The 71,015-nt window shown below is 32.7% G+C and overlaps 5 protein-coding genes and 1 pseudogene across 8 annotated transcripts; 4 read left to right on the top strand and 2 right to left on the bottom strand.

Annotated features, from left to right (window-relative positions):
• Positions 23,214-31,915, top strand: LOC18592987 (SNARE-interacting protein KEULE). Its single transcript, XM_018125557.1, has 17 exons — positions 23,214-23,301; positions 23,401-23,494; positions 23,611-23,643; positions 24,190-24,315; positions 24,404-24,595; positions 24,701-24,784; positions 24,875-24,973; positions 25,054-25,127; positions 26,656-26,752; positions 28,462-28,587; positions 28,666-28,761; positions 28,948-29,067; positions 29,154-29,231; positions 29,728-29,915; positions 30,558-30,648; positions 30,736-30,825; positions 31,006-31,915. Exons 1-17 carry the CDS (start codon positions 23,258-23,260, stop codon positions 31,057-31,059), a joined length of 1,686 nt encoding a protein of 561 aa, XP_017981046.1. The 5' UTR covers positions 23,214-23,257; the 3' UTR covers positions 31,060-31,915.
• Positions 31,976-34,403, bottom strand: LOC18592986 (transcription factor IIIA). Its single transcript, XM_007019979.2, has 6 exons — positions 34,171-34,403; positions 33,943-34,071; positions 33,175-33,466; positions 32,781-33,016; positions 32,465-32,608; positions 31,976-32,380 (listed from the first exon to the last, which is right to left on the bottom strand). Exons 1-6 carry the CDS (start codon positions 34,297-34,299, stop codon positions 32,225-32,227), a joined length of 1,086 nt encoding a protein of 361 aa, XP_007020041.2. The 5' UTR covers positions 34,300-34,403; the 3' UTR covers positions 31,976-32,224.
• Positions 34,548-37,317, top strand: LOC18592985 (F-box/LRR-repeat protein At3g58900). Of its 3 annotated transcripts, XM_018125564.1 has the most exons (5): positions 34,607-34,644; positions 34,811-35,098; positions 35,266-36,162; positions 36,247-36,387; positions 36,753-37,317. In XM_018125564.1, exons 3-5 carry the CDS (start codon positions 35,278-35,280, stop codon positions 37,071-37,073), a joined length of 1,347 nt encoding a protein of 448 aa, XP_017981053.1. In that variant the 5' UTR covers positions 34,607-34,644; positions 34,811-35,098; positions 35,266-35,277; the 3' UTR covers positions 37,074-37,317. The 3 variants fall into 3 exon arrangements, with proteins under 3 accessions (XP_007020038.2, XP_017981052.1, XP_017981053.1); XM_007019976.2 differs by lacking the exon at positions 34,811-35,098 and having other exon boundaries at positions 34,548-34,644; XM_018125563.1 differs by having other exon boundaries at positions 34,606-34,644; positions 34,811-36,162.
• LOC18592984 (uncharacterized protein At1g04910) lies at positions 38,930-50,313 on the bottom strand. 2 transcript variants are annotated; one of them, XM_007019973.2, is made up of 10 exons: positions 49,518-50,311; positions 47,759-47,831; positions 47,222-47,298; positions 46,292-46,380; positions 44,520-44,717; positions 43,397-43,601; positions 43,122-43,289; positions 41,077-41,244; positions 40,746-40,936; positions 38,930-39,374 (listed from the first exon to the last, which is right to left on the bottom strand). In XM_007019973.2, the coding sequence occupies exons 1-10, from the start codon at positions 49,917-49,919 to the stop codon at positions 39,164-39,166; spliced, it is 1,782 nt and encodes a 593-aa protein (XP_007020035.2). In that variant the 5' UTR covers positions 49,920-50,311; the 3' UTR covers positions 38,930-39,163. The 2 variants fall into 2 exon arrangements, with proteins under 2 accessions (XP_007020035.2, XP_007020036.1); XM_007019974.2 differs by lacking the exon at positions 38,930-39,374 and adding an exon at positions 39,745-40,554 and having other exon boundaries at positions 49,518-50,313.
• On the top strand, positions 61,504-62,025 carry LOC18592983 (annotated as a pseudogene).
• On the top strand, positions 63,145-64,736 carry LOC18592982 (transcription repressor MYB6). Its single transcript, XM_007019971.2, is given in 4 exon segments — positions 63,145-63,587; positions 63,690-63,819; positions 63,923-64,533; positions 64,536-64,736. Coding segments are annotated over 4 exon segments (897 nt in total). The 5' UTR covers positions 63,145-63,454; the 3' UTR covers positions 64,559-64,736.

The following is a 71,015-nucleotide window of genomic DNA, read 5'->3' as shown; positions in this document are numbered from 1 at the left end:
GCTATTGATGGGCACCAAACCTTTGGTGGTTTTCTTCACTTGTTTTCATGCTACACATCATTAATCACCTAAAAACACTAACATACCTAAAAATCAAACCAATCCAAGATCATTCTCTCTCCATACCCATTTTGACCAGCCATGAATTCACCATGAAAGCATGCTTTTCAACCATGGAAATTAAGGGAAAATGCATAGGGAAAATAGTTCATAAACTAAAATCAAGAAATTTTACCTTTTTCCACTTGATTTCCTCGAAAATCTACACTTTTCTCTTGAATTTATTTCCACCTAGTGTTTGTTCTTCTTTTTCCTCTCTTTGTTCTTGCTATGGCCAGCCATAATGAAGAGAAAATGGTGGTGTGGGCTGATTTTTATAGTTAAATAATATAATAATTTAAACTTGCCACATGGCATTCCATGATTGGTCCATTTTTTAAATTCTTATCTTTTAAGCTTTAAATCTCCATCACACATTATTCAAGGGTCAAAAATGATGATGGATGAAGACCTTGTGCTGAAAAAATGTTCTGGGGGTGCAAAATTATAGTTTTACCCCCGGGATGGTAAAATTACCATTTCACCCCTGTGCTCCAAATTATACCGAAATTAAAATTTTTCACTTCTAAGCCTCAAATCATACTCCAATAAGTCAAATGGGATCAAAAAATCTTTTCTAAAATTTCCATTTTGTCCCTAGGTGGCAAATGACCATTTTGCCCCTAGATAGTAAAAATTTTGGTTTGACTCCAAATTGATCTTCGAACTCCGAATTACCATTTTCAATCATCCCTGAACTGTGAAACTCTTAATTTCACCTTAAAATTCTTATTTGAACTAGTTTGAGGCTTAATCGACTTAATGGTACCATTAGGGGCAATATTGTCTTTTAATGATTTCTTGAACTTCCTAAATATGCAAACATTCTATTGAGCATGTAAATGACGTCGTAATTATTTTATAGAACAGGGTTTGACACATAACCCATCTTTTTGTCGACGTCAGTGTCTCTCTAGATCGTTACTAGTCACATATTCTTGCCTTTCTTGGCAACAACTAGCAAGGTAAACCATAGATTTTTTTTCTTGGCTACTAGTTTTGTGAAAATAGCAAAAGAGAGAAAGTTTGAAAGATTATGAATATTATTTTTTTGATTAAAATTCATGCTAGAGAGAAAATATGCCAAAGATAATGAGTACTATATGTTGTTTTTTGTTTGTAAAAAATAATATTAGTGCAAACAAAAGTAATTCCAAGGGATTAGAAAAATGATAGGTTAGGTTTTTAATTTTTGGGAATTAATTTTTTATCTCAACCATAGATTATTTCAACCTTAGTTGACATTAAAAATTTCAAGGAGCTTAATGCTTAGAATTATTGTTTGAATAATTAATTAAAATGATTCGATGCTAGAATTAAATATTAAGAATTATGTTTGGAATTGATGTTTAGAATTATTGTTTGGATTTTTAATTAAAATGATTGGTAATTTGTTAGAATTAAATATTAAAAATAATGTTTGGGAATTAATGTTTAGAATTATTGTTTGGATTTTCAATAAAAATGATTCACAATAATGCTAGAATTATACATTAAGAATTATATTTGGAAATTAATGTTTAGAATATCGTTTGGATTTTAATTAAAATGATTGATAATATACTAAAATTAAACATTAAGAATTATGTTTGGGAATTAATGTTTAGAATTATTGTTTAGAATTATTGTTTGGATTTTCAATCAAAATGATTGACAATATGCTAGAATTAAACATTAAGAATTATGTTTGGGAATTAATGTTTAGAATTATTGTTTAGATTTTTCACTAAAATGATTGGTAATATGCTAGAATTAAACATTAAGAATTATGTTTGGGAATTAATGTTTAGAATTATTGTTTGGATTTTCAATTAAAATGATTGGCAATATGCTAGAATTAATGATTGTAATTAATATTTGGGTATTTTTGTTTTTGTGTAGATGTCAACTAATGAGGAAACAAATTTAGCAACTAGTGAGACACGAACACCAACATCAACAACATCAACATCTACAGCTTATGTTGCTGCTAGGTTTATCGAAGCCAACAAAACATGTGAAGTTATAAGCAAAGCGAGCCACCTCAATCTACATCAGTTGTGTGGGATCACTTCACCAAATTTGTTGTTAAAAAGGGTAATAAAAGGCTAAATGTTCTCATTGTAGTCAAGAATTGTGTGTTGATACAAAAAAGAATGAAACATCTTCATTGAACAATCATATTAAAATTTGTTTGAAATTGAAATTGGTCTATGATAATGAGGAAAACAAGCAAATGGCATTAGTTTTTACTTTGGAAAGAGATTGGTTGGGTAGTTGGAAGTTTGATCAAGAGGCAATTAGGAAAAGTTTAGTTGAGATGATCATTTTAGATGAATTGTCTTTTAAGTTTATGGAAAATCAAGGATATAAGAAACACATAAACCAAGCACGTTCTAGATTTTGTATACCGTCACGGTGGACTATTGCTAGGGATTGTTATAAGGTTTATATTGATGAAAAAACTAGAATGAAAAAATTGTTAAGTTCATGTCTTGGTAAAATGTGTTTCACCACTAACATATGGATTTCGATACAAAGAATTAATTATATATGTCTAACTGCTCATTTTATTGATAATGATTGAAAGTTACAAAAAGGGATTTTGAACTTTTGTCCCATTACTAGTCACGAAAGTGAGGTTATTGATAAGGCAATTAGTAAATGTTTGCTTGGTTGTGGGATCCAAAAGATTTTTTCTATCACTGTTAGTAATGGTAGTTCAAATGATGTTGTAATAGGACATTTTAAGAAAATATTTAATGTTGCTAGAACTAGTATTTTAAGAGGTAGATTTTTTCATGTGAAATGCATTGCTCATATTTTTAATCTTGTGGTGTCTTATGGATTGAAGGATATCAATACCTCAATTGCTCGTGTTAGAGGGGTAGTGAGATATGTTAGACAATCCCCTACTAGATTAGCCACATTTAAGGAGTGTTTTGCTAATGTGGGAGTTGAGAGTAAGTGTTTATTGTGTTTGGATGTGAGCATTAAATGGAATTCTACTTTTTTGATGCTGGATACAACTTTAAAATTTCATAAGGCTTTTGCATCATTTGAGTTATGTGATATAGCTACATACCTAAGCTAATAAGGTTGGAAGATGGGGTGCCCGATAGTAGAGATTGGGTAAATGTTAGGAAGATTTCTTGTTTCTTGAGAGAATTTTATGATTTAACCTTGAGTGTTTAAGGCACATCTTACATAACTGCTAATTCTTTTCTAGATTCCATTTCTGATATGTATACCACTTTGATTGAATGGCAAAATGGTGATGATATTGATTTACGGTCTATGGCAATTAAGATGAAAGAGAAATTTGACAAGTATTGGAGGAATGTGGACAAAATGAATTTGGTGTTGTTCATTGCTGCTATACTTGATCCGAGGAAAAAACTTTCTTATGCTAAATTCACTTTGCTAGAAATGTATCCTCCTACACAAGCTTCAATGATGTTTTCTTTGGTGACACAAACAATGGATGAGTTGTTTCGTTGTTATAGAAATATGTTACAACCTCCATCTCATGTTGTTGAAAGTCATCAAGAGTGTCCAACATCCAAAGGACAAGGCACTAGTGGTGGTTGTAGTGATAGTGTTACTTTGACTTTAATTGGCAAGGACACATAACATATTAAAAAAAGATTGGATAGGTTCAAGAAGCACCGGTTAAACACTAGGTAAAAGAGCTAAAAATGGATTGGAGACATATTTATCTAAGCCTGTGGATGATGAAGGTTTTGATGATGATGAGTTTGATGTTCTTATGTGGTGGAAACTTAATCAATTTAGGTGTTTTATACTTGTCGCTATTGCTTGTGATGTTTTGGCTGTTCCCATATCAATAGTTACTTCGGAATCTGCTTTAGTACAGGTAGATGTATGCTTGATGCATATAAGAGTTCTTTGACTCCTAAGGTGATTCAAGCACTTATTTGTGCTCAAGATTGGTTACGTAGATTGGCACATGGTAATCCGGACTTGATTAAGGATGATTTGGACGAGCTCGATAAACTTGATTTTGGTAATTATTTTATAGTTTTATTTGTAATTTAATTTATTAGATTTATGAAAGATCAATTTACCATATTTGTTATTTTGTTTTTTAGATTTGGCTAATATTGCATTAGAGACAATAGCTGAGTTTGAGCCTGAGTTGAACTAACGCATTATTACTATTGGCTATTTTCACTTTTCAGGTAATGTTATCATTAGGTATTATGCAATATTTACATTATATTTATAATTCATTTAGGTTATCTTACCACAAAAATGTACACTAATTATATATTTGTTTTTAACCTTTTTAGGAGCATGTTTTACAAAATCGTTGAATTAAAGTTGAAGCCTTGGAGGACCATCTTTTGAAATTTAGTAATTTATGTTGTAAAACTTTGAGTTGTGTAACTCTTCTTTGTTCATTTATTTTATTAAGATTAATGTTAATTTCATTGTGATCATTTTTAATTATAAAACTTTTGAAACTAATGTTTATTTATTATATAAAGATTAATGTTTATTTATTGCATGAAGATTAATATTATTAACCATTTAAAAGAAATAAATAGATCCAAAGGATTACTTATAAGTAAATGGACCCAAAATAACCATTTACAAGAGGTTATATAAAAAAGCCCAAGTCAAACAAAAAAAAAGGCCATTTACAAAGGGTTGAACAAAGAAAAATAAAGCCCAAGTCAACCTAAAACAACCCAAGTCAACCAACCTCACAAAACAGACCTAAGACCGACCAAATTGAGGTTGGGTAAAACTGACCAAAACCAACCTCTTACACGGTTCAGTTCAGGCAGTTCCTAAGGTAATTTTTTTTGGTCGATTTTAGGTAAAACCAAACCGACAACTAACAAAGTTGAATCGTGTTCACCCCTATTCCCCATCACTAAGTCTCCTACCTCGTAATGAGCTTCCCTTAGAGATTGATCGATCCACATGTTCATCCTCTCAGTGGCCTTATGAAGACATGCTTGAGCTACGTCTTGTTGTTCTTGCCAAGCTCTAGCATATTTGTATGCTACAAGCATTGGACCAGTGTTCCTTGTTGCTACTTAGTGTAAAAGACTATTGTTTAGTCACCAACTCGAACAAGCTCTATCCAATTGCCTCACTCAACTACAAGTTATGGGAATATTGTGGCATAGCTATCCACCTTGGCTAGTTAGTTTTAAGTGTTGCATACAAAATGGTGTATTTACAACTCCAACAAGGCATTCACTCTCTCGATCTGACTATCTGTCTAGGGGTGAAGGCTAGTGAAGAAGTTAAGGTTGAACCCCATCATTTTAAAAAGATTGGTCCAAAATCTCCTAGTCAAACGACCATTTTTCTCACTAATAATAGTTAGTGGACTTCAATATTTGACTACGTACCTCATGATTAGTCTCGTAGCCTCTTTGGCTGAACATTCTCGACTGGCAAGGATGAATGTAGTATATTTGGACAAGTAATCCACTATGACCAAGATGTACTTCATTCCATCTACCTTGGGCACTTTTATGATCAGGTTTATACTCACGCTTTCCCATGGGCGATTAGGTATAAGAAGTGGCTCAAGTAATCCTATTACCTTCTACTCCATTTGTCTTATTGGTAACTAGATAAGTGCGAATATAACTTTTCGCGTCCTCTCACAAGTGCGACCAATAAAAGGTCACCTCTACCAATGCCAAAGTGTGGTCCATACTTAGGTGTCTAGCCTAACTCGAATCATGGCACTCCTTAAAGATCTCCTTGAGCAATCCCAATGTTGTGGCACATATAAAATTAGTCCCTCGATGTTGATAAGTTCATCTTAGACCCAAAATCATCTTATTTTCCCCTCCTTAGTGTACTCTATCAATTTCTGTGCCATAATATCATGTGGTAATCCCTAATTGATGTGTAATATAAATGCCCCCAGTGCTTTACTCATGGTTGTTAATCTGACCTTCCTATTGAGTGCGTCTACCACCAAATTAGCCTTCCCAAGCTTGTACTCCAACTGGTAGTCGATTTCCACCAAGAAGTCTTGCCAACAAGCTTGCTTAGGACTAAAAGCATGTTTAGCCCGACTTTTTTTTTTGCTTAAAAATTATTATAAAACTCTTATGAAAAATAATAACTTTTAAAATTAAGCTAAAACTATTTAGTAAATTTACTTTTCATAAGCTCCTTTATATAGATAAGTTATTTGGCAAAATAACTTATATAAACTTTAATTTTGGTTAAAATTACTATAAAGGGTATTTAATAAATAACCTTCTATTAATCACGAATTTCTTTGTTCAAAATAGAAAAAAGTTCACTTTATTATTTATCTATTTAAAATATATTTTTGAAAATATAAAAAGTATTTTTATATAACATAAAATATATAATTAATAATAAATCATAAAAGCAAGTTCCACAAATAATTTATAAGTAACACATTATACATAAATAACTCATAAATTAACAAGGAGTGGCACGTCATCTGTTGGGTACTGTTAACTCAAATGTAGAATTCACTACTAAGAAGTTCAAGGATTCTGCAATTCCTATTACCAAAGGAATTAAAGTCTATTTCAATTTTTTTGTAGTGCCACTTATTATTATATGCAAAAGAAAAATTCTTCAAAATTGAGTTACCACAAACAGAGTACAAATGTTGACTTCTCAATTTTCATTTAATTTATCTCAACAACCATTGATCCATTCGACTAATTATTTCAATCATAATCAACAAATATTATATACACCAGAAAGAAGTTAAGAATAAATAAATATTACATAATTATCATATCAAACATTAAATAGAGAAATATCAAACAATAAAGAGAGTTTTCAAAGCTAAAATAAAGAACGATAGAAAATAAAACAAAAAACAAAATCAAAAGAAAAAGAAGAAGTAATACCTTAATGCAATTTTAAATTTTGGGTCTTCTTTTCCTTTAATTTTTTTAAAAACCAAAAAAAAACTAAAAGGATGATTTTTCAAAAAGGGGAGAGGAGAGAGAGACCGATAAGGAGAGAATTAGGGGGTTATTTTTTGAGAGAGGATGTTTTTGAAAAAAAAAAAGATAACTCTCCTAAGAAGTTAGAGTGTTTTAAAAATAAAAAAAGAGAAAGCTTCTATTTGGAACTTTTTTTTAAGCTTTTTTTTTTAGATTTCGTACTTTAAAAAAAGGTTTTTTTTTAACAGCTTTTCACAAAATACAATTTGGTCCAACTTCTACTTTTAAAAAGTAAAAAAGCTAAAAATAAGTTAGGCCAAACAAGCATTAAGCTTCTTTTGGTTTTAAAAGTATGACGTTGCCACATTGTTTGTTATCACTGCGAACAAAGCCCCAAATAGGTAATGTCTTCATGTACGAAAGCAATGCACCATTGTGGTAATCTCTTTTTCTTAGACCGATGAGCTGCCTTTTGATCTCACTGAGCATGTAACTCTCCAAGGCTATTGGATACCTTTTTTGCATCAACACTCCTCCAATGGCAAAGTCTAATGCATTGGTATGGACCTCGTATGGCTTGGTGTGGTTTGACAACATCAACACTAGCTCCCCGGACATCACCTTCTTTACTTGCTTAAATGTTTGTTGTTTCATTATAGTCCACTCACATGCCTTTCCCTTCCTCAACATGTTAGTTAATAGTGTGGTGATGGTAAAACAGCCCCTGACACATTTTTGATAATAATTAGCAAAGCCTAAAAACGATCAAAGTCCAGTTACCTAAGTAGGCAATTCCAATCTAGTATAGACTTCACTTTGTATGGGTCCATTCAAATGCGGCCGCCACCAATGATGTGTCCCAAAAAAAGTACTTCTTAGAGGATAAAGGTGCATTTATCCTTCTTCACGAATAGCTCATGCTCCCTTAATGCCTCCATCACTCGTCTAAGATGCTCCACATGCTCTTCTAGTGTTTTGCTATAACTGACAATGTTTTTTAAGTATACGACCACAAATTTATCAAGGAAGGGTTGTAATACCTTGTTCACAAAGGTGCAAAATGTTGCTAGAGCTTTAGTGAGTCCAAAGGGTATGATGAGGAACTCATATGAACCATAATGAGTCACATGCAATCTTAGGTTCATCTCCCTTAGTTATACATACTTGGTATTATCCTAAACATAAGTCTAGTTTTGTGAACCATGTTGCCTCTCAAACTAATCAAACGAACCCACAATCAATGGCCTGGGATACTTATTTTTCATGCTGAGCTTGCTCAAAGCTCTATAGTTGATACACTAAAGACATTTTCTAATGAAATTAATGCAATCATTTTCCATTGCCAGCTAATAGTAGCATGCCCTCATGATTTTTTTTGCCATCATTTGCCCACTTGCATCTGTTCCCCAATCCTCCTCATGAACTTCCTCAATGATTCTTTTAACTTCTGCAATGTTCACGCACTGTAACAACGTTTGATCTCGAATCCTATTGTACAAGATTTTCTCATCAAAAAAGAAACCCATCCAATCTTCTGATGATCTTTTTGTCATTCTCACAAGCCTTTTTAGGGTATTGTTAGCATTTGAAATATTGTAAAATATCATGATACCATTATTTTCCATCAATCTCATCCTCTACACTAGAACAATGTGCAAGGAACTCTTGCAAACTTATCTTGATATGTTGCACTTCAACTTTTGTTCCTACCTTGAACATTGCTTCCAATGTTGCGAAAGCATTAGTGATCTGATTTTCATCTTGAGATAAGTTATTAAAGTGTAACTCATCAAATATTTTAATCAATCCTGCTATATATTTCTTGAATAAGACCAATTTTGAATTTCTTGTTTCTTATTCCCCTCATAACTCATAAATGACTAAAATGGAGTTCCTAAACACTTTGAGTTTGTCAATTTTTTCTACTCAAAGGCCCATAACACATGCTTCATATTCTCCAACATTATTAGTGTAGTGGAAACCCAATCTTGCATTGATTGGGTAATAATCCTCCTCTAATGAAATCAAAATGGCTTCAATGCCATGCCTCAAGGCACTTACAGCTCCATCAAAAAACATTTTCTAGACTTTGTTTTTTTTTGCCAATTCTTCTTTTTTAGTTTGGAATATAGCCATTAAATCTTCATCAGGAAACTCGAATTTCATGGGTTCATAATCATCAATAGCTCGATTTACAAGAAATTTAGGAATCACACTTCCTTTAATTGCTTTCTAAGTTTTGTATACAATGTCATATTCAGAAAGTAAGGCCTACCATCTCGTTATCCTTCTTGACAATGAACATTTCTCAAAAATATACTTAATTAGATTCAATTTGGCCACAAGCCAAGTAATATGATATAGCATATATTGCTTGAGTTTATGAACTGTCCAAGCCAGTGCACAAGACATTTTTCTAGTGGTCAATACTTGGATTCATAATCTGTGAATTTCTTGCTCAATTAGTAAATGACATATTCCTTCTTCCCTGTTTCATCATGTTGTCTTAATACACAACCCATGGATTTCTTAAATATCATCAGATATAGGATGAGTGTTTTTCCTAGAATTAAAGGTACCAATATTGGAAAACTTGAGAGATATTATTTAATCTTCTTAAACACAATTTGGCACTATTTGTTCCATTCGCCTAGATCATGTTTTCGAAGAAATTTAAAGATAGGATCGCATTAAGCGGTAAGTTGCAATATGAAATGAACAATGTAACTCAAACACCCTAAGAAACTGGTTACTTCCTTTCGTGTTCTTGGGTGGCAAATTTTGAATTGTTCGTATCTTATCTAGATCCACTTCAATCCTTTTCCCGCTAACGATGAACCCCAACAATCTGCCTTAATGTAACACCAAAAGTGCATTTAGTTGAATTTAGCTTGAGTTTAAATTTTCTTAATCTTTCAAATAACTTTTTGAGATTGGTTGTATGATTTTTTACTTTACAAGCTTTGGCAATTATATCATCCACATACACCTCGATCTCTTTGTACATCATGTCATGAAAAAGAGCGACCATAACTCTTTGATAAGTAACTCTAGCATTCTTCAAGCCAAAAGGCATCACTTTATAACAAAATGTGGCCCACATTGTTACAAATGTAGTCTTTTCCATGCTTTCTGGCTCCATTTTGATCTGGTTGCACATTGAAAAACCATTTATAAATGAAAATGGGGAACAGTTGGCTGTATTATCAATAAGGGTGTCAATATGAGGTAGAAAAAATTTATTTTTTGGGCTTGCTCTATTCAAATCTTGATAATCCACACACATTCAAACTTTTCCAATTTTCTTAACAACAAGGATTTTATTGGCTACCCATTCAGCATACTTAGCTACCTTTAAGAATTCAGCATCAAACTATTTTTTAATCTCTTCTTTAATCTTCAACAACATTTCTTGTGTCATTCGTCTCAATTTTTGTTTGACCAATTTGTATTCTACTTTCAAAGGTAATTTATGTACTACAATATATGCATTAAGCCCTGGCATATCTTGGTAAGACCATGCGAACACATCCACATATTCATGAAACAACTTTATTGATTCTTGTCTTTCGAAAAACGAGAACATTGTCTCGATTTTCACCTCTTTTTTATTCTTTGAGTCTCCCAAATTAATTATTTTTGTAGAATCATGGTGAGGTTCTATTTGTTTCTCTTGTTGCTCGACCAACCTTAGCTAGTCAAGATACAAGGAACAATCATCAACATTCTTTTCGTCATCAAGCTCACCAACATATTTATTTCTTTCAAAATCAAATCTAGAATTGTTGTCATTATTATCCTCATATTCATTGCTGGGAAACTTGGAAATAGTAAAATCGAAGAGATATATGGATATGGAAACTAAGGAATAACATTATAAATTTCAGAGATATATAAAAATAAAGAAATGACAATTGATGGATGAATGAAAAATTAAAAAAATGCATCATATGCATCATTTTATTTAAATGATAATAGAATAGAAGCCTATTGTACATTGAAAACTTTCCCTATGCTCTTGGCCATAGCATTAAAAAGTTCAATTTATTATTTTGAAAGTTTGAGCATGATAGGTAGCTCCATGACTGTCTAGTTACTCAATTTCACAACAAGGGGCCTTATGTATACCAATGGTGCTTTCTTTGATTATTCTTCATCTATTGCACACACCAAAGTTTCATAATCACAATCCCTCCTTTTTGGTAGGCCTAGATGAACAAACCCTCTTGAATGAAAGGTCTCGTAAAGATATAGAAAATACATCCTTGTTTCTTCTAATTCCATTCCTTTGAAGCAAGCCATTCTTTTTTTCTTTTTCATAGATATCATCTTGAATTCCTCTTTCTTTGTAGATTTATATACAAGGCCAAATCAGTGTTTATTTTTAACCATCAATAAAGGTCTTATGATTCCTTGCAACCTTTTTCCTAAATCGAACCCAATGCGACTTCCTCTTCCAATAGTTTGCTTGATTGTCATTTTAGAAGCCTTAAATAGGCTTGGAGTTGGTATTATGGATCTTTCACTCACATAAGTAGCATTGACAAACTCGAAAGATCTAAAGGAGCATTCGATTACTTTTTTTGCAGCTTCCACATAGGAAGTGGTTGGAGATTAAGTAACAAGTAAATCCTCCTCTCTAGAAACACATACTAATTTCTAATCCACTATGAACTTTACTTTTTGATGGAGAGATTATGGTGCAGCTTTTGCCACGTGGACACCCTAATAAATAATTATAAAACAGTGTGATATTCATGACTTTGAATTCAATAGTAAAAGTACAATGCCAAATTTGTATTAGTATTTTGATACCACCTATTGCTCTTCATCTAGTTCCATCAAAAGCCTTAACAATCATGTGGCTAGTCTTCAAGTAAGATATATCAACAAGCAATTTAGCCAATGTGGTAAACTAGATAAGTGAGAACATAGCTCTCCACGTCCTCTCACAAGTGCAACCAATAGAAGCTCACCTTTACCAATGCCAAAGTTTGGTGCATACCTAGGTGTTTAGCCTAACTCGAATCATGGCACTCCTTGAAGATCTCCTTGAGCAATCTCCCATGTTGCAACACATAAAACCTTAGTCCTTCGGTGTAGAGAAAAGTTCATCTTAGACCCAAATTCGTCTAGTTTTCCCTTCCATAACATACTCTATTAATGTCTGCACCATAGTACCATGTGACAATCCCTCTTTGATGAGCGACATAGATGCCCCCAGCGCTTTACTCATGATTGCTAATTTGACCTTCCTCCTAAGTGCATCTACCACCAAATTTGCCTTACCAAGCTTGTACTCCAATCGTTAGTCGATTTCCACCAAGAAGTTTTGCCAACGAGCTTGCTTAAGATTAATCTTCTTTTGGCTTTGAAAGTATGACGCTACCACATTGTTTGTCATCACCACAGACAAAATAGGTAACGTCTCCATGTGCAAAGGTAATACACCACTACAGTAATCTCTTTTTCTTACATTGGTGTACTACCTCTCGATATCACTAATCTTGTAGCTCTCAAAAGCTACTAGATACCTTTCTTGCATCAACACTCCTCCAATGGCAAAGTCTGATGCACTTATGTGGACCTACTGTGGCTTGGTGTGGTTAAGCAACACCAACATTAACTCCTTTCACATCGTCATCTTCATTTGCTTAGAGGCTTATTGTTTCACTATGGTCCACTCCCATGCATTTCCCTTCCTCAACATGCTAGTTAATAGTGTGGTGATGGAAGAGTAGCCTCTGACACATTTTCGATAGTAATTAGCAAGGCCTAACAATGATCAAAGTCTAGTTACCTTAGTAAGCGGTTCCAATCTAGTATGTACTTTACTTTGTATGGGTTCATTCAAATGTAGCTACCACTAACGCTGCATCCCATAAAAAGTACTTTTTAGAAGACAAAGGTGCACTTATCTTTCTTCACAAATAACTCATGCTCCTTTAGTGCCTCCATCACATGTCTAACATGCTCTACATGCTCTTTTAGTGTTTTGCTATAAATGACAATGTCATCCAAGTATACAACCACAAATTTATCAAGAAAAGGTTGTAATACCTTGTTCATAGAGGTGCAAAACGTTGCTAATGCATTAGTGAGTTCAAATGGTAGGACTAGGAACTCATATGAACCATAACAAGTCACACATGCAGTCTTGGGTTCATCCCCCTCGGCTATACATACTTGGTATTATCCTAAGTGTAAGTCTAACTTTGCGAACCATGCCGCCACTTAAATTGATCAAACAAGTTCACAATCAATGGTACAAGATACTTATTCTTCATGGTAAGCTTGCTCAAAACTCTGTAGTTGATGCACAACATTAAAGATCCATCATGCTTGCGCCGGAACATCACTGGTGCGCCCTATGGAGATTTGGGTGGTCTGATGAATTTAGCATTGATCAATTCTGCTAGTCGCTTCCTATGAAACCCCATTCTTAAATTAGGTTAAAATTATAGCCTCACTTGGTGAGAAATCCATTTAATGTATTTGAACATGATTTTGGAACCATTTTGACTTAAAAAAATCATGTTTTGATAAACATACATGTCTATTTGGAAGTTAGGACTATTAGAAGGTCAAATAGGATGATTTTGAACTCAAAAATAACATTCTAGACCATATCTATCTATACATGTTCAACATGTCTCAATAGATTAAATCCAAAAAAGTTTAATGAAGAACATCTATCGATAGATGGTCAAATCTATCGATAAATAAGCCTGATCTATCAATAGACGGGGTCTAAACTAGAAAAAAAATAACACATTTTGGTCTTTTTCACTATTCTAAAAGCCCTAAACCCTCAAACTTTTTTCCATTTAGAAAAAATGAGGTTTTTCCTTAAAAACCTAACCACTTATTCCTCGTTTCTCTCAATCTTATCCTCAACAAAATTTATAGATTTCAAGCTTTCAAAGTCATTTTCAAGCTTGGACTTTGATTCTAAAAGATATTGGAAGGTAGAGTTCACTATTTTGGACCTTTAAATCCAAAGTTTGATTTTTAGAAATTTACAACTTTTCATAAATTCGTTTTATTCATGAAAACTTAGGTTTTTAGTTGGTTTTGGAACTCTCAAACTCACCAAGGTAAAGTTGCTTAAACTTTAGCTAATGGTAGACTTAAATCCTTCAGTTAAAGTCAAATTAGCTATTGATTTATGGATTAAGGGACTATTGGAAAATATTTATGGAATAATAAATTATTATTATTCTAAGATTATGTTATAAAACCAAGTACTAATGATGGAAAACTTCATGATAAGTGTTATGGAGAAAGTTTGAACTATTGGAAAACCGAGTGTTTGACAAAAAGTGCTAGAGAGCAAGGCATGTTTCTTTAAAATGGGTAAATGCGACGTTTTTAATTATTTTAAAATAATTAAGCATGTCTATTATACAACCTTGCATATGAATGAATTGTAATAAGTTTGTGCTGTGAACAAAGTTTGCAAGTAGGTTTTGATGAAAACTATGGACTAAGTACATATATAGTCTACATGTATTAGTTTTGAGTATATGGAACAAGTCTTTCAAAGTTTTGTCATCTCAAACATCTTATTTATCTATGATTGATGTATGATTGATGGTTTTAAATGTTAATGTGAGAATTGATTTCACCTTCGTGAGGCCATGGTATTTATGGTCATCTATCTTGAGATTATTGATATGGTTGATTGACTCTGACTTTGTTTATGTCTCAACCTGTATGATATGTTGGTGATAGGTTTCACCTTTTGTTTGTATGTATGTTCTGAACATTGGATTATTGTAATGTAGTTGCTAAAGCTTAGTGGGCTAAAAACATGTAGTTAATGGCAGTATGCATTAGCCATTGTACATAATGAGTTTGGCTTTTTGTTTTAAAGCATAGGAACCAACTAAGGCAAACGACTTGCCAAATAGGTGAAGCTGGGAATAAAGATCTTAAAGAAAACCAAGGGTGTAACGACTTTACTAAGGGAGGTCAAGTCGTGAGAAATGCCCCTCAAGAATTGATAGGCTTGTTCCAAATATGCCGCTATATTGAAATCCGTCTTATAAAGATAGGAACACAGAACTATTGAAAATACATTATGTTTCGTATCTATTAATAGATTGGAATGATCTATCAATAGATAAGACAATCTATCAATAGATGAAGCCAATGATCGATAAATCAGGCTTATTTTGAAATTCAAATGTTTTCAAAAGGTCTTCTAAAGATCAAAATGAGTTTGTTTTAAATCGAAATCTTTGATAACCTCAATTTATGTTTCAAACACTCTTGATTTGATGATTAAAATAATTTTTCCTAAATTTCTTGAAGTAGTTTCCAAACTCTGAATATTTCCTTTAAGGTATACGAACTATTTTGCAAACTATGTTTTATAAAATGTTTTATTTATCCTTGTACCGTTTGAAAGATATTGGACAAGGGATTACGGTGGACATACGTTTCTTGAGTCGTTTGAAAGATAAAGGACTTGGAAACTATAAGATTACTTGGTCCATGATTCATTTGAAAGATGACAGACATGGAGACCATGTGGATATTTGATAACCTTGATAAAGTGGGATTGTTATATGATGACACTTGGAAAAGCAAGACTCGATTTATGGTTACACCCTGGGAAGGCGAGTTTTGCAAAACATGTGTTAATGTTTACTTGCATATTTCTAAAAGTTTATTTGTTAAATAATCTTCCTCATTAACTTGTTCCCCTTCCTCGTATTTGTTTACAATGTTATTTATAACTCACAAATGTAAGATGCTCTTATTATTTCAAATCAATAGATTACTTAGCTCATTGTCCTTTAGAGGGAGCTACTTCTACAGACAGTTTTGGTAAATGGTCATCTGGCATCCAATGGGCGTCAACCCTTTTACTCCAAGTCATACTCCGTTGGTTTTTGTTCTAGTCCAGTATTTTATATTTGATTGTTATGGATTATGACTTATTTATGTCATGTAATAAATGATATAATGGATGTTTGCCATGAATTGACTTACGGATCGTATTAGCCACAAGATGGCTTATACACCGAATTTGTTATATATGTTACTTCTGCATTATGTGCACATGAATGTGTCGAATAGATATGATATCTCTATTATATGATATAATCTTGCTTATATTTGTTTGCATATGATTCTATGGTGATGGTTCCCATAAGGCATATATTATTATTGGCTTACTGTTTATTTTAGGCTTGCATAAGTTAAGAAAGTAACTCCAATAGATACTCTTGCACCGGTCATATCCCAGATTTGGGTCATAACAGTCCTCAACTCGGCCAGCTTTGGAATGGACACTTAGTAGGGGGCTTCAGTTGATAGTTGTGCCTATTAAGGACTACAGCAAATGTCTCCTCATTTCGTCATGCACCTTTAGCTAATTGCATGGCTAAAATGAGTTTGGCATCTAAGTTACACTTTCGTTCATTGGCACCACACATCGCCTTTGATAATTTTAAAGTATTAATATTTTAGATATAATTTAAATGTTATTATGATTATTTATTTTATTTTATTTTTAAAATATATATTTTATAAATTTATTTNTTATTAATATTTAATTTATAATTTAAATATTATTATTAGTTATTTTTATTTTATTTTATTTTAAAATATTAATAATTGATATTTAATTTAAAATATTAATAATTGATCATTTAAATATTAGTATTTTATTTATAATTTAAATGATATTATGATTAAAATATTAATAATTTTAATCAATTTTTAAATTTAAAATATATTTTAAAATATATTATTAAAAAATTAAACTTTTTTGTTTTGGGTGGATGAACCTGGACTTCCCCAACTCTAAGTTTAAGACTTATTTGGCCTGGTTTTTTTTTAGCTTATTTACTCTTAAAAGAAAAAGTCAGGCCAAACATAAATTTTAAAAAGCTCTTAAAAAAAAGTAACTCTTTTTTTAAAGAATAAAATTTTTAAAAAAAGAGTTTCATGAAAAGCTCCTTGAGGAGCTTTTTCTTCTCTTTTTTTAAAAATACAAGAAAATTTTTATTTTTGTTTCAAAAATACCCTCATCTGTTAAAAATAATTATAATATTACCCTCCCATAAAAAATACCTTTTATGATAATTTTAATCAAAATTATAATTTATAAAAAAGAACTTATAAAAAAAATTTATTAAATAACTTTAACTTAATTTTAAAAGTAATTATTTTTTATAAAAACTTTATAATAGCTTTTAAATTAGAAAAAAGTCAGATCAAATAGACTCTTATACTTGCAATTTAAGATAAAACATATAAAAAAAATCAAGTAATTTTTTGAAAACAAGCTGATTGGACGGGTACTTAAGTTACAGGTATTGATACTTTTAGCACAAGAGGCTTTTGAACCCTTTTGGGCAAGTCTTTGGTAAAATGGTTAAGAAAATAAAAAGATTTTGATTTTTTACCTATTAAATATTTTATTTATTTATTATTAAATCCTCTAAAATTTTACCTTATTTAAGTCCTGCTTTGGTAAGTTGCTTCAGTTTCAAGTTTCACACTCCTCTCCCAGCCAGCCAGCCAGCCAGCCAGCCACCAGCAGTCCTTTCTCTTTTCTTTTCCTCCCTCCAGTCTCCGTTGGTCTTACTCGCGTTTCCTCCATTGTGTCACTCAAGTCTCAACAAAGTACAATTCCTTTCTTTTAGTATATCTTTTTTTTCCCATTTCTCACTGTGAATCTTCTTGAGGTTGAGGAGTGATTTTTATTGAATTGGGAATCACCGAAAAGAGATTACTCCTTATAAGTAATTTCATTCCTTGCAGTGAAAGAAATTTCCATGTTGACGATGTTTTTGCTAATTACCTAAAAGTTTGACGTTGGCGTTTGCAATTTTTCGTTTTGTTTTTTGATCAACTTACGCAGGACAGTAGATTGGAAGAAACATGTCGGTGTCATCTTATGGAAGCGAGTACAAGAATTTCAAGCAAGTCACTCGTGACCGTGAGTGCATCTTGTTTTCCTTGATCAGTTACACTGTGTTTCCAATTGTTTTCTTCATCAGTAATGGCAGTAGATTTTTTAGTGAACATTCGCTCAATAGCCTAGCTGTTAGTCTATGAATGGATCAATTCCCAAGTAACTTCGTTTGTACTACTTATAGAGTGAGCAGAAGCATTGGGTTGATAGAATGGAAGAGAAAAATAAGGGCACTGACAGGAATGGAGAGAAGAAAAGTAATCTAAAGTGAAATAATTTTCATTTTGCCTTTTAGATGTTGGAATGGAGGAGGTGATAAAAGCTCAGTTCAATATTGAAGTGGGACTGTAGTAATGTGATGGGACAATATGATTGGTATTGAAAACGGTTTCATTGAGTGATGTCATGTATCTCCAATTATCTCCTGGATGTGAGACAAAAAGAAGCTGATTGAAACGCTAAACCATTAGGATTTTATTTTATTGCTCATTTACTTTTTACTAGAGAAATTTTAATTTACACTATTTAGTATTCATTCAAAGAATTATGCATGCTACTTTGTGTTTGCCTTAGTTTGTGCACTTAAGCTATTTTAGTTTTTTATATTTTTGAATTATGACTTGTTGCATTTGATATTTGAATTTTGAGTGTTGATAATTCCCTTTCCCTTGAATTTCTCATTTCTCATCCCTTAAATACCTTTATTTCTTCCCTTTTCCCTCTATATGCTCTCTTGATTTAGTTATCCTTTTCGATTTCATTTTCTGTATCACTCCACTCCTGGAGATATTGTAAGCAATACTCTCTCAGTTTTTTACATTTTGCTTCTCATCCATATTGCCATCCAAACAAGAAAAATTTAGTAAATCTCCTCACACCATTTCTCTTTTCCCCAATTCTCTCAATAATGTAAAGTTTAAGAGCATATTAACTGAAATGGAGAAGTGTAGTCTTCTAATGTGTTTCAATTAAATTATGCTAAGCTATGTTTGGTTTTCATTCTATGGAAAGTGAACTGATTCTATATTTCTCAATTGTCTTGGTTACTAAATGGAGCGTTGGCAAATTGTTCTTCACTAGAAATAGTTTTGGCGTTGCTTCAATTTTCTTAGATTTTAGACATTTTATACTTCTTTATTTCACTTGTTGGTGTTTTTAAGTTCATTGGATTCTCTTTTTTGGGTGCATAGCGTACCTATCTTGTTTACCTATCTCAAGTATTTGAGCCGATTTTTTTCGCAACATATATTGGATGTATATTAGGATTGTTGCATGATATGCTTCGCTCAACCAAGACAGCAGATTCAAAGTCAACTTGGAAGGTATATGCAGCTTATCTCTTTATGTCATTTATGGTTTGTAGAATATATAGGATTTGGTATCTGGCACTTCTCTTATATTCTAAGTATTTTGGAAAGTCAAAAAGATAAAAATGGAGAGGCAGTTATTATCATCAAAATTCTTGGGCAAATTATGCTTTTTTTTTTTCCTTAATTTAAATGAGTTATGCTTCATGAAATGTGAAAGCTCAGGCTGAGGGCTTCTATTTGCTAGGGACTCTAAAACTTTATTGCATAGTGTCTTGGGCTATGTTGGTGGCCTAGATTATTTAAATTTTTATTTTAATATTTGAAGTGGAAGTGTTTATTTTTTCATCATCCTTTTGTTAGTTGATAATTTTTTTCAACCAAGGATGGATCCAGGATTTTCTTTCAATGGAGACAAACGTAAATATGAATTAGTTCAATAAAGTTAGGATTTTTTTATGTTTACTGGTATTATCTTCTTGAGCTCTGCAATATTAGCTTACTCTTGAGATACTAGTCCATATGACCTAGTTTTAATATAATAATGATGTTTATACCAAAAATAATATGAAAGAAATACACAAAAAACAATTATTGGAACCCAACGCTTTGGATTATTCCCTCACCTCAATATGCTTACGGAATTGTGACTTTGGAGCATAAAATTTTCTTTTTGATTGCAGGCTTTATTTTCTACTCAGAGGCATTGTGTTTAATAAAGAATAGTGTATAAACTTTTGATGCGGAAAGAAAATTATTTGTTATGCCAGATTTCTATATAGAGGTATTGGTTTGTGAAGTTTGGCAAATTAAAACAAGAATTTGAACCTTTTTTTGTGTGTCTGTAGTGATTGGTTGCATGTTGTGGAAATTTATTCTTCATTTGAATTTTTGAGATAGTTTAAGAAAGGAGGAGGGGGATTGAATTTGTGCATATCAAAGCTTTACTCAGCTTCTGTAAGTGTAAAATTTAGGTTCAGACAAAATGTTGATGGTCCAAAATAAGGTTTTCAAATGACAATATGGTGGCTTATCTTTTCTTTAAAAATGATTTCTTAAAATTTTTCACCAAATGATTAATCTTGACCCTTTTTTTGGGCCAGAAGTTGTTGACCACGGAATTCATGTTTTTGACCGCAAATGCATCTCTAAAATCATTCTTTATGGTCAATATGATTAAATTTGGAAGTTAGTCTAAAGAAGAAACTTTTGGTTGAATATTTTAGTGGAGGCACAGTATAATTATCTTCAAAATATTTGATCAACACTTTATGTGCCTCCACTTCCCCCTCCCTAGATCCATCTCTGCTACTGCAAGTTTCCAAGTTGAGATCTAACATACTTTTGAAATTGGGACCCTTTAATGGAGCATCCAAGTCTCATGTCTGCTGAGGTGTCTTTCCCAGCATGGCTTTTTTCTTAAGTTTATGTGACTTAGTTCTTACTGCAATTTTAATCGTTCTTATATTTATTTAATATAGCTTCACCTAGGTTTTGTGTGGTATAGTATGAGATTATTTTGATATCACTAGCTTCATGTAGGCAATAAAGCAATTTACTTCTGTTTGAAGTTTAGATGCATGCTACAACAGGATAAAATATAGGCATGCTAAATAATTCTTCTCCCATGTACAGGTCTGTCTGTATATTTCTATATATACAAATGCAGATATTCCTGTGTGTCTACATATATATGGATTGATTTAGATTGTTGTGGAATTTGTTTTTTGTAATTGTCTGATATGCAAGCATTCATGTATGCAAAAGCAATTTACTCCTGTTTTGAAGTTGAAATGCATGCTGGAGTGGGATAATAATTTATATATGCTAAATAATTATTCTACCTTGAGCACATTTGTCTGTATCTATGTATATACAAATGCTTATATTCCTGTGTCTACAAATATATGGATTGATTTAGGTTATGAATATTTTTTTTGTAATTGTGAGGTATAAGTATGTAATATGAGTGTAACTCCTCTCTGTTGGTGCTTGGTTCTCCTACCAACAGGTACTTATAGTGGACAAGTTTACAGTAAAGATAATGTCTTATGCATTTAAGATGAAAGATATCACAAACGAAGGAGTTTCACGTAAGGAAATGAGAATTACTTTTAAATATCCAAAGTTTAGTTACTTTTCTATGATACCCATTTAGCTTTTTCAGTCCATCACCGCCATGCTATCTACTCTGTTATAGAATGTTTTCATCATTATGGCAAAAGATGTCATTATCACCGAGGATAGCATGTGCCATTGTAGGGTATTGCTCATGTAGTATATGGCAATGACCATTATATGTTAGTGGTTTAAAGATCAAGTAATTAAGCAATAGGAACAACGCTGAAGAAATGGCCTTTGTATGACATTTTGTTCTTTGTCCAAAGTTTACCCCATCGATGAGAACCCCAATTTATCCCTTTTGCTTATCTGTCTGAGTGGTTTCTATTACTTGTCCACTAAACTGAACACAGTGGTATCTTTTTCATTTGGGCAAGCATAATGCATTTTGACTTTGGCTACTCTTACCAAGTTTGTGGCATTACCACTTCAGTGAGGTGGTAATCCATTGCTGAATAAAGGTCCAATAATGTTATGCTTTATTTAAATTTTGTATCACCCCATAAGGTAACAAACAATATTTTATTACTTGCTAATAATTGGAATAATGATTTAGGTGTAACAAAAAGATACGCTGAAACATTCTTTGTTTTGAATTATTTTATATATGTCAGTTTTGTTCCTGAGAAGTTATTAATTTGTTGTCTATCTCTGCAGTGGTTGAAGATATAAACCGAAAAAGGCAGCCATTGACCTTCATGGATGCTATATACTTTATCCAGCCATCCAAAGAGAAGTAATGAATTTGCCGGTTAACTCTTCACTTCCAATATTGTTTCTTGGGGTGCATTCATAGCACATTAATGTCAAAATTGCTTCTTTTGCTTTTGTTTCCGTTGTTGGAGAACTTTTACTGGTTTTAGTCTCCAGCTTCTATCATTTTTGTTCAAATTATTTCAGTACAAATGTCTCCTTCTGAAGCATCCTTAGATAAATGACAACATAAATTGTAGCAGGAGGCAATGCCTCTCTCTATTTCCTTGCTTCATCCCCTAGAGTTTTTAGTGTTTTCTTTTGTAGTTCTACATTTTATCTCATGGCAAACAAGAATGTGCCATATGATTTCTGACATATCTATTTATGCTTATGTGAAGTATTCTTGTGCCGTTCTCTTTCTGCTGGATCTGTTATGATTCAGTTTCTCTTGCTCTCCGCGAACCTGACTTTATTTGTACCCTCTTATCTTCCTCATCTCTTTATGAACTCGATCACAAGTTGTGAAAAATATTTATAGATATTTTTGCAGAGCATACTACTCTTGCTGCCTTTTGCCTCCATATTATTTTTTTCTCCTGCAGTTCAAATTATTTTGTTACGATTGTCTTTCTCAAAATTAAACAGGAGGCTTGAAAAATATATAGAAAATAGAAAACAGAGGTGAAAGAGACAATTTCTTGCTTTCTATCTGCCTTATGTCCTTCAAAATGTATAGATCCTGCTTTTGCATTTTATTACCTGGTGAACCAGAATCTGCTCTATGGGTGTTTTCTAGTTGCTGCTCTCTATGGCATACATTTTGTGCTCAATTGAAATGTTCTTGTGACTTCTCTTTTGTGGTTAGATCTTTCATTAGATATTATTGCTGAAGAGTGGCATAATTAATGAAATAAACCCCTAAATCTCTTATATAGTTTCTAATTATGCAGATTTTCTTGCTTTTCATTAACCCAAATTTTTTTTCCAGCTGTCTTAATATCATTTTGGATTTTGTATTGACATTTCTATTTTTTTTTTCTTTTTGAACTATACTTCAATCACTAATGAATCTGTAATTTTCATCTTTCACTATACTGTTGTTTTTGACTGCATATATTCCTAGAACTGGACCCTTCTGAGTTCTGATTATTGTTGTTTTTTTTGGTTTTATTTTATAATGCAGTATTACTATGCTTTTATCAGATATGTCGGGAAGAACACCTTTATACAGGAAGTATGTAAAGGATCTTTTACCACCCTACTTTTGTGTTCTGGAATACTTTTAATTTCAGTTGCTGATGTTTCTTTTTTTTATTATTATTATCATTCGAAGAGCCTCTGTTTTCTTCAGTTCAGCCATTGCTGGGGAATTGGTTAATTACATTAAGAAGGATACCATTCTGTTGCCTTGCATAACATTGAAAGAGGTTTTAGTTTTCTCCCTTTTTTTTTTTTGGTTGGTTGTCGATCTATTTGTTCTTCAATTGTTAGTTGATAAACTAGTGGATGGTGATGGTTTTTTTTTTGGGTTGAGAATGTGCAGATGGACTTGGAGTATTTTGCTATAGATAGTCAGGTATTTGATGACAGCTTACCTGCTCCTTGCTTTTGCATGTGTAAGAGCAAAAGCACTGGTGCTTCTAGTTGAAATGTCTCTTCCATTGAACCTTTTTTTAAAGATATAAAATATTAAAAAGTTCATATTCTGAGATGGCTTTTGTAGAGGTTTTAGGTTTGTTGATTCAGTACTTGAAATGCAGACTCTTAGATATGCACTTAGTTCATTTTATTTGTTATGTTATTCCGTTTCTGAAATTTGAGGGACTGTTAATATTGTTCTGTTTTTATGACAATCAAATACTTTGTTTTCGTAACTTGAGATGCTAAAATGTTTGAAGTGTTTGGGTGAAATTTAAGGTTTTTGAAGCAGGTGCCAGGGGTTTTAATGTTCATGTAGTGAAATGTAATACCATTGGTATATATAAACGCTCAGAAGAAGAACCATCCAACCAAAGTTTTAGAAAATTCAATCCAACCAAAAATTCAAAGGGACCTGAATTGGGGGAAGGGAGGATCATCTTGAATTTTCCCTCTGATGGCAATACTTGCATTCTCTGCACAGAGTTTTATCACTGCTGATGAAAGCGCTTTAGAGGATCTTTTTGGGTTTGAAGAGAATACCTACAAGGGTGATAGATGTTTAAACGTGATGGCTACCCGCATTGCTTCTGTTTTTGCTTCACTGAGGGTATGTATAAACAGTTCAGTAAAATGATTTCAATGTTGATTTGCAACATGTTAAATATTTCTGAAACATTTTTATGTTTGATGTTCAGGAATTCCCTCTTATTCGCTATCGCGCTGCCAAGTCCATTGATGCAACCACACCGACAACTTTCTGTGATCTGATTCCTACAAAGCTTGCAGCTGGTGTATGGAACCATCTGATGAAATATAAACAGATAATGTCTAACTTCCCTCAAGCAGAAACCTGTGACTTACTCATCCTTGACAGATCTGTCGATCAGGTTTGAGATGCATCTATTGGTTATAATTTTTCACACGTCACCTGCATACCTTGTCCATGTGATTAACAATTGGATGAGTATTTTGTGCTTTATTTACTTTTCTAGATTGCACCTGTTATTCATGAGTGGTTCTATGATGCCATGTGTCATGACTTACTGGATATCGAGGGAAATAAGTATGTCCGTGAGGTACAATCTCAGATATAGTATGCTCCCTTATATCTGTTTTTTTGGGGTCACTTCTGTGGAACACATCTCAAAAAAAAAGTTACTGTTTAGGTTTGTAGAAAAAGCAGTGGCCCGCTGGAGAAAAAGGAGGTTCTTTTGGATGAAGATGATCCTGTCTGGCTTGAGCTTCGCCATGCACACATAGCAGATGTATATCTTTTACTAACCTTTTTTTTTCTGTGTCTGCGTCAACTGTACAAATTCTTTATGGTATGTGACTATTTTGTCAGGCTAGTGAACGGTTGCATGAGAAGATGACTAACTTCATAGCCAAGTATAAGGACACTCAAATCCATTGTTCAAGGTTAGTGTGGTTCTTTCTTTTCTAAATAATCTGAAACTTTGATGTACTGTTTGCTTTTTCTTATAGTTTTGTATACTTTGAAATCAATACCATGGCTGTTTATCACCTGTTAATCCAATGGTGTTATATGTCCATGGATTTTCTGCTTCTGGTCAAATATGGTTGGAGACCTAGAAAGAATTTACAATGCTATCTTTAGCTCTTTTAACTTCAGAAAAATGATTTGGCAAATGATTCTTAATGAGAGATTTTGCAGTTATCAACATTCCTCTTAGATCAGATTTTAACGTGAAACCTACTGCAGTCCTGCACTGCCTTTTATCATAACAACCGAATATATGCAGTTAGGTTCACTTATGATTTGAAGAGAAAGAAATGCTCTAAGACATAAGAAAATGGATGCCAAGGGCATCATTCACAACTTCTTGTAGTTATTAATGTGATGTGAATTAGGTGCTTTAGGATGTGACAGATGTAAATATTTGATTAAATGTTTTTACTTAATGTAGGTAGACCAACTCATTGCAATACAAATACGTGCAATGGTGCTTTTCCTTTCTTCCCCCTCGTTAGTAGTTTGCAGATTCTGGCCAATACATATATGTAGACACATATGATTTTAAAAATCAATAGGAAAATGTGGTGTGTGAGAGTTTGCAAGTTTAATGGCTAGTCTTATGATTTATCTTATTCCATGTTTAATTGTTATGAATTTTATGACAACTTCTGCATAATCAGATAGTGACGGGCACCATTATATATTTTTGTTTTGAACATGCAGGGTTTTTTTATTCTTAGGTTTTATCTCTTATGCATATCTTATGACCATTGCTCATATATGTGTATATAGATACAAGAATATATATGTATAAATAGACACCCGAGCACATGGGACTGAAGAGAACAATGTGGCTTGAGCTTAGGACCTCTACAGCTCTACGTAGAGCACACCCATCCCAATCAACTAATCTAACCAAAGGCTTCTATTCTCTGGCTTTTCTTGCATTATTTGTTGTCTTTCCGTTGTCTGTGAAGACCTATATCTGAATTGATTTTTTAGCTAATGTTATGTAATGTGTGATTGATGGAGCACAATCTTCTTTTGGTGCATATGCATCTATGCCCCTTTCATGAGCAGAAAAGGAAGAGACTATGTTTTGGGAGTTATATGTTTCAGTATGTTGCAAACCACACTTTTAAAACTAGGTTGGACCAGCCAGCTCAACCAATTGGCCTTGCGTAAGTAAGAGTTGTTTAATAGTATATAGGTAGTTGTGGTTCTACTTATCAGATTTCATGTGTTATAAAATTGTTGGTAATAATTTTAACTCCTTTTGTTATCTCCAATTGATGTGCAGACCATGTTAGATTTCTAATTTCTTTGTTGAACTTCATATGACTGTTTCCATTGATCAAATACAATAAGCTTTTACTTTGTTTTTATTCACTCTGTAGACTTCAAGTAGCTAGCATATGATTAGTTTCAAATGTCATGATCATTTCTCTACTTGAAATATTTGTTGCATAGATATGGTGGTGAGTTGTCTGCACGAAACTTGCAAAAGATGGTTCAAGCATTGCCACAATATAGTGAACAAATTGACAAGCTCTCCCTCCATGTAGAGGTTCGTTTCTTTATATGTCAACAAATCATCTTTTGTTTATATCCAGAAGAAAGAAAAGAATTTTTAGTACAGTAATAACTTTCTTGCTAGATGTTAAGGGTTTATGGTATAGGGTTCCTTCTGTAATTAATGTTTTGAGACAAATACACAAGGGACTACCATATTGGTAGACTCTCTAGTTTCTACAATCTATCTTTTCCCATATCCTGGTATCAAAGTTAAACATTCTGTTAGACTAGTCTCACTAAGATGGCAGGAAAACCTACTTCCAAGAGAGTTGCTTTCGCCTCAGTAATTACCTAATGAGAGAGAGCAGATGCCACAGTCTCCCATTATGCTAACATTGGACATATTTTATATAGATTGGAATCTATGAAGATACTAGACTAAGGTGTAGCCCTGCTACTAGATAAGGTTGTTTCATGCTAGGCATCCAGACCTATTATGCTCAAGCTGCATCCCGGGCACACTTGCTATAATGCCATTCTTTTAAAATCCAAGACAACAAGATATTAGGCCAGGGCCTGAGGAGAGAAACTATTTCAAGCATGGATGCAATGACCTTTAGACTTAAGATTGATTCAAGGATATAGAATGAATGAATTCTATGTCATCTATACCATGTTTTTGGGCTGTCATAATGTGACTGTTTCGACTTCTGTTGTCTGTGTATATTCCATTTAGGGAATGGGCTTATTCATTTTGATTTCTGTAAATACTTCTGTGCAATATCTCCCCCAGCCTCAGTCTAAAAAGCTCATGCAGGGCTACCTTCCATTATGTAGCTTAAAATCTTTATAAACTGAAAAAATAAAACAAGAAAATCTTCCATTAAGTGGTCTAAAAAATGAGTTACCAAACATATTAAGAAAGTTAAATTTGAAAATCGAAGTTTTCAATAAGTTGGAAATTTTCAATGGTTTATCAAAGAGCATCTAAATTTGTGAAATTCATAACCTTTTTAAATACTTTTGCTCATTAATTTCCACAAGTTTGCTGGTTCTACATAATCAACTTTGAGCCAAAGCTAAATATATTTTGCTGCATTCTCCCCAGTGAAGCTGACTATTTTAGTCTGTCCTTTAATGATTCTTGAGTGGTTTCAGTCTTGAGGTTAATACTTTTTTATATACCTTGGGCTTTGGTTCAGGTGGTTGAGCTAGGGAAAAGGACAGGTTAAGATGCAAAGGTTTAAGTTAAAACCTTGTTGAGGTCCTTTCAGCCTGTTCTCAATAGCAATTTAGTTAACCTAATGGAAAGTTAGCTGCTATTGGAGAAAGATTGGAAGGAGCCATGTCTGTGTTTAACTTCTGAGTTCCAGCAAGGTATCCAACAATTCCAGCTATGTGACTAAGACTATGTTTTCAGCTTTGATGCTTAATAAATTTATAAACTTTTCCACATGTGATCTAATGCAATGAGATATCATCATTAGCTGAGAAGTGGCATATATAGGCATACTTAGGATTAGGAAGTAGAAATCTTGCAGAAAACACCAAGCCTTGGCCTCTAGCATCTATCTCCTTTGTTTGCTCTTAAATGCCCTTTTTGTGCTCTCTTTCTCCTTTCGTGTCCTCTATCTCCTGGAAAATGAATGCAAGTATGAGGTGAAAGATTAATTGAGGCCATTATATTTGTGATGATTGGATTAAAATTGTATGGAAGGGATTATAGCATTGGATCACACTGAAAGGACTTTATTTATGCAGATTGCTGGAAATATTAATAAAATGATCACAAATCTGAGGCTTAAAGAACTTGGGGAACTGGAGCAAGATCTGATTTTTGGAGGTGCAGGAATAAAGGACGTAATTAAATTTTTTAAAATAAATGAGGTAAGAACCTGTAGAAGATTTTTGCTGAATGCATGTTGCTTGTTTTGTTAGATTTTATAAAGTCCTTGTTTTATGCAGAACACTACTCGCGAGGATAAGTTGCGTTTATTAATGATTCTTGCAGCCATTTATCCTGAAGAATTAGAGGGTGAGAAAGGGCTCAACTGGATGAAGGTTGGTCTGTTTTCTCATTGTTTATTAGTAATTTCATGTCCCTTTGGATGCCTATGTATGTAAGCTAAGCATATTCAGAATCACATGTTTCCCAGCTTGAATTACATTTAAAATTTATTTGCTTATTTGCTTATTTATCTATTTCTATTTTTGTGTTACCAATTACCATGGTCAATTTCTTTTCAGTTAGCAAAATTACCAGCTGAGGATATGAGTGCTGTGAATAATATGAAATTGCTTGGGGGATCACCAGATGCAAAGAAAAGCTTCACTGGAATTTTCTCTTTGAAATTTGACTTCCACAAGGTAAGTGTAGCTTTTTACCTGTTAAATATAAAAAGCTTTTTCTTTTGATGAATTAGGCTTTTGACAACTTTCTGTGCAATTGCCAGAGAAGGCATGTAGCTAGGAAGGAACGCATTGATGTCGAGGAAACATGGCAGTTGTCACGCTTTTACCCCATGATAGAGGTAGACTCATTCTAATTTTTGAGCTTCCTTGTTGCTTAACATGTTTTCAATATGTTTCTATAGTGGGCACAAGCAAAGTAGAATTCAACTATCTTTTGCCATTAAAAGCTTCTTTAGCTGCAAATCCGAAGCTATGTATAAATTTCTAGAATTGTTTGGGCAACATCTCTTGTCTGAAATTTTATATACTTGTGTTGATTCTAACTTTATTTCTAGTTCAGAGTGAATGTGTCTAAGCAATTTTCGGGCTAATCATTCATATAACCTGTTTTCTAATAGCTTATCTGTGATGTAATGGAGCATAATTCATTGTACAGCTCAATTTAATGTTGCCTAGACAACTGGCCAATAATGACCATACTTTATTGTGGCCAATAAGAAAAATGACCTTATTTTATTGAGTGTTAGTCATGTTTTAAGTCCATGTTAGTCTTTTAAACTATAAACTACCAAATTTGGAATGAATTACTAGACCCATGTTCTTGTCATCTTTCAGGAACTTATAGAAAACCTTAGCAATGGTGAATTATCAGAAAAGGAATATCCATGTCTTAATGGGCCCAGTGCAACTTCCTACGGATCATCTCCTACTTCACATGTGCATCAAGGTCTTGCTCATTCAACAAGATCAAGACGAACACCGACATGGGCTAAGCGTCAAAATGTTGATGATAAATATTCCAGGTGATCAATCATGCTTTGATCTTGATAAGTAGTGTGCATCATTTAAGAGGTGATAGAAGGAAACTTAACCACAGTTTTTCCAAACTCAACTTAAAATTTCTTTTTATTTTTTTTTTTTTGCTCAATCATCAAGAGATTTATTAAAAGAAAGAGAATACAATACCATGGTCCTACAGAAATAATGAACCATGGATAAAGATGAGAATTGTATTCTCAAAGCAGGGAAAACATCACCCTGCAGAACAAACAATCCCCACCAAAACAGAACAAAAAACTCACAAACGAACCGTCAAAACAAACACAGCTATAAGAAACTCCTAAGAGGCCACAAAACATTTATAGTTCAAACATCATTTCATACCCTAGATTTTGTTTTCTTGATGTCCTTTTGCAAGCTAGATTTGATGCTCTGCAATTTAGTTCTTTAACAATGCCAGTAGTGTTCATAGCTGTTTCATATACCTCCTGAATAAACATCCAAATCTTAAATGGCAGTTTATGTTGATCTTGTTTTGTAATGCTATCTGGTATATGTTATGCTGCCATGAAGAAAAGAGTTGCTGTCTCTCTTCCACTTTACATTCGAGTATATTTTTCCTTGTTACAAACAAATATCTAATTCGTTTCCTAACTTTGTGATAGTGATTCAGTACTGAAACATGCATCCAGTGATTTGAAGAGGATGGGTAGGCGTATTTTTGTATTTATTGCAGGTGGAGCCACTCGATCAGAGGTATGAAAAAGTTTCAGTAACAATTCCCAATGATGGTGATTGTTTCTCCTTTTGATCTTGGGCTTAGTGTGAAACATAATTTTGCAGTTAAGAGTTTGTCACAAACTAACGAATAAACTGAAGCGGGAAATTGTTCTTGGCTCTTCAAGTCTCGATGATCCTTCACAATTTGTATCGGTAACAGCTTCCTTCTATCATGCAAGTCTCGAAATTAACATGATTTCATAACAAATTTTCCATTATTGAGCAGAGCATTGATACTAATGGGGATGCCCCAATGTGTTACAAAATGTGGCTTTAGACAATGATCCTTCACAATTCCTTGCCTAATGATGTTATCTTCATTTGATTTGATAGAAATTGAAGCAGCTTGCAGCCCATGAACTCTCACTGGATGTTCGCAAGATCTGATCAATGTGGCAAAGGGGTTTAGAGTTGAGGGGAAAGAGAGAGTCTGATTGATTAAGGGAATCAGGAGGTGCTGCAGGCGGCCTGAGTGGCAACGGTTGTCAGTTATGCATCTCAACTATTTTAATTATGCGTGTCATTTATATGTCCAACCAATGATGAAATTGCGAGAGATGCAAATTTATTGAAGTTTCTCGAGTGAGGAACATTGCTAAAATTATACACAACAAGGTGAGGGATGTAAAAAGGATCAAATATGAAGATTTTCACACTACCAAGAAAAAACACAGCGGAACTAATTCCGTCCATAATTCTCGACGGATTATCGAAAAGCAAATCATCGATGGAAATCACCAATGAACACTGTGTAGTCGATATTTGGTTGGTACAATTTGGTTGTAAAGAAAAAAATACAGGGCGTCAAATTTATTGATTAACAAATTCGTCGATTACAGTTACTATTAATGGATGTAATTGACGGAATTTTTGGTAGGCACAAATGGTCGGTGTGGATGGAATAGTTTTAAAAGCTATCGAATGAAACGTTCGTTAAATTAAAAACAAAGGAGCTCACGGGGTGCCTTTTCCATTCTCCTTTTCCCCTAAACCCTAGTCCGTCCGTCACGCCTCGACTCTCTGCTTCCCTTCATTGTTGTTGGGCATGTTTATGCCATGGATTTGGTTTAAAACCCAAATGTGCACGGTTTTAATTAAAGGCGTGGTTTTATAAAAATCCTCCGTAAGTCTCGGAGAGATCTCTACCCATCCTTTTGGTAGGTTATTATTGCGAGAGAGCCAGGTACTTTCAGCCCTTTGAGTGGACTTGTGAGCATGGTGGTCAGTCTGCAGCACCCTACACTATCTGTGGGAAACAACACGGGGCAATGTTTCTGCAACCTGGGCATATAAAGAGGGAATGCAAATTCAACTATATAAAACACTATAACTTACTGGGTTAAAATAACATTCTCCCTCAATGGCTACAACTTATATACAACTCGTTACATTAAATATACTTCGCCTTTTAATTACAAAGTTAACTATAAAAGAAAAAGCATGTAGCATGCAAGAAAAACATAGCCTATGTATGCTATACATTACATTCACCTACTTCTTTGAGTCAAGGAAGGGAAGGCAGGTCCTAGAAAAGTTTAGTCCTCGTATCTGGCTAAGAGCAACCAAGGTTAGGCCCCAGATCCGTCATTGTATCCAGTTGTGGTGGACTCACCCTTTTTCGAATAAGCATTTCAACACTGGGGAATGTTCTCTTCCGCCCACCCCTAGGCCTCGACAGAAAGTGCTCATCAGACTCTACAAAATCCCCCTGAACAGAAACAATTAAAAACCAACTATGAGTCTATCATGACAATATACCACCAGCAATTGCATTGATCACTAAATAACTTACTGGAACATAAATGTGGCACCCTGATTTCTCATGGTTATCTCTAACATGCTTGTATGAGAATCTCATGCCACATCCAGAGAAGCTACATGCAAAAGGCTTGAGTTCTTCATGCACAGCCTTGACATGCTGACGGAGATTTGATTTCTGTAATAGAATATCTATCAGCATTTTGGTAAAAAAATTAAAGAAAATTCAATACTCAGAAAAGAATTACGGTACAGAACACTTTCTTGGTCCCAAACAATCATGTTAAACTTCTAATGACTAAATGTAAACAAATTGCACATAAATAATTTCAAGATTAGCAGCATCTTACAGTTGAAAATGTATGGCAACAACCCTCAAAATCACACTTAATTCTCTCTGATACATCTCCTGGTTCATGTGAACGAAGGTGCCGCTTGATGTTCTTCTTCAGCTGCTTTGTCCCACATATTTCACAACTAATATATTGATGGCATGATTGCACATGAGCCCTAAGGCATTGCTCATTAGTAAAGTATTTCATACAACTTGGTTCAGAACAGAATGCTTCCACTGAATCCAGCTTCACTGCAATTGGTAAGGCATTCATCAGATAACAGGTAAATCACCACATTCCAATACAGAGTGCTTCCTTTTCTTTTCAAACCAAGAATAATTGAATTAAGGTTAAATCAAATGACATGCTTTAATATAATTTTGAAAAATGAAAAAGCTAAGCAACTTGCCATGAGCATCTTCGTGCTTTCTCAGCTTTGATGCAAATTTGAACACCTTTCCGCATCCTACTTCCTGGCAGACATGTTGCTTCTGACTACCGAGGCCAGGGGAAGATGAATCTTCATCATCATGAAATTCTTTCACATGCCTTTTCATGTTGCCTTGAAATGCGAATTCTCGATTGCAGTTCTCAATTGGACACTTGAAAAGTTTTCCTTTGTGCCGAAGAAGGTGGCGATTCAAGTGGTCTTTCCTCCTATAGTTAGCATGGCAATCATCAACTGAACAAACAAATGGCCTCTGTAACAAAAAGAAAAAAGTATTAGAGGCTACTAGCATCTAGCAAACTAACAATGACTTATACAGGCATATAAACAAGTTTCAAACCTCAAAGTATACCACACCGCGTGACTGAGGCTCACTTGATGGAGCTTCTCAGGAGGTCTCCCAACCTGATACTAGTCCATTCAAGCTGTAACAAAGCAGCCTCTCGCATTTTGGAGTTCTTTCTGTGGGATCCAATGCTTCACGCTATAAAATCCATTGATATTTTGTTTTCTCGTAAAAAGAAAATATTCCTGCAAAAGCATTAATCCTTAATACATATGAACACACAAGGAAAACAAACTAGTCAAAGCCGATTCTTTCAAAGTCTGATACACAAGTCAAATAGATGAACCGAGAGCTCAAAAGGCATTAGTTAATGGGTGCGCAAATGATTATTGAAACGTAATTAAAAGCAATTGAATACGAAGTTAATTAGTAAAAGAAGGTACCTCAAGGGAATGGCTTTGCAAGTGTTGTTTCAAATAAGCAGGCTTCTTAAAAGTAGTACCGCATTCTTCACATGTATTATTCGACAACGAAACTCCCTCTTCTTCCTTTCCTCCATTGCTCCTTTCCTCCTGAACCAAACCCAAAGTAAATCTTTAGTAAAAGAAAAAACCCAATCGGCGATTTCGTTAGAAAATTTGAAAAAACAGAGCAAAATCGAGATAGGATACCGGGTGATGGATGAGGATATGAGAGGCTATGAGAGATTTCTTAGATCTGCAGATTCCACAATATTCGCAGAAATAACGCCTTATGTCTCTGAAGATAGCTCCTTCAACTCCTTCCCCTTCTTCTTCCATATCAATTTCTCAGAAGAAGAAAACGGTGGCTTTGCGGCGACTTATGGTTGAGAACTGCACAGGCAACCGCCGCTCTCGAATAGATAATAGCGCACAGGAAGATAGATCAGAATAAAACCTAGTTGCTCCATTTTATGTGTATACGGATACAGCTAATTATAATCCAACGGTCCAGCAAAAGTGGAAACGAATCGGACGGCTATTATCTTTTAGAAACCTAGTTAGACAAAAATATTGGAAGTGGGGTCCACGGACATTTTTACCCCTTTTTATGTATATATTCCCTGTTAAGGTACGACGGTTGGGGGCAGAGACAGCGAGAGAATGCAAACCGTGAATCCAAAGGTAAGTCGGAGGAATTGTTTCTATGGAAGTAATGTTTTATCATCCAATTCTAGCTGCTAGACAGCGTTTGATGCATTCTTGTTCTTGCGTTTCTGGTTTTTGATGGCGACTCTCTGATGATTTTTAGTGTTTTTTTTTTTTAAAACCTTTTTTATGGCACGAACAGGGGAAGGAATTAGACAATTCCATGTCTATGTTGATTTTGTATGAAATTCACGACATTCCTGATATTTTCTGGAATTAGCAGAGAAAGAAACAGTTACCTGATATATTTATATTTTTTAAAAATAAAATTTAATTATTAATTGGATTTCTAATTAGAGTTTGAGTAAAAGGTTATATTTTGATTATTTATTATACTCTTCCGATTGAAATTTCCCAAAGCCCAGCGTGCTGGAAAAAATTTGAATAACCAAGTAGAACTAGTGTTGTTGCATCCTTTTGCGGCGTCAAGGTAAATCTATCCCAATCCCTCCATCTAATTGCTTTTGGGTTTTATTTTATGTGAAATGTGGAAAGAGTCTCTGAAACTGCTTATACATGCTATGCTTCTATGCTTCGATTGTTTGTTCCATACCCCGGTTTTCCTACTACTCAATTGGTGGTGAATTTTTTATGCAGAGAAGCAACACTATGAAAGATAGAATCAGTGAGCTGCCCGATGAAATTCTTGTGCACATCCTGTCTTTTTTATCGTTGAGGAATGCTGCACGATCTGGCATCCTCTCGAGGAGATGGAGACACTTGTGGAAATCCGTTCCTAGCTTAAACTTTGATTTTGTAAACAAGTTAGGACCTGGACGGGATTCGAAAGGCTTGAACAAATACCAATTTGTTGACTGGGTTAATGCTGTCTTAGACCTCTATCAGGGGAAAAGTCTTGATGAATTTAGAATTCATTGCACCTTAGGTGTAGATCTAGCCTCTTCCATTGATAGTTGGATTCACTTTGCCATAGATAAAAAGGTTAAACGGATGGATCTTGACTTCCTTACTCGTTTGGACTTCTTTCCTGTTTCACTAAAATATACATTCCCATCTTGTAACCCAGTGGAAACTGTAACGTCTGTTGAATATGTGTCGTTATCTTCATGCATTCTCACTCTTCCGGGCATTGGGAAATTCAGGTCTCTTAAGCATCTTTTCTTGGACAGGGTTGAGTTGGTTGATGAGGTTCTCCAACACTTGTTGTCTAATTGTTCATCTCTTGAGTACCTAAACCTGCAAAGAGCAGCTAAACTAGTCAGTGTAAAAGTTGATGCTTCATCCTCAAAGTTGAAGTGCTTGATGATCTACTATTGTCTTAGCTTGAAATGTGTTGATATTTATGCTTCAAATCTCATTACATTTACATATGTTGGGCATAAAGTTGACTTAAAAAGTGCTCCAAGCCTTACTGAGGTCTCCTTTTGTGTCGGCAATCATTCATGTGATGATCGCTTGACTTATGCTGGTGTCCAATTTGCTGGCAGCTTGCATCAGCTGGAAAAACTAGTCTTGCAGGTCAGCCCTCATGAGGTATGTTGGCCAATGTTCCTCCGCATCTTGTTTCATTCCTTGTATGCTTGGTTCTGTGTACTTACCTTTGTGTTGTATGTTCAGGTTAGCAGGGGAATTGGCGTATTACCTACATTATGCAATCTTAAAGTTTTGGTATTGTGGGTTTCTAGTAAAGAAGACAGCGTGACAGCCTTCATTCAGCTTCTAGATTTATCTCCTCTACTCCGTAGATTGGAGCTGCATGTAAGTATTAATTTCTACTTTGGATCCTTATAATTAAACTGCGTGTGATGTCAAAATGATTTATTTATCTTTGAAGAGAGGGTAGAGATGCTGTTGCACACTTGGTCTTATTTACAGTTATGCTCACTCAAGTTTTCTCCAATTGTCCTTGTGTTTTATATGAGTCTCTCTCATTTGGTCTCTACCGGTGAGGGATGAGTTCCATGTAATATTATACAAATTTACAAATGTAATTTCAACCATTGCAATTCCTTTTCTTTTTCTCCCCCTTTCTCTCTTGGAATACTGATTTTTCTTCTGAGTTGCGACAGGAGAGTTATTTTTTAAAGTTGTGCTTTTATTAACTATTTTCCCTAACGCTACAGTTAATGTATCTGAGGAGCCAGCCTGGTCCAAGTAGAACAGAGATTACATCAGAGTCTGTGCACCAACAACTCGAGGAGGTTGAAGTAGGAGGATTCTTTGGTTTTGAAGATGAAATTCAACTGCTCGAGCACGTAGTTAAAAATGCTGTTGCTTTGAAGAAGATTGTCATTGATCCTTGCAGGAAAGATTTGAGTGCTTCTGGTAAATCTGTTGAAGCAGGCAACTCATTTCCTTTTAACAGTAGATTGCAAACTGCAAGGAAGCATGCCCAGCATTTTTGTGAGAGAATCCCTCCTAGCATCAATGTAGTAATCTTATAACTTTTGTTCAAAAATAAAAATCCTATAATTATATATGTTATTTAACTCTGTTCTTGTGACATCTCACCCTGATTTTGGGATGTAGCTGGTATTTAGGAGAAAGTTGAGGCTATTTTTGGAATCTGGTCTCTCTCTCTCTCTCTCTCTCTCTCCATTCTGTTATTTCGAAGGGTATTTTGTTTTGGGATGCCAATGATGTAAAGATGGCACAACTAAATGCTAAGGCAATGCATACGTTCTTTTGTGCTGTTGGAGTAAGTGAGTACGATAGAGAGTCAGAAAAATGGGATAAGCTTGAGGGGACACATGAAGGCACCAATCAAGTCAAAGAATCTAAAGATGAATGCCCACTCTTGACTATGAGTTGTTTCAAATGAAAGAGGATAAATTCATCGAGGAAAAGTTCACCAAAGCATTTGGAAAGATATCCAAATACAGAATTGGTGAAGAAATTGCTCCATATTCTACCAAGGTCATGGGAGCATTGAGGAAGCCAAGAACCTCATCACTCTCCAAATAGATGAACTCAGTGGCTCTCTTCTCACCTACGAGACCAAACAAAAGCTTGGCAGTGTGAGAGAGACTTCCAGGAAGGGAGTTGCACTAACCACTAACAAAAATTGGAGTTTTATCTACGGAACAAAGTCTGATGATAAAACTTCGTCACTAATTACTTTTTGACCAAATTCATTGCGAGAAAAATTGAGGGAATATTGTGCATTATCAATGAAATTTACCAAAAGAATTTATTTCGTCAGCAAGTTATCAATAATTCGATGGTGCACACTAAATATATATGGAGAGAATATTGTTAACGATGAATTACGTTCATCGATATAGATGATCAGCAATAGTATTCCTGATAGATATATTAGTTTATATTTTTTTTAAATAACGATGAATTTATCGACAAAAACGCTATTAGTATCATAGTTTAGATATTTGTGGTTAATATATTTTAAAATTTTTTATTTATCGATGAAATTTTTCGTCGATAATGAATTATCAATAAATTTAAGATAAAATATTTAAACTCTTTAAAGTTTTAACCAAAATTTCATGAGTCTATTAATTTTTAAAATAAATAATAAAACTTAAAAGTGTATACACTGTTAACAAAAATTATGAAAGAACTAAAATATTTATTTTTTTCCTTTTGCTTTTTTTTTTTTTTCAAACAATGTAACTGGCCGGTGTGCTCTCATTCTCCGTCCGACTACCCCACGGCTCGTGTCCCCCAAGGGGAAAAACAGAACTGGTGCTCCCTCAATTAGTGCTCTCCTCCCTTGGGAGCACTAGATCAATGCTTCCTTCTCTTCACATGAAAATTTTTTTCACAAAAAAGAAATTTTAAATAATAATAAATTTTAAAATTAATAAAAAATAAAATTATTTTTTCAATATTACCACGCGTCAAACTAACGAAAACATTAATAACAGAACCTATGTATCCATAAAAAGAAGTATCTATTTCGAAAATTAATAAATTAATATAAAATTTTGATTTAAACTTTAAAAAATCTAAATATTTTACCCAAAATTTTAATATATATATATATAAGTTGCCTTTCGTGGTCCCTCCAAAACACCCGAACTCCTGGCCAGTTCGATTTCTTTGCTTCTTGAATAGGATTTACCATATTCTGTTTGCCTTGTTTCTTGTACCAATAAATAAATAGATGAATTCAATGCAAGCCGTTGGTTTCGATTCTCTTACATCTTTTTATTGCTTGATATGATCTAACTCACATTACTTGATACTGCAAGATAAGAGGAATGAAATGGTTATTTAGATTGGCAACAATGGCATAAGTGCTTAAACAGTTAATGCTTATCTGATCGACCCTGACTATTAAGGAAGAACCAAATGCATCAGTATAGGGATTTACCTCCAATAACCTGTTATAGTATCATATACAACAAATTTTACAGTGTGATAAATTATGGTGAAGAATTGAATCTCGAAAGAATGAAAACCTGAAACTATTAACCTAAACAAATCAAAAGAATTACTCTTTCAACTCAATTGCATGATACAACTATAAATTACAGGCGGTGTGGAAAACTCTTAGCCTAGGGCTAGTGGCAGTTTAATAACTAAGTTTTGTTGTGTTACTGTTTTCATTCCTTTCTTCTTCTTCTTCTTCTTCTTCTTCTTCTTCTTCTTCTTCTTCTGTTTGTTTACACATGCAATCTGGCATGGGAAATGTGTACACTGAACCACTTGCTTTCTTCACTTCACCTCCCTTCACATCACTGTGGTGAAGCATATCTCTCATCTGCCGTTTGAAGGTTTCCCATCTATGAAACACACAAACAAAAAGACAAAACACAATTAATTAATATGGGCCGTTAACATTACGGTTGATTAAGATACTATTCATAGTAATTTTCTTGTATTGCATGCAGTGGTTGACAGTTAAAGAATTCCAAAGCATCGCCAGAAGATAATGGCTTAACATGTGGCCTTTAAGAGTGCCTTTAGGGTTCTCATTAGCAAAAAAACCCAATTAACAGGACATTTAAATTTGCATTTTGAAAAGATTCTGAATCAAAATATCTAACAGATTATAAAATTCGCATTCATCCAACCAAAAGGAAAAATAAACAGAAATAGATTTTTAATATGATGCTTATAACGAACAGCTAACAGGTAAAAAGAAAAGAGAAGAGACAAGAGGCCATGCTCAAAAATGCACAACCAACTATGAAGAACTTGTGCTGGATCAAAAATAATAACTATTAATAACTTGTGATAGTGAAGCTGATCATTCAAGAAGCAGAGCAATTTACAGCTAATCAGCTTGAGGAACCCAGCATAACATGGAAGAGGGATGTGACAAAAATCTAGAACTTAAAACAAGGAGGACAGTTAGCTTATTAAATTCAAAGCTCTACTAAGTTGGTGAAAAAAATAAACATGAAGTCCCATAATAGTTAGTTTTACCATTAAAGCTTCAAGTGGTGATGGAGGCAGCTATTTCAGTTTTAAACTATGAGGGGTTTCAGGCAGCCAACTCAACATGAGTATATTTTAGCAGTGAAAACATGAAAGAATGGACAGAGATACAGATTCGGCAAAATTAATCCACCATGATGAACAATTATACATATCTTGGCCTTCCAATATTCACTGGCTGCTCAAGGCAAGCTATTTTCAGTTCAATCAAGAACAAGATGGGGAAGTAAGTTGAGAAGCTAAAGGGAAGATGTTATTCAAGACAGGGTAGGATGTGCCAATAAAGGCAGCAGTCCAAGATGCACTCACATTTCAAATGACCTGTTCTCAATCTATCATATTTGATAATGCCACTATGAGATGATTTTCCCAGGGAAGTGATGATCATAGACAGAGATTTGAATCAAGTAGTGACCGCCGAGCTAAGAAGGATGGTGGTACTGAAGAGAAGGATGCCAGAATTCATCTGAGCTCAACATGATTACATTTGCACGCAAGACGCAGAACTGATAGGCTTAGGATCTATCAGAGAATGATCACAAAACCTTAGCAACAAATTGCAGACGCATGGAATTTTAAATGCAAATGGGCAATGCCACCCAAAGTAATTGCTTATACAAAGATGAGACCTAAAACACTGGCTCATAACAAGTAACTAATCTGTCCAAAAAAATATAGTGAGAAGAATGAAATAAATTTTAACCGCAATTTACCTGATATGAGGGTTATCAAAAAGCAGTGCTAATTTCCTCTTGTCAGGCTTAATTGTTTTCGCATGTCCTCCATATAAATAGCGTCGGTGACCCATTAAGAAGTGGGGAAAGTTTCCACCTTGTGTCGTGACAAATACTTCACTGTGAAGGCAAACCGTGTAGTCAAGTGCAGCTAACCTCGACAAGTGGCCCTACATTACAAACTACAATGTTACAAAATTGAACCGTTTCTAGCTTTCTTCTTCCTCTTTTGAAGTTTAAAAAAAAAAAATAGATTCTGCTCTAAAAGGAACAGTAAACAAAGCACCACAACAAGTTAAAAGCTTGATACCTTGAATGGAGCAAGTTCCTCTGGAGTGGCCAGTGTATCTTTTGTTTCTAAACGCGGAAACATCTGTTTAAGTGGAGCCATGTATTTTTCTGCTTTGTAAATATTTCCTGCTGCGACAAATACTGATGTATTATTATCGAAACCCATGCCCCTAAGCATCATTCCCACCTACAGAACCACAAGAAGATATTTGATTAAACAATGAATAAAATGACAGCATAAAAAATGGTATAAAATTATGCATCAAAATTAAGATATTAAGGAAGAGAAAACAAAGTGTTCATACAGGTGACAGGCCCATCTCAAAAGCAAATTTTGGCTGATGACAACTATCCTGAGGATGGTAGTATATTATCTAAGAACTTATAGGGGTTTCAGGAACTATCTTATTATAACACATCATCATATTTAATTGGTTGAGAGCAATGCGATAAATAAGGGCAATTCACAAGAAAAGCTCTGATATATAAAGTTTTTTGAATCTTGAATTAAAAATGTATAATATGCAAAGAAATCTGAAATGGATGATGAATAAAAATGTGGTCATAAGAAATACAGTAATAAAATATGAAATAGAAAAGAAATGAAAAAGGAAAAGTTACTTTCATGTTTATATTTCACATTTACTTTCCTGATAGAAGATTTCAAATAAATAAAGAACTTACAATGTTAGCTTGATTTAGATAACTCATATCTTGCTTGTACTTTGAACAGTAGGCTAAACTTTGGGCAACAATCAACTATGCTAGTACTCTTCTTCATCTACATAAGATTTTTTTTAATTATTATTACGATTCTGCATTGCCTTTGCTCATTCAAAGTAATAGTTAGTCTTTCAACAAAGCCTTAAGCTCAACTAGTTGTCCAAGTTTCAAACTCTAGTTTTGCTACAAAACTGTGTCCAATGCTTTAAACCTAGGGCTATGAATGAACCAAATTGGATTGATCCACTTTGTCAAAACTATTAACATCTTTTTCAGATGGCTTGATCCACATCTTTTTCAGATTCATGATAACTCCCATCTTTCTATCTGGTTAATTGAAGAGGTTGAAATGCTCACAATTTTTGTCACAATTTCTCTACAAACACCCTAGCAACAATAAAAGATAATTTTATAAATAAAAAATGTTTCCAAATTCACGACACCATAATACAACCTTGTGTTTTAAGAGCACTAAAGTAATTTTTAATTTTTTTGAAGTAACCTGGTATAAGAAACATCAATCAGACTACCATTCTTGCCATCAAGAGGCCACTTATTCCTTAGAGAGCATAATAGTTGTAAATATTGATGGTAGAACTCCTAGACTCTGTGGAATTTTATCCATAGCTTTGAGGGGGTGGCATGATGGTCATCATCCAAAGAGATTGATATCTAAAACATCATATGGTTGCAATCGGACGTAACCCTCAAGCACCCATAGCAAATGCCTTAATAAGTTAAAGATTGGTTTTCCGTCCGTTTGTTTGTTTTTCTTTCTTTTTCTTTTTTTTTTTTTTTGGTCCTGTCTCAAAGGGGAAACTGTGATGGCTAGAACTTGGGACTTACAACTAGAAAATCTCAAGTTCAAAGTTTGGGAAAGCGGGTCGGATTTATAGATGGGAGAGGCTACTTACCATCATATAGCCCAAGGTCCACTGAGCCCCCATATGTACTATGTACCAAAAGTAAATATTGATTTTTGACAACGCAGCAAACATAATTCTATTACTATACATTCTCCCCATACAAATAGTGGACTTTTTAGATTGTGGAGTTCATCTGAAAAAGTAGATGTCTAGCCTATCACGTGACTGTATTTTTTGTAACCTAAACACCAGCAGCCAATATCTTTACAAATTTCAAATATTGAACAGGGAGAATTACCAAATAAGATTGTACTGATATTTTATAAACGTTTCAATGGGAACATTAGCTAATTAGATCTCATCTATTGTCTTTCGTAAAATAAAGAACACTAATTGAACAACTTGATTGAGAACATTGCATAGCATGCCTTAAAGTGACCCATAAAGAAAAGCAAAATAAGTTATAGTTGGATACCTCCAAAGGAGTTAAAGGGCATTTTCCATCCATACGATTTACACCTGGCCTTATAACTCTGCCCCTTCGCCTAAATTTTCCTCTCCAACTTCTTTCTCGAGCAATATCCATCTCATGTCTCTCTTCTTCCCCACCATCATATTCACAGCATGAAAATGCAACCATGTCCTTCCCAAAGAAAACATGTATCTTTCAGAAACAGAATACAATTCGGCTAAGCTTTAAATTCAAGAATCAATGATTATTCATCCATGTACAAGGAATAAGAGGAGCACCATTTCAAACCGAAGATGCACTGAAACATATTTTCCTCCACTATGGGAGCTATTCTTGACCATCCTCTCTACCATTTTACCAGCAAGCATCCTTATAGGTTCAGAAAACCTTAGTGCTTCAAAATTGGATAAGCACCGAAGCCCTTGTACGTTTGAAGAAACTGAATATGCCAACCTGTTAGAAAAGGGTGCAATGCGAACAGCCCTGGAAAAAGTGGAAGCCTATAGCAATAAGATTGTTGTATATGAAGTGCTGCAAATCTATGTCAACAAAGCCTAATCCCCTATCGTCAAAACTGAAGCTTGTGGAAGGTTAGATGACATAAAAATTATGATAAGTTTATATATCCTAAAATTAGCAGCTCTCACTGAATATAACTCAGAATATCGGAAAATATAAGATTCTCTACCACAAATACATGTAAGACTTTAAACAACCCAAAAGAATAATAAACCTCAAATTTTGCAGATAAATCAGAAATATACAGCAAGAATTAAATTCATAAAGAAGACTATCTTCCAGCCACCACAAGGCATCTTTAATAAAATAAACTACACTGAAGATCTACACTGCTATCAATAACTACTTTGATTTGGAAAAAAGGCTTTTCAATTTTAGATTTGACATTGAAAAAACCACCATGGACAAACTAGAGATGAAATTGGTTTCATGTGCTGAATAGATAATGGCAAGATAAATTTTGTCTTTCCAAGTTTTTTCGGTTACAATGAGATTCTACAGGCTGAAATTTCAAGGCAATTTGTTTGGGCACTTTGCAGTTGTAATTTGGACGTTCAACTGATTATCTTTCCCAAACCACAAGGAATGAAGGAAAAGGACTCTCATAACTGATTCCAACTAGTTCCCGAGTAAAATTTAGTTAAGCTGATCAGAGCATTCAACTTTTTGTAGCACAACATATTGTTCTTATCCATCATCCTTCTGTCATAAATTTGTTTCTTCTAAAGGTGAATATACTACCTTAGTTCCATCTGCCACTCATACAAAAATCAAAATGGAATTGGACAAACATTAATATTGATTCAATTTTATCACAATTTTGCTCTTTCCACACAGAGAGGGAAATTGGGAACTCATGATAAATAAAAGTAGAATACATACCCCATTGCCTCTAGTTTTGGAAGAACCTTCTGAAGATAATGGGCTGGACTTGACCAACCTTTTACTCTCAAATTAACAATATTGCTGATGTTATTGTCAAACCTCTGAAGTACATCTTCTGGGAGCTCTCTGACCACATTCACATGATTTTTAAGAGCATGTACGAAGAATTCTTCATCAAATATATCTCCAAACTTGCTGCAATGAATTGAAAAACGATAAGGAAACAAATAAATTTGAAACATCTTAAAGCACAAGGTGAAAAATAAAACATTCTTTATTGTGATCAAACAGCGGTTTTAATAAGTTCAAAACTCTAAGAACAATCATAAAAACAAACCAAAAGTTATATGAAATATTTAAAATATTTGTATAAAATGGACTCTTTCAGATAATAAGTATATATTAACTGAACATATAGACTCCTTTTCACATAAGTACATCATTTCTGTATCAAATGGTGCTCTCAAGATGCATACATTTCTCCTTCAAGTCTAAGAAAAGAGGCAGATTAAGAATGATGCCTTTTGTTATCTCATACTCAATTACTTTTTACTTCTTTATAGGCAGTTGACCAATAAACAAAATAATAAATGAATACATCATTTCTGTTTTAAATGGTGTTCTCAAGATGAATGCAAGGTGACCTCATTTCTCCTTCAAGTCTGAAAAATGGCAGATTAAGAACTATGCCCTTTTTTATGTCAAACTCATTTATTTTTACTTTTTTATAGGCAGTTGATCAATAAAAAATATTATAAAAAATAATAAACTCAAATTCTGAACTCCAATGCGATTAGCTCAAGTCTCTTGTGATTTCTAAGACAAGTAGCAGGTCTTGCTATTAAATGCCCAACTTTTACAAGGATTTGTCTACCACTAATGTCAGAACTCTACTGACTACAGCCTACGGCTTCACCATTTAAAAATTAGTCCATCACTAATGTCTACAAAATCTACTACCAGATCCTTGTCTTTCATTTCGATTTGAATGATATACTTCATAAAACTACTGAATGAACAAGAGCAAGGGTGAGATGATGGGCAGAGGACAAGATAGAAAGAGAGAATAACACTTTTACTAAAATGTTATTTATCTTAATATAACAGGCATCAATAGGACCAACAAGAACCACATTCTTAAGTGTCTGCTTAACTACTGCCTCCTGCTGAACACCAGCAGAAACCCAGTGAAATTGCTTATGGATTAACAACATAGGCCTCATGGAAACCCCAATAACCAAGAGCCATAAAGCAATCTTCTGCAAAGAGAGAACGGCAAAACAAAGAAGAGAAGAAGATGACAAAATAATTCCCAATTCATTCTTTTCTCCTCTCACTTTTTAAATATTATTGCCTCAAGAATCATGAATCATAAATGACCATATCCAAAGAGATAGAAGCCACTTTCAAAAAAAAAGAGTACCCACGCATTAAAGAAGATGCCTAATGTTAGCAACAGCTAGGATAATCCAGGTTCTGCCGATTGAGCAGCCAATTGTACAAATGCTACCAAGTAGCCAAAGAGGCAAAAGACTAGATTGCTTAATAGGAAATTACCTAGTAAAAACATATAAATAACTTGAATTTTATGAAAACCCAAACATAAAGATACTAATAGAAACCTTTAGACATATTAGTAACTACAATGTAACAATTTCATCAAAAATCCATTGCTTATACGGAAAATAGCGAATGGTTATCTAAATTCATTTCAAACATCAATTTAGTTAGAATATGCACTATACAATGACAATGTTAATGATGATTACCTAGAATCTCGCCAAACACTGTTTAAATGAAAGATTGGAATGAGAAGAGTTGCATTTAGCAGCCACGCCACTGCCACTGCATCACATATCTGTATTAAAAGCATGAACAAGCAATCAAATAACAGTGACATTATTTTATCTTCCACAATAAATAATTGCAAGCCAACTGAACGTTCGCTAATTCCATTCCTCATATGAAAGATTAAGACATACAAGTTTGCAGAAACTCTTACTTACCCTAGTAACACACTCTGGTTCAGATTAAATTGATCATTGATCAAACCACCAGAAGAAACAAAGGTTACCAGGGCAACATGCCTAAGAGGCCATTTTCCCCGAGATTTATCAATTGGCCCCAACTAATTAAAAATGGTTCAGAGTATCAATCTTTCAGGAAAACAATTGAAAAGATCAAAACATGCATACAAAGAATTTGTTAGTTATGGTCTCACCGAAAAATAATTAACTCCATCAAGTGCTAATGCCAAACACTTAAATGTATTCAGATTACAATAAGCCAATCGTTTTGCATCTTTCAGCCATCAATATGGTAAAGTCAATATCATAAACCAAAAAATATAATCCCTGCATATCATAATAATGGTCCATACATTTTATTTCTTCAAAGTCTCAAAATGTTTTTGTACATTTCAAAGCCAAAGCATAATCATTAACAACATTCCACAACTACCATTATTCTTTTACTCTAAATACCAATATTTGTAAGCAGTAGAGGAAAAAGTTTTAGAAAGAACAAAACCATATAACAAAGCAGACTATTTTTATGTATAACGATAACAAGGGAGCATGAAGAAGAAACAAACAGGAACTAACAACAACATTAACAGGAGCAAACAAGCATTCTGCACCATCGTTTGATTGTTTGAGGTTTAATACAGGCAACCAATTTCATTAAGAACTGAAACATACCGATAAGCGTTGTTGATTTAAGCCACCATTTGCTTCAATTATAAGGAAACCGTTAGACTTTGGCAACTCTGAAAAACCTTGAAATCACAAAAAGCAGCATTTAGCTTCTCATATTTACAAGAGGCAGAAGAAAATGGCTAAATAGAACTGCTGATACTATCAATCTGATGACAATTAATGCCCTTCAATTTTCCTATTAATTGTTAATGCTACATGATGATGCAGCCACCACAAAGTTATAGTATTATTTTCATTTTTCCAGACCTGTTAGCATTTGTGTTTCCTGGAAATTGAGAGAGAGGGAGATGGAACAAAAGCAAAGCATTTAAAATACACGCCTAAAATTCTACAAAAGCTTGGAATATGAGCCCTCAAGCAGAGATTTTAAATTACCATATTTACAAGATCAACTTGGATGACTTGCATAAACCTACAAGATGAGGGTTGTAGTTTACAAAAATTGGAGAAAACAAATCAACATAATCAAGTTAGGCCCTTGATTGAAAACTCTGGTAGTTGAAATGATAAAACTCATACCTGTTCTAGAGATAATAGAGCTGGCACATGGCTTCCAACCTTGATGCATTTTCAGATTCCATGCTGTCATCAACTGCATGATTGTCATATGTCTTTCGTTAGCCAAACTTTATCATGGCTATGAACATATAGAAAACGTTAGATGCACAAGAGTAAATTATGCTTAATGGAAAAAATCTAGTGCACTCTGTCGACAGTATATTAGAAGGGGATTTGTCATTTATTTTCCCAAAGGCCGTTATCTAAACAACTGAGACTGTCAGGATACAGTGGAAGTGGTTTTATTCAAAGACTACACAGTTTATTAGCTTGAACTCACTAATCTGTCCATGCTCCCACTGTGCCCTTGCATGACAAATCAGGCTGGGTGATAGAACATGAAGAGGTTGCTTAGATAAAGTTCATCCCTTTCAAAGGAAAAGGCTGGGACTGGGTTCTCTATCAGCACAGAAGTTCTTTGGTCTAAGGGCAGATGTGCTTGGCAGCTAATTAGACATATTAGAAAAGCAAATTTATCAATTTAATTCAGTTTTTGGTATCAATGGGTATTCAGTGATCTTCTTTTTTACAAAATCATGACTAAGGCATGATCATTGGGTCAGATGTTGGCTAAATTAGTTGAGTACTTTTCCTAATTGTAATGGTTTTAGATATCCAGTCCAGGTAGGACAAGTAGATATTTACCTATTTATATCAATAGCTATTGCTAGACGTGGTATAGTTGATTTGTAGAATAGATTTCTTTGATGAGAGTTTTGAAGAATTCACCATTTAAGTGATTGAAGTTTCCTTCCCTCCCTAACCCCATTCATTTTCGCTACAATGTTCTAGCCTGATTGTTTAGAGAACAAGAACAACATCCATAAAGTTCTTATTCTGGTTTCCCTGCGATCCAGAAATTGCAGCAATCATTCTGCTCAAAATTCCAGTTTTAAGATAAAATCTTAATTCAAATAATATTTAATTCCTAAGCCCTAACTCCAACCATAGCCAAAAACCTTATTATCTATTTGAACTCCTGGTTCACCATGAACCCTAACTAGGAAAACTCCCCTAACCTACAACACTGAGGCAGCTACAACATGGATCATGACCCATCTCCAGGCTTCATAGGCTATAACACATTGAATACACACTTTTGCAAGACAAATAGCATAGTGCAGACCAAAATTTGACAACAACGCTATCTGCCAGAGAAAGAGATGGTTTAGATACTCTCTGTTAGACCAAGCACAACCAATACCGTGAGACTTTGATTGTCTTACTTTACATTATTACTCTTAGATCCCCACACCAAGTGGTACAATGCATAGACAGCCTAAATGCAGCAAATCAAGAAAGCAACATACATTCTTAACTCATTTTACAAAATCAATGTATAATCTTTACTTATTTCAGAATATAACCAGTATTAAAGTTCGCATTTGTTGTTTCCCACAAATTCGATTCCATCCCCAATATTTTCAGCATGCAATAAGAATTACACCCTATGCCATTTCATCACGTCCATATTTAATCTTAGAAATCATAGATGCTACAATGTCTTCTCCAAAACACCCACAATTTTCATTCTGTCGCTTAATTAAATTATATTAAATATCTATAAGCTTGATATTCCAACGTATATAAAATATATGTACAGAAACCGGTGTTCCTAAAAATAAAAATTTCATAAAAACAGCTTAGAAGTCTCAAAATAAACTAATAAAGTACAAGAAAGAGATAAGTAGATGCAAAATGTATATATATATGTATATACCGCATTGTAACTGGCATTGCTCTCAGCCTCCATAAACGGCCAAAGCTTCTGAAAAACTTGAGGACTCCGATAAACCGACCCTGGTGGCGAACGCCTGTGGACAACAACAACCGCATTTTTCAAACTCACAACATCGAAACCTAACGTGCCCATGAACAACAGCATTCCCGAAATGTACACCAACGGCGCAAACAAAAGCACGCCTTTTCTTCGAAACACCGCCGATATCAACACAAACACTATCTTATCCGCCGCGCTCTGCTTCCCGCCACGTCCACCACCCGCACTTCCTCCAGCTCCACTAAAGTTCTTGTAACGGCCATGGCGGAACCGCGGCGAGGAAGGCGGGGAAGGGGAGACCGAACGGTTACTACCGGTCCCGAGGCGGCTTAGGCCGTGCATTTGAAAAAAGAAAAAAAGAGTAGGATTTAATGGAGAAAACCCTAGAAACGAGCTAAGATCTGGCGGCAAAAGTAAGTGCTTAATTCTTCAGCAAGAAAATGCCTCATTTTCTTAAAAAAAAAAACAAAAAGTCGGTGCCTCAGGGATCACGGACAAAGGCCAGCTGCTGCTTTGGTTTGCCCAGGGGGGAACGACTTTAACGGAGGGTGCGCACTGCGCACTATAAAACCAGCCAGCTTTCACTCCTTTTCCTCTCCCACTTGATAAACTCAACCGTCAACATCCGCCTACGCCATGGCAACGCCAATGCCACAACCGGGGTTTAATCAAAGTGGGCACCTCGCTCCTGGTGGGGACAATGGCCTATCTTTTGATATAAAAGTCTATACGCAGAAACTGGTCACATTTATCTAAATTCCTTCTTCTTTATCCTCATTTCGATAATTCCACAAATATATATATATAAAAACTTTAATTATATCCAACCACTTTCTTTAAAAATGTTTATAAATATTAAATTTCATAAAAATAATATTTATTTAAAATTATTGAATAATCTATAAATTTATCTTACAAAATTTTAATTATATATAATAATAATAATAACAATTGAAATGCTAATTTTATTTTATTTATAGATAATTAACTTTACAAGTTAGAAATATTTTTATTTTTTCATATAATTGTTATTTACCCATAATTAATTTAGATTTATTTATTTAATTTGAAAATACATAACAATTCTAATTATATCGGATTATTTATCATAAAAATATTTTTATATTATTTTTTTTATTATTTATGATATATATTATTTATTTTTATTTTTTATTTTTTTATTATTTATGTTACATAACGGGACGTTTTTAATAACAAATAAATTCAAGTTTTATAAGAGTTACTTAAAATTTCACTTGTAGATAATATATTTTATCAGATGGGTTAGTATAAATTTGAAGATTCTTTAAATGAAGTACGTATTTGTTTTGATTTTTTTTCAACCTATTTATTTTTTAAAAACAAAAATCAGATCAAATAAGATTTTTAAAAACTCTTTCAAAAAGTAATTTTATTTTAAAAAATAAAATTAAAAAAAACTTAAAGAAAAATTGCAAAAAAAATTTCTCTTCTTTTTCCTAAAAATACGTTAATTTTTTAAAATTAATTTAATTTTTATTTCAGAGTTTTTGGGCTTATTTTTAATTTTAACCTAAAGCTTAATTTGTTAATTGGGCTAGAGGCATAATTCATTAATTGGGTTCAAACCCAAACTGCTAATTGGGCTTAAAAGGCAATTTGGACCTTGGGACTTGATGGCCACATTGTAATAATTCTAAAATAAAATTCAAAACAAAAACACAAGTATATTACAAAATATGAAAATACAAAAATTAAAAAAAAATTGGTGGGTAAGGAATTAAAGATACATTAATGCATTCATGGAAAGAGCAAGAACTATAAAACTTGTGTATAAAATTCATTACTCCACCTTATGATATTAACCCATTGATTACCGAAAAAAATGAGATTTAAATCATCTGGTCTTGGAACTTTATTGTCATCATCATCGTTTTTTAAAATTGTCTCCCAAGTTTCGATTTGGGTAAAAAATCTCTCCAAATTGTTAACACTTTTGCTATGAAAGCGTTTTGAAGGGTAATTAAACTCCTTTAATTTGACAACAATATTTTTTTTGGTTGAAAATGGTTTCAAAAAGTTTAGCAATCTCTTCATTAAGGATTTGCCAAACTAATTCTGCCACCTTAACATTATTAATGAATTTGCCAAACTAGTCCATCGATTTATTGTTTGAGTAGTTGCTTATCCTCTCTTCTCTTACAGGTTCTTCTTAATGCTAAAATCACTTCCTAAACACTAGATGCTCTCTTTATCTTTAAATCAAAGATAATAATTTTTTGAAACACAATTAAGCTAAGAACTGGACTTTCTCTTGATCTTTAAGTCAAAAAATAAAGGCAATTTTTAGTACAAATAGAGTTTAGTTGGAATTCATAGAAAACTAATAAAATTAACTTCAAGACATGATTTTGTAGACAGTATTTTAAGACTTATTTCGCTCTACTATTCGGTATGTAAAAGAAAAATTATGCAAATAACCTTAAGGATACAATAAAGTTAATATCTAACTTTATCTTTCATTTACGAGAATAAACCATTAGATACACTTCAGGGTTGTAAAGTTATTTAGTTTTTAAGTCTACTTTCTACAGCAAGTAAATTATAAGGATTTGAACACTTTTACTAAATGATGAGAATTCAACATGCTTATAATTTTTTTAAAAAATTTTTTCAAAACATATCACTTCTTTTGGTTTTGTTTTTTTTTTTTGTCTTGTCTTGCTTTTTGTTGTGTATCAAAACGGTTGCTAACAAATCTTGTATATAAACTTACAAGTATTTCCTTTTTAAAGACACAATCTTTTCATTAAGGTACAATTATATCTTAAACACACCTTTAATTATAAGACATAACCTTTGATTAAAGATATTGTTTCAATAATTATCTTATAAAAGGACAACTATTTATTCTACAAAACATAATCTTTAAGCAATAATATAAAAAAATAACTTTTGATATCATAACTTTTGAATAGTAGTGTTATAACATTTGAATTTAAAAATATTTTTTCAAATATTACTTTATCGAGAGACGTAACGTTTAATATGAAAAACCACCAACTATCTAATAGTTACAATATGCGACATAACATTTCAATTGATATGTCTTTTCAATAATCATAATTTTTTATATGAAAAAATATAACTTTTTATATGAAGAGACATAATTTTTCATTTTAAAAATACAATGACTATTATTTCATTTTCGAAGAAAAAAAAAGCTATTAAAATTACTAAAACTAAGAAACCAAATACATTGGGAAGCAAAGACTAAAGGGTAAAATATTTTGATCCTTTAAATTTTAGTCATAATTTCACGTAAGTCAATTAATATTTGAAATGGGCAATCCATTTCAAATGTTTAAACGCATTAACAAATAAAAATAAAATATCTAAAATACCTTATTTCTTTCTTTCCTCTTTTTCACTGTTTTCTTTTTTTTCAAGTCGGCTGACGACATTCTTTTACACAAACTAGCCACCCTGTGGGCAAATATGGCAGTGGAATGCCAAATCCGGCCAATTCTCCCCTGAGGGAGCGCAATCTTTACGCTCCATGGGGAGGGGGAGCGCATTCCCTTCCAGCTGGCCAATGCTCCCCTAGGCTCCCCTCTGACAGCAAGGTGGTCTGTTGGCGAGAGAAAAAGGTAGAGAGAATTTTTTTTTTTTTTGCATAAGAGATAACAAGATTTTTAAAATAAAAAATTATAGCTTATGTAGTATGTTAATATTTAAAATTAATAAAAAGTAAAATTATTCAATAAATATTACCACATCATCTAATTAATAATAACATTAATAATTGACTGAAAGTTGAATTTATGTGTCTAATAAATAATATTCTTTTAAAATAAATTATTTATTTCAAATATTAACGTATTTGGGGTGAAATTATGATTAAAATTTAAAAGAATCAAAATATATTACCTATGACCAAACGAAGGAAAACCAGGACCAAATTGCCTGAAGCACAATTCGGGGTGAAAACCAAGGCAAAAAGCTGCAACAGTTAGAACTAGAAAGTGTGTTTACATTGGAATCGGCAGCATAAACTATTTATAATCAAAATGAATTAAGCATTTAAAAGTCAAAAGAAAAAAAGACCATTAGAATGCAAAGTTAAATGCCTTGGCCGTTTTGGAATTCTTTTTCCTCATCTGGCTTTCAATCCCAAAGTCAAAGAAATTAAAAATTAAAAATTGGTTTGTGATTGTTACCCATTGGAAGTTGGCACATGTTTTCTGTTGCACGTCAAAAAAATGTTAACTTGTGCACTAGATGTAAAATAAGTATAAATATTTCAAAAAACAAATTTTAAACTATTTTAAAATTCAAATGAATTTTAATTTTTATGAGCTAAATAAATTTTTATAACTCATAATTGACTAATTATTATTAGTTATAATATCATTTGTTATTTTATGCGATGTAACGTTATTATGACATATTGATATATTACAATAAATAATGACGTGATATGTTAATGTTGCATAATTATATAATTACATGTCATTTTCATTTTCCATGCTATCGTTATACGGATGTAAAATGATAAATAGTATTTTGATTAATGATAATTAGTTAATTATTAATCATAAAAATTTATTTGATTCAAAATAAAAATATAAAAACTTGATTAAATATAATAAAAACTAAAAATGTATTCAAAATTTTTAAATAATTCAAAAACTTTTTCAAATACTATACCAAATTGATTTCTGATCGTGACCCATCGGAAGTTGGCATATATACAATCATATGTTTTTTTGTTGCAAGTCAACAAATGTCAAATACATAGATTCTCATTCTATAAGTTTTTCGTCAATTTAATCTCTTTACTTTAGAATTACACATACATACTCCCATATTCACACTATTAACCGTGCTTATTCTCAACAGCGATTACAAAATAACAAAAGAACCACAAATCAGTTGACTTTTTTATGTCAAAATAACAACATTTGACTAACATAAGGATTAAATTGATGAAAAATTTATAGTACATAGACCTATGAAATATTGTGACTAATATAAAATACCGTGGCTAAAAATGGCTTCGTGGTGGGAAAATAGTCTCTTTTGTTTCCGGAATGCCTTTGGTCAAAACAATCAGTAGAAGCAAGCGGCCGGCCCAACAGAGGATTGTATGGCCATAAGATACGGTGTAGCCATCCAAGGTTAGGAAATAGGCCCAATCTTTTCCCCTTCTGTGGCTTTGTTTTTGGTTGAACATGGGAGTACACCTGGGGTCTCTATATATATATAATATACTTTATTATTTAGTTAATATTATATTAATAGATAATATGTATAACATTAATGAATCTATTATTTATTTAATACTAATTGAAAACATTAATTCAATAATAAAATATAATGAAGATGTAAATTATACTTTCCAAGGCAAAAGAAGGCAATAAGGATCTTTCCAAGGCCAACTTCTGGACCTCTTCGCCCAATTGTTCATGGCCAGGCTTTGAAGTACAACATGGAGTTTGAAAGCTGGCAAGGGTTTCACTCTTGAAGAGTATTAAAAAAGGAAAGCTATTAAAATGACTAAAACTAAGAAACCAAATAAATTGGAATGCACATTCCAAAAAAAATAAAATAAATTGGAAAGCAAAGATTGAAAAGTAAAATATCTTGATCTGCTAAATTTTAGTCATAATTTCACATAAATCTATTAATATTCAAAATAAATAGTTCATCTCAAATGTATAAACGATGTTAACAAGTAAACATAAAATATCTAAAATACTTTATTTCTTTCTTTCCTCTTTCACTATTTCCTTTTTCTCAAGTTGGTTGACGATGCTTTTTTATGCCGACCAGCCACCCTGCGACCAAATATGGCAGTGGAATGCCAGATTTGCTGGGTTCTCCCCAGAGGGAGCGCAATCTTTATGCTCCTTGGGAGAGGGGGAGTGCACTCCCTTCTAGCTAGCTGATGCTCCCCTTTGACAGCAAGGTGGTCAGTTGGAGAGAGAAAAAGATACAAAGAATTTTTTTTTGGAATAGGAGATAAAAAGATTTTAAAAATAAAAAATTATAACTTTTATAGTATAATAATTTTATAAATTCATGAACGGTAAAATTATTCAAAAAATATTACCACATCGTCTAACTAATAATAACATTAAGGTAACATTTGGTGTGAGAAAAATAGGAGCACATTCCCTGCAATATATATAATTAAATTATATTATAATATTTGTTTTGCAACAGACGACTGTACAGCTAAGAGATGTAATGTAATTGTAGTCTAAAATCAAAGCAATCACATCACATTGTACGTTGCAACGTTATTAAAGATATTTTTACTATTTAATTTTATTACTTTATTAAAAATATTTTGTAATGTTATAATTAAAATAAAATATATAATATAAGAATTAGAATTAAAATAAAATAAAATAAAAAAAATTAAAATAAAATATGTAATATAACAAATTATATTAAAAAATAAAAATATATATATAAGATTATAATAATAAATAAAAATAAAATACATGACATTAAAAATATATTTAATAAGTGATATTATATAAAAATTAACAATAAAAAATATAAATATATTAAACTTGTATTTTAATAAATAGGGGTAATTTTAAAAATTAACATTATATTCTCAATAAAGTACTTATAAACTAAATACTGTAATGTTATATTTTTTACATTTTAATTATTATTTTATTTATATACAAAACACTGTAATATTATTTTCTTTGCGATCACATTACCTGTAATAATATTATATTGTAAAATATTAAACGTCAGTTAATAGTTGATTGAAAACTGAACTTATATGTCTAGTAAAATATATTCTTTTAAAATAGATTATTTATTTTAAATATTAATAAATTTACGTAAAATTATGATTAAAATTTTAAAAAATAAAAATATTTTACCTAGGACTAAACGAAAGGAAAACCAGGACCAAATTGCCTGAAGCACAATCCGGGGTGAAAACCGAGGCAAAAAGTTGCGACGGTTAGAACTAGAAATTGTGTTTACATTGGAATAGGCAGCCTTAACTGTTTATAAACAAAATGAATTAAGCATTTAAAAGTCAAAAGAGTAAACGATCATTTCAAAGTTAAATGCCTTGGCCGTTTTGGAGCTCCTTTTCCACATCTGGCTTTGAACCCAAAAGTCAAAGAAATTAAAAATTAAAAATTGGTTTGTGGTTGTTACCTATTGGGAGTTGGCACATGTTTTCTGTTGCACGTCAAAAAAAATGTTAACTTGTGCATTAGATGTAACATAAGTATAAATATTTCAGAAAAATAAAATTTAAATTATTTTTAAAATTCAAATAAATTTTAATTTTTATGAGTTAAATAAACTGTTATAACTAATAGTTAATTAATTATTAATTATAATATTATTTGTTATTTTTGTGATGTGACGTTATCGTGATATGTTGATATGTTGATATGCTATAATAGATAATAATGTGATATACTGATATTGCATAATAACATAATTAGGTGCCATTTTCATCCTTCATGTTATCGTTATACGGATATAAAATGACAAGATAAGTAATATTTTTATTAATGATGATTAGTTAATTTTTTTTAATAGTAATGATAATTAGTTAATTATTAATTATAAAATTTTATTTGATTCAAAATAAAAATATAAAAACTTGATTAAATATAATAAAAAATAAAAAACTTATTCAAAATTTTTAAATAATTCAAAAACTTTTTCAAATACTATACCAAATTGATTTCTGATCGTTACCCATCGGAAGTTGACATATACACAATTACATGTTTTTTGATTCTCGAACTACAAGTTTTTCATCAATTTAATCTCTTTATCTTAAAATTACACATGCATATCTCTATATTCACACTACTAATCTTGCCTATTCTCAACATCGATTTCAAGATAACAAAAGAACCACAAATCATTTGACTTTGTTATGTCAAAAAAACAACATTTGACTAACATAAAGATTAAATTGACAAAAAACTTACAGTACATAGACCTATGAAATATTTTGACTAATATAAAATACCGTAGCTAAAAATGGCTTCGTGCTTGGGAAATAGTCTCTTTTGTTTCCGCAACGGCTTTGGTCAAAACAATCAGTAGAAGCAAACGATCGGCCCAAACAGAGGATTGTATGGTCATAAGATACGGTGTAGCCATCCAAGGTTAGGAAATAGGCCCAATCTTTTCCCCTTATGTGGCTTTGTTTTTGGTTGAAAATGAGAGTACACTTGGGGTTTGTAAATATAGAAAAATAATATATTTTATTTATTTATTTAATATTATATTCATAAATATTATGTATAACATTAATGAATCTATTATTTATTTAATACTAATTGAAAATATTAATTCAATAATAAAATATAATGAAGATGTAAATTATACTTAATAACACTAATTGTCATTTATTGAAACAATACACCAAAAAATGACCTATGTGTATTATTACACAAAAAAAAAAATGTGTCTTCCACCATTGGAAGATCTACCACCTTAACACTATTAATGAATTTGCCCAATTAATCCATCAATTTATTGTTTGAGTAGCTTCCTATCCTCTCCTCTCGTACAGATTCTTCACAATGTTAAAATCACTTCCTAAACACTGAACGTTCTCTTTATCTTAAAATCAAAGATAATAATTTTTTAAAACGCAATTAAGCTAAGAACTGAACTTTCTCTTGATCTTAAAATAAAAAAATAGAGGCAATTGTTAGTGCAAATAGAGTTTAGTTGGAATTCAAAGAGAACCAGTAAAATTAACTTTAAGACATGATTTTGTAGACATTATTTTAAGACTTATTTCACTCTACCATTTGGTATGCAAAAAGAAAATTATACAAATAGCCTTAAAGGATACAATGAAGTCAACGTCTAATTTTATCTTGTATTTACGAGAATAGATCATTAGACACACTCGAGGGTTGCAAAATTGTTTGACTTTTAAGTCTACTTTTTGCAACAAGTAGATTATAAAGATTTGAACACTTTTACTAAATGATGGGAACTCAAAGTGTTTATAATTTTTTTAAAAAAATTATTCAAAACATATCACTTCTTTTGTTTTGTTTTATTGCTCTTATCTTGTTTTTTGTTGTGTATCAAAATGGTTGCTAACAAATCTTTTATATAGATTTACAAGTATTTCTTCTTTAAGGACACAATTTTTTCATGAAGGTACATCTATGTCTTAAGCACACATTTGCATGTTATAAGACATAACCTTTGATTAAAGATATTGTTCTAATAATTATCTTATAAAAGGATAATCATTCATACTATAAGACATAACCTTTAAATAACAATATAAAAAAAAAACTTTTCATATCATAACTTTTGAATAGTGGTGTTATAATTTTTGAATTTAAAGGTATTTTTCCAAATATCACTTTATCGAGACGTAGCTTTTAATATGAAAAACTACCAACCATCTAATAGTTACAATATGTGACATAACATTTCAATTGATGTGTCTTTTCAATAATCACAACTTTTTATATGAAAAAATATAACTTTTCGTATGAAGAGACATAATTTTTCATTTTAAAAATACAATGCCAACAATCTCATTTTTTAAGAAAAAAAAAAGGAAAGCTATTAAATTACTAAAACTAAGAAACCAAATAAATTGAAAAGTAAAGACAAAAGGATAAAATATCTTGATCTTTTAAGTTTTAGTTATAATTTTACGTGAGTTCATTAGTATTTGAAATGAATAATCTGTCTCAAATGTATAAATGATGTTAACTAGTAAATATGAAATGTCTAAAATATCTTATTTTTTTTCTCTTTTTTTCACTATTTTCCTTTTTCTCGGATCGGTCGACGATGCTTTTTTATGCCGACCAACCACCCGCGGCTAAATATGGCAGTGGAATGCTAAATCCAACTAGTTCTCTCGAGAGGGAGTGCAATCTTTACACTCCTTGGTGAAGGGGGAGCGCACTCTTGTCTAGCTAGACGATACTCCCCTAGGCTCCCCTTTGACAGCAAGATGGTTGGTAAAAGGTAGAGAGAATTTTTTTTGGAATAAGAAAAAAAAGGATTTTAAAAATAAAAAATTATAGTTTATATAGTATGTTAATTTTTAATATTCATGAACGGTAAAATTATTTAAGAAATATATTACATCATCTAACTAATGATAACATCAATAATTGATTGAAGTATGAATTTATGTGTCTTACGAAAGATATTCTTTTGAAATAGATTATTTATTTTAAATATCAATATATTCATATAAAATTATGATTAAAATTTGAAAGAATCAAAATATTTTACCTAGGACTAATCGAAGGAAAACCAGGACCAAATAGCCTGAAGCACAATCCGGGGTGAAAACGAAGACAAAAAGTTGCAACGGTTAGAACTAGAAAGTGTGTTTACATTGGAATAGGCAACATTAACTGTTTATAAACAAAATGAATTAAGCATTTAAAAGTCAAAAGAGTAAAAGATCTTTTCACACAATTAGAATGCAAAGTTAAATGCCTTGATCTTTGTGGAGTTCTTTTTCCGCATCTGGCTTTGAATCAAAAAGTCAAAGAAATTAAAAATTAAAAATTGGTTTGTGGTTGTTACCCATTTGAAGTTGGCACGTGTTTTCTGTTGTACGTCAAAAAAATGTTAACTTGTGCATTAGATGTAACATAAGTATTAAATATTTCAGAAAAATAAATTTTAAATTATTTTAAAAATTTAAATAAATTTTAATTTTTATGAACGAAATAAACTTTTATAGTTAATAGTTGATTAATTATTATTAATTATAATGTTATTTGTTATTTTATGAGATGTGACGTTATCGTGATATGTTGATATGTCATAATGGATAATAACGTAACATGTTGATGTTGCATAATGATATAACTACATGTCATTTTCATCTTCTATATTGACGTTATACAGATATAAAATGATAAATGATATTTTGATTAATGATAATTAATTAATTATTAATTATAAGAATTTATTTGATTCAAAATAAAAATATAGAGACTTGATTAAATTTAATAAAAAAATAAAAATTTATTCAAATTTTTAAATAATTTAAAAACTTTTTCAAATACTATACCAAATTAATTTCTTTGTTACCCATTGGAAGTTGGCATATATACAATCACTTTTTTTTTGTTGCAAGTCAAAAAGTATTAAACCCATAGATTTCCCTGCACAAGTTTTTTCGTGAATTAAATCTCTTTACCTTAAAATTACACATAGATACCCCTATGTTCACACTACTAACCCTGTCTATTCTCAGAATCGATTACAAAATAACAAAAGTAACAACATTTGACTAATGTAAGGACTAAATTGACGAAAACTTATAGTAGTGAAACCTATGAAATATTTTGACTAATATAAAATACCGTGGCTAAAAATGGCTTTGTGGTTGGGAAATAGTCGCTTTTGTTTCCGCAATGGCTTTGGTCAAAACAATCAGCAGAAGCAAAAGATCGGCCCAACAGAGGATTGCATGGCAATAAGATACGGTGTAGCCATCCAAGGTTAGGAAATAGGCCCAATCTTTTCGCTTTCTGTGGCTTTGTTTTTGGTTGGACATGAGAATACACTTGGGGTGTGTTTATATATAAAAATAATATATTTTATTATTTAGTTAATATTATATTCATAAATAATATGTATAACATTAATGAATCTATTATTTATTTAATACTGATTGAAAACATTAATTCAATAATAAAATATAATGAAGATGTAAATTATACTAAATAATACTAATTGTCATTTATTGAAATAATACATGGTAGTGTTTTGTCATTAGTTTTCCTAATGAAAACGATAGGATGGAGTTCATAATAGCAATTTTCATCTTGATTGTACAAAATTATTAAACATAAGATCAGTATGATTAATTAAAAATGAATTGATGAGACAGCCAAGTGAAGTGAAAATCTCGTCAAATTAGAGACACTGAATGAGGAGATTAACTCGAAGAATTCAATGTGCGAGGCAAAAGAAGGCAGTAAGGATCTTTCCAAAGCCAACTTCTGGACCCCTTCGCCCAATTGTTCATGGCCAGGCTTTGAAGTACAACATGGAGTTTGAGAGCTGGCAAGGGTTTCACTCTTGAAGAGCTTAAAGCTGCTGGTATTTCAAAGAAACGTGCACCTACCATCGGTGTTGCAGTTGATCACCGCCGTTAGAACCGATCACTTGAGGGTCTTCAAGCCAATGTTCAGAGGCTTAAGACATACAAGGCCAAACTAGTTGTCTTCCCAAGACGTGCTCGCAAGTTTAAGGCTGGTGATTCTACTGCTGAGGCGCTTGCAAATGCAAAAGTCCAAGAAGCCTTCTGTTGAGCTTGTGAAGGTCACAGAGGAGACGAAGTCATTCAAGGCCTATCAACAAGCTCCGTGTTGAACGAATGAACAAAAATGCCCTGATGATTAGTACTGACGATGGTTACAATAATGTCGATTTAAGTCTGCTGTCTTAAAAATCCTTTGTAGACTCAATGTCCTGGTGAGACAATATTAACAATAGTTTTTTTTTTTTTTTATAATTGAGAGAGGGGAAATTTGTTGTTTTTTAGAGAAGAGATCAAACATTAATTAATAAACCATATGCTCGGGTGCGACAATATTGACAATAATTACAACAATGTTGATTCAAATATGTTATCATAAAATGAGACTTGAATTTAGAATATGAAGATTTTATAACTTCCATCTTTATCATAATCAAGGCAAGATCTCCTTGATGGGTAATATTTCAAATGCGCAAAATCCTTGTGATTAAGGTAAGAGATTTTTGACAAATTTGAGTCCTTGTAGCTGCTTCTAGAAGTATAATAACCTAGTTCTGTTGATAACTACTTGAGTAGGTAGGGATACTAAAGCAACCAGATGAAGAATGAAAAGTGGGAAGAATTCAAATCTAGGACAAAATACTAAGGGAAGACCCCAATTTCATAAAAGTTCTAGTCAAAATTGGAATTTGAAATAAATTCAATAAACTGTCCCTTCCTGTTAAAAAAAAAAAGAAAAACCCCACAGGGTCTAGAGTTTATTGTGAAACGACAATGGGTTCCAAGGATACACTGTTGTGCTGACTGGAGATGTTTGGATTGAATTCAATGGTAATGTTGCCCATTTGACATCATATACCTCAAAAGGTTCATTCTGCTATTCAATCAATGGAACGCTGGTGCGTGAAGCCCATGTGGGGGATCCGATGTTTAGGTAAGAGTTAAGCCAACAAGAAGATTAGCAGGTAAAAAGGTTCGCCTAAAGGAATGGGGTGAGCCCACAGAAAATTCCATGTGGGGAAATGGCCAGCTTTTCCATGCCATGATGATGATGATGGGGTGGTGAGGAGAGTGATTGGTTGTGTGTAGAAACACCTTGGAATTGGAAGAAGCATTTGGATTTTGAAAGATGGTAAGTTGGTCCACATAAAGAGAGAGCCCACAAAACGAAAAGAAAGACAGCCTAAAAAATATGAATCTGACGTAAAAGTAGAGCTACCTACCAAATCCAGCCCTATCTCTAACCACTTGTCTTTCTTACCAACTTGGTCAAATCCCACCCCCACTCCCCTCCTCATATACATCGAGTCTATTGGCTCCTCCCTGCTTTCTCTCCATGTATAAATCCTCTCTTCCCACTCCTTTCAACAAAGAACTCCCCCTCTCTCTCTCTCTCGCTCTCTCTCAAATAATTATTACATCTTCCCATCAGTTTTCAAACAGGAACACAACAAAAACACACATCCACATATAAATCACAACCCAACTTATCTGTTTGCCTAGTACTAGTTTCTGAATCCCATATATCCCAATCCTTTTGCCAAGTTCTTCTCTAGAATCTAGTACATCTGGCATCCATCAAACTGCCCTCTGATTGATTCAACAAGGATTTGATTTCATGGGACGATCACCCTGCTGCGAAAAAGCACATACTAACAAAGGCGCCTGGACCAAAGAGGAAGACCAGCGCCTCATTGATTACATACGTGTCCATGGTGAAGGTTGCTGGCGTTCCCTCCCCAAAGCTGCCGGTATCTTCCCTTACCAAACTTTCACTTTATAATTCTTTCATCATCGTCTTCTTCTCCTTTCTTTCTTGTTGGTAATTTGGTTTTCCTGAATTATCTGTACAGGGCTGCTTAGATGTGGTAAGAGTTGCAGATTAAGATGGATAAACTACTTGAGGCCTGATCTTAAGAGAGGGAATTTCACTGAAGAGGAAGATGAACTTATCATCAAACTTCACAGTTTACTCGGAAACAAGTAAGTGCTCCTTTTTAACTTTTTTTACAAGGACAGATACTTTTGCATCTTTTTCAATTTCATCATGTCTGACAGGTTTCCCTGTTCTTGAATCTATTGGCAGATGGTCTTTAATCGCTGGAAGACTACCAGGAAGAACAGATAACGAGATCAAGAACTACTGGAACACACACATCAAAAGAAAGCTTATAAGTAGAGGAATTGATCCGCAAACTCATCGTTCTTTGAATGAAACTGCCAATACAACAAACAACACGGCCAAAGCCACAGCCACAGCCACAGCAACATCCCCCGCTGAATTGGATTTCAGAAACGCACCCAAAGTTGGAAAAGCCAACTTCATTACAACCCCATCTCTGGATTTTAAATACAGTGAATTTCAAGTTAAGGCCAAGGCAGAGTCTCTTGAAGAAGGCAACTGTACCAGCAGTGGCACGACTACAGACGAAGAACTACAACAACATCTACACCACCGCCAACAACAACAACACAAGGACAAGTATCCAAGTCATGGGCAAGAGTTAAATTTGGAGCTTTCAATTGGGATTAGTTCTGCTGGCAAGGACTCTACTCGGGTTTCCAGTGCCAACTCTGCCGAGTCCAAACCACAGCTAGATAATCACAATTACCAGTTCCTTGGACAAGCTATGGTGGCAAAGGCTGTCTGTTTGTGTTGGCAATTAGGGTTTCAAAGAAATGAAATTTGTAGGAGCTGCCAAAATACAAATGGGTTCTATAGATATTGTAGACCTTTGGATTCATAGGGTCAATACTATTATTTATTTGTTCTTCTTTTAGAACTTTGATATAAATGCTTAATTACTATCTTTCACCTGCCTTCTGTAATCACAGCTAATTTCAAAGAACAAGATGTTTGCTATCCATCCCATCTAGAAGAGGAAAAACACCATTGATTACTGCTCTCTCTGCAAAATTATTCAATGCTTTTGGATTCTTTTGATTTGTTTTATTGGTTTAGTGAACATAATCTCACCAGCATATATGTCTGTTGATCAGAATGGACCCTTGCTCATAATTTTTATTTGTTGGATCCATGAACAGACAATGAACTAGACTTCAGATAACTTTTACAGCCTTTCCCAATATTCCAAAAAGGGCAAAAGATAAAATTTGGGTGTTTCCAAATTTTTACAATTATACTTTTCTGGTTCAGCAACTATTTGTGGTTAATTATCATGTCATTTAATATGTGCCAAAAAGTTCATGGTATTTAATGATATTTTATAGAGTTATCATATTTAATTTAAATAGTCGAATAGATTAATGAAATCATAACAACATTGGCTTCAATTGATAAAATTGTACAGTCTTGACCTAAGCATTCTCGATATGAACTTCACTCATATTTGTTGTGTGTTGCAATCAAATTTTCATTAAAGATAAGTCTTACAAAACTTACTCTGCAGAAAGATAGTGGCACAAGACAACATAAGAAAAGATATTAAATTCTTCTTCTTTACTTGATTTGCGTACAACAAACAGAAACAACATAATCCGATTGTAATGGGATCAAGCATACACCAATTATATAAGTGTATATTTATTTGTAACATGCGTGGCTCACCGGATTTTGAAGCTTACTGCTTATCTTTTTTCCCCCCCTTGATGTAACAGTAATCGAAGACTTGTATATAAAAAATTGAATAAAGCCATAAGAAGAAAAGAATTAGACATGAAGGGTGTTAATTGTATAATCAGAAATAATCCCTGTCAACATGCAAGTTTTGGTATGAAATGTGTGGTTTAAGAGATATCCATGTGAGGGTACAAATTGTTTAATGATAATGATCATCTGAAGATTTTAATTAATTATTATAAATATAATAATAATTGGTGTTGGATAACTGGTTTGGGTCTGAACCTTTGATGATAATTAATGGCATAGGAAGTTAATACAGATGTGCCAAGTAACCTCACCGCAGAGACAGAGACAGGTGAAGGAAACAAGCCAATGTTTTGAGGTTTGGCTGGACATTGCATTCTGCAAATATGCCTCGGGGAACAACAATTCCTTTAAAAAGACTGTTTCATCCTTCAAGATTTTTGGTAATTTCTTTCTTTATTTTCTAAAAAGAAATGGGACAGTAAACAGTAAATACTTGATTTTAATTACTATCTTTTTATATTTTTTGAGAATTATTTTACTTACATTGTTATACGAATAATAATGAAAAAAATTACAATAAACGAAAAAACTACTTCACATAAATAATAATCAAAATAATTTAAAATAAATAATAGAATTTACGAGTTAGTTTCACTTTGACAGTTTAAACATAAAAACAGTTTAAAAGTCCCTTATCTTGTGCATTTTCACGTGTATCTTCAATAATAAGTCTTCTCAATGGTCATGAGAAAGAAGCGGCAGTTCTCCACCTAAAAGGAAATGTTCCCAATTAACTTGGCCGCTGGAAAGTGGAAAATTAGTGGAGATGATATTAATATTAGGCGCATATGCCTCCCTGAAACATGAACCCAATCATCTAGAGCTGCCCTGCCCAGAGATGGAAAAAGGTGGTCAACCTAATGACCAGATGCAACCGAATTTTCGGTGGGTTCGATTGGATAGAATTTGCATTCAATCCGAGTAATAGCTAGGTAGGCAATGGCATCATCCACCCTGTGTATATTATTGGGATGGTGTCCAATGCATGTTGAAGAACATATTCAGCATGAATCAGCTCTCATCAAAACCATCAACATATCTGACTTTCACCATTAGTTTACCCCTCAAAACAATACCCTTTTTCAGATTTTGTAAGCAGTACATGTGTTATGATTTTGTTGTATATATTACTTATATAATTATTAATATTTTTTGCTTACACGACACAGTTATAATATGAAAACGCGAATTATCAAATCTAATCACGGTATCTTTAGATGAAAAAAAAAACATGAACTCTATACAATGGGAAAAGCAAGAAGAATGAAGCTGACACAAACTTATACTAAGAATACAAAAAATAAGGGTTGGTTGGGGACCCATGGTTTGGTTAAGGTATAAAGTTCTAGAAGCCTCTAGATGACAAAAAAGGTAAACAAGGAAATAAATATCAGCATGGGATGTGGGTAGAGCTACCAACTCATACAGAACGGTTCTTAATATAAAAGAGTTGAAACATAAACCACGTGTATGGTATCTCAAGGGAGGGTCCAGTCTAGCAATGGCGGGTCTCTCTTCCACCTAAAACCACCAACTCACTTGAGCTAACTTATGCCAATGCTGCCCCATACCGAAAAGGACTCAACCAAGTTCACATATAAGATTCCTTGTTCCTAATTATATGAAAAATATGAAAATGATACCCTTTAGGAAATCAGTCAAACCGACAAGCACTACGAAGCATCATTTTTTTTAAAAAAAATTTAAATTATTTTTAAAAAATTATTTTTTTATTTTTTATTACATTTAATTAAATTTTTATATTTTTATTTTAAATTAAATAAATTTTTATAATTAATAATTAATTAACTATTATTAATAAAAAATATTATTTATCATTTTAGATCACATGATATTAACGTAATTGATATGTTATTATAAATGTTGACGTGATATATTGATTTGATATAATGATATAATTATGTAATATTTTTCATTTACCTTTTAAATTAAAGTCAATTGAATATAAAATGACGAGTGACAATTTAGTTAATAAAAATTAATCAAATGATAATAAATAATAAAAAATATAAAATTTGATCAAACATAATAAAAAAATTTAAAATTTTTTAAACTATGTTTATGTATAAATAATAAGCAAGACTATCGTCGTAAGAATATATTCGCAATAAATTTAAAACTCTTGCCATATGGTTAACCTCGAATACACATGTGAGGCCAGTACATTTCCAAGCCAAACTTCATCTATAGTCAATGAATTTTTTTTTTATTTTTTTTATTTAGTATCAAGTCAATGACAGTGCAATCAAGATAAGTTTGGCCTTGGTTTATACAGCAACAATTATTATTAAATAAAGAAAATGGGGAAAATGGAATTTAAGCATCTTTAGATGATTGGAGGAAAGAGAAAGGAGAGGGTGAGATGAGAAAGAACATGTGACATGTTTGTGAGGTGGGTAACCGAATCTTCTATTATAATAATAGAAAAAGAGACAGAGAGAGAGAGAACAGTTGGTTAGTTAGAGGTTGGTGGAGATGGGGAAAGTGCAATGCAGCAAGGTACAGGAGAGGTGGAGCCATGTGCAGCTACAGTGAGGTATGGGATTCCAGCATTAATGGGAATGGAATTGGAGGGGAGTTTCAGCAACCCAAACATGACCTCGTTTTAAGAAAAGTCATTTTTGACTATTATAATAATAATAATAATAATAATAATAATAATAATAATAATAATAATAATAATCCTTGCCCATCCTCACCTTTGACATTGCCTCCCCTTCTCCCTTCGCTGTTACTTCTGAAACACTGCAACAAAATACATGGTTCTAAAATTTTTTTTAAAATATTTAATTAAATTTTTATATTTATTATGAGTAATCAAATTTTTATATTTTTATTACAAATAATTAAATTTTTATATTTTTATTTTAAATCAAATAAATTTTTATATTTTTATTTTGAGTCCATTAAATTTTTATAATAAATTATTGATTTAGTCAAAATGAGATTTGTCATTCTACATTAAGTGATCTCAACATGACATGTTAATATGTTATAATTAATGATCAAAACGCTCACGAGTTTTTTTTGTATATCAAAAACTACTTCAAAATGCTCAAAATGCTTAAACGTTTTTCTTTCTGGTAAGGAATACTCCAGAGATGAATAGTCTGGTGAGAAAAACTAAAAAAATATGAGTTAGTTTGAAGCTCAAACCTAAACATACTTGATCCATTAATAGGTTTTGGGTTGAGACGCGGTGCCTAACGAATGGGTCGATTTCATTAAGGATAATTTTGTTTAATTTTTTTTCTTGACTAAAAACATATAAAATTATAAAGAAGATTATTCTTAAAAACGTCTTATGCCTTATGTCTATTTATGAAAAGTACTCATCTTTATGCTTGCTCAGGAGAAAAGGTTGGCGTGTCAAAATCTATTTTGTATTGTTCCAACAATGTCTCTTTGAATGTTATTAAGGACCTTGCTTTGGTTTCTAGTATTCTGATAGTATGGGCAAGTACCTTGGAGTTTCCTTGTTTACAGGAAGGAAAGGAGTTACCACGTTTAAATATTTGGAGAATAAAGTTAGTAGCAAATTGAGTGGTTGGAAAGCGGCTTCACTATCCTTTGCTGGGAGACTTACATTGGTGAAGTCAGTATTGTCTACAATTCCCTATTATGTGATGCAGACGACGACAATTCCAATTGAGTGTTGTAATAGAATAAAATGCCTTTGTAGAAATTTTCTTTGGGGTAGAGATCGTAATGACAGAAAGGTGCATTTAATTAAATGGAATGTTGTTTGCAGGTCGAAGGAAAAAGGGGGTTTGGGAGTGAAAAAACTTCATTCGATGGATGTATCTTGCATGATGAAATTGTTGTGGCAGATGGTTACTCGACCTCATGTGTTATGGGTGAGAATTCTTAACGGAAAATATGGTTTCAATATGGATAGGAGACCTAACTCAATATTGCATCCCAGTGCTTTTTCCTTGTGGCATTTGTTGAGCAAGGTTTAGCCTTTATTATGAGTAATATTAGAGGGCTACAGGTGATGGTTTATTGGTTTGGTTTTGAAAGGATATATGGCTTGAAAAGTTTGCTCTTATAGATTTAATACCTCCTTCTCACAATATTGCTGAAGATAAGTGTTGTGTAAGGGAATTTATATAGTATAAATTAATAAATTATTAATATATCAATTAAATAATATCTCTATTAATTAATAAATTTTTATAATCCCTAAGATAATAATTTATAAAGATTTTACTGTACATGAACTTGATTAAATATAATAAAAAAATAAGGATTTATTTAANAATAATATATTATATATATTTATATATATATATTTTATATATAAAATATATATATATATGAGTGACAGAGAGAGATTCTATTCCTCGAAGGCCATAGGAAAGTTGGTTTAGGGAAATAGGGAATGAATAACCAAACAATTAATTAGTATTAACATAAACTGGACAGCTATGGTTTGAGTCAAATTGCAGATGTTTTGAGGTCGATGCTAATTAACTTTGATGACTTCACCTTCAAGTACTTATACTGTTAATATAATTATACCTAGTGCATGATTTCATAATTGATATAAATAATTCTTAATCCTGTAACTCACTTTGAATCTAAGAATACATATGCTCCACTAGTTAAAATAAAAAATATGTATGATAAGAGAAATTGTCTATCTTTATATAGCTCAATCTTGTTAAAAAATGCCTATGGTATATATTCACCCTACAACGCTTGCTTCACGATGGAGGCATGGAGCTCGTGAATTTCATCTTTCAAATTTTGGTAATCGAACTTCAATTAAATAAAAAATTAATTGTTTTTTAAACATAATTATAATAATTGTACCTATTATACGTTCAGTGTGATTTTGTTAAATTATGATACTGTTCACTTGATTTTTTACTAAATCATTGAGAATCTTTCAACAAAATTTCTTTTCTCATAATATGGTATCAAAACAATTAAAATTATTTATTTTTAGTTCTTTGTTAAAATCCTGTCTCCATATTCTTTAAGCTACACAGCCACTACACCACCTGGTTTGTGTAGTATCAAGTTAGTCACCTGTGTTCAACCATGCCATCTGCTGGTCATGTGTTCTGCCATGTTAGGACATTTGTGAGGTTACCGTTTCTATTAATTTTGACCTCTTTGTTCTAATTTTGGCATCTCTTTCTGCTAAGTATGCATCTAACTTAATTTCTAAGGCTAGTTTTGCATATAACAAAGCTGTCTCCACTCCCGTCGAGCCTAATAACTAAACTTAGTTCGATTGGTCGTACTCGTCTTATTGATTCTACTTTGTATCGTCAACTGGATAAGAGTCTAGTTTATCTCACAATGACTCAACCTAATATTGCTTATGCTATTTATTTAGTTAGTCAATTTATAATTACTTCCCATTCATCTCATTTTAGATATTTTGAGTATTCTCGTTATATTAAAGGTACACTCTTCTATGGACTTCATTGTTGTACACACTCTTTTCTAATTTTATTAGGGTATTTTGATATTG

This window comes from Theobroma cacao, chromosome 8, assembly GCF_000208745.1.
Source record: "Theobroma cacao cultivar B97-61/B2 chromosome 8, Criollo_cocoa_genome_V2, whole genome shotgun sequence".
In the NCBI taxonomy this organism is placed as follows: Eukaryota; Viridiplantae; Streptophyta; class Magnoliopsida; order Malvales; family Malvaceae; genus Theobroma; species Theobroma cacao.
The sequence above is the reverse complement of the archived record's forward strand: the minus strand, read 5'-3'. Positions and strand labels throughout refer to the sequence as shown.

Bases quoted from the DNA above. Each gene is read 5' to 3' on its own strand.
- LOC18592987 (XM_018125557.1), top strand. From the start codon at position 23,258: ATGCTTTTATCAGATATGTCGGGAAGAACACCTTTATACAGGAA. The intron at 25,128-26,655 runs GTTAGTGTGGTT...TTTGTTGCATAG, and splicing joins ACTCAAATCCATTGTTCAAG to ATATGGTGGTGAGTTGTCTG. The intron at 28,762-28,947 runs GTTGGTCTGTTT...ATTTCTTTTCAG, and splicing joins AAGGGCTCAACTGGATGAAG to TTAGCAAAATTACCAGCTGA.
- LOC18592986 (XM_007019979.2), bottom strand. From the start codon at position 34,299: ATGGAAGAAGAAGGGGAAGGAGTTGAAGGAGCTATCTTCAGAGACATA. The intron at 33,017-33,174 runs GCAAGTTGCTTA...TACCAATTGCAG, and splicing joins AAAGCACGAAGATGCTCATG to TGAAGCTGGATTCAGTGGAA. The intron at 32,381-32,464 runs GTAAGTTATTTA...GTTTCTGTTCAG, and splicing joins GGTGCCACATTTATGTTCCA to GGGGATTTTGTAGAGTCTGA.
- LOC18592985 (XM_018125563.1), top strand. From the start codon at position 35,185: ATGCTATGCTTCTATGCTTCGATTGTTTGTTCCATACCCCGGTTTTCC. The intron at 36,163-36,246 runs GTATGTTGGCCA...TTGTATGTTCAG, and splicing joins TGCAGGTCAGCCCTCATGAG to GTTAGCAGGGGAATTGGCGT. The intron at 36,388-36,752 runs GTAAGTATTAAT...CTAACGCTACAG, and splicing joins TCCGTAGATTGGAGCTGCAT to TTAATGTATCTGAGGAGCCA.
- LOC18592984 (XM_007019973.2), bottom strand. From the start codon at position 49,919: ATGCACGGCCTAAGCCGCCTCGGGACCGGTAGTAACCGTTCGGTCTCC. The intron at 43,290-43,396 runs GTGCTCCTCTTA...TTCTTTGGGAAG, and splicing joins TGCATCTTCGGTTTGAAATG to GACATGGTTGCATTTTCATG. The intron at 40,937-41,076 runs GTATCAAGCTTT...TTTGTAATGTAG, and splicing joins AGGAACTTGCTCCATTCAAG to GGCCACTTGTCGAGGTTAGC.